Source organism: Vombatus ursinus, unplaced genomic scaffold (assembly GCF_900497805.2).
Source record: "Vombatus ursinus unplaced genomic scaffold, bare-nosed wombat genome assembly UNPS02000582.1, whole genome shotgun sequence".
Taxonomy (NCBI): Eukaryota; Metazoa; Chordata; class Mammalia; order Diprotodontia; family Vombatidae; genus Vombatus; species Vombatus ursinus.
The window spans coordinates 32,154,023-32,226,111 of record NW_020940360.1 but is presented as its reverse complement, the minus strand read 5'-3'; the positions used below and the strand labels follow the sequence as shown (position 1 = coordinate 32,226,111).

The 72,089-nt window shown below is 38.6% G+C and overlaps 1 protein-coding gene and 1 pseudogene across 1 annotated transcript; both read left to right on the top strand.

The window, feature by feature from the left end:
* Positions 1–21,512: 21,512 nt before the first annotated feature.
* On the top strand, positions 21,513–51,530 carry POPDC3 (popeye domain containing 3). The gene is made up of 5 exons (XM_027853753.1): positions 21,513–21,634; positions 44,129–44,223; positions 45,308–46,004; positions 48,772–48,880; positions 50,773–51,530. Exons 3-5 carry the CDS (start codon positions 45,520–45,522, stop codon positions 51,049–51,051), a joined length of 873 nt encoding a protein of 290 aa, XP_027709554.1. The 5' UTR covers positions 21,513–21,634; positions 44,129–44,223; positions 45,308–45,519; the 3' UTR covers positions 51,052–51,530.
* Positions 51,531–55,035: 3,505 nt separating this feature from the next.
* Positions 55,036–59,816, top strand: LOC114037671 (annotated as a pseudogene).
* Positions 59,817–72,089: the final 12,273 nt, after the last annotated feature.

Genomic DNA, 72,089 nt, shown 5'->3' with positions numbered 1-72,089 from the left:
ATACATCCCACAAGTAATTATAAAACAGATACCCCAAAACAAACAGTCTTTGTGGGGAGCAAGAAGTAATCAGGAAAGGCCTCTTGAAGGAGGTGGTACTTAAGGAGAAACTTGAAAAGAGAAAAGTTCCAAGAGGCAAAGATGAGGAAAAGCTTTATAGATATGGGAGACAGCCTGCGCAAAGACATGGAGGAAGGTGATAGAGTGTCATGAATGTACTGGTAAATATTGTTCATTGCATGTAGGGCCAGCATTAAGAGTTGGATGAGTTGACCGAGACAGCCATCAATTTCCATTCTAGGATATACCAGCCAAGCAGATGTCTTCATGTAAACCAGTCAAGGTTGACTGGATTGACTTTCCTTTGGATTAGTGCTGAAGGTAGCCTAACAATGTCAATCTATTTAGTGCTTCCTTTTTCTAGACTCCATACAAACTTTTGCCCCCCCCCTTCTGTTACGACATTACTTTGGAAATGTAACACTTATTTAGATCACAGCTTCTTTTATATTAGTTATATTCTAGTCTTTTTAAAAGAGATTTGAAAAACATCTTGCTTTCCTTAAGGCAATTTAGTATAGTGGAAATCACTCTGGATGGGCGTCAGAAAAAAATCTGAGTGTAAATCTTAGCTCTGTTATTGACTTATTATATGGCTCTGGGCAAGTCATTTAGCTTATCTGAGCCTCAGTTTCCCTTTCTGTAAAATGAGAATTATGAATATTACCTGTATATATCTCACAAGTCTATTGTAAGGATTAAATTAAATAATACATATAAAGCATTTTGCAGACCATAAACTATTATATAATATCAGATATTATTTCACTGATGGAGACCAGAAAGAATCATAGATTCTCCCATTAATTAACAGCCAGATTAACAGCGAGAAAGAGCCTTAGAGATCACCTAGTCAAAGTAATCATACAATTATTGATTCCGAGATGGAAGGAGGTCATTGAGTCCAGTTCTCTTCACTTCTAAAATGAGGAACCTGAAGCTCGGAGAGATAAAGTGACCTTCTTGAGGTCACATGGATGCCAGCCCTTTGATGAAATTTGGGAAGCAATGTCAGCTCAGCAGCAACCTATTTATTTTTTTAAATCTTGTTCCCATCATCTGGATGGAGGCAAACCCCCCACAGGGCTTGCATGTCCCATAAGAACTCACCACATTCCTCACCTCAAGCACTGTGCTTACATTGTTTTATGTGTCAGGAATATCAAGTTGGGCTAAGATGTCTGCAAATAAATCTGAATACCCTTGAGCAAGGCACTGTTTATTATGAAGGTGGTGGTTCTAGAAGCACTGGGCTACATTAGACTGAGGGATTAGGAACTGGAGCACGATAGCATGCAGCAGCCAAACAAATCCCTTGGCTGGGGTTGGAGTCAGAGCACCTCGGTTCAAATCTCAGCTCTGCTATTCACTTACAGTATCATTTTGCATCCCTTGTTCTCAGGTAAATGACTCCTGTGGTCCTTTCGACATCTAAATCTATGATTCTGTGCTCCTAGATCGATTTATGATCCATGATCACAGATTGATAGATTGGCCTTGATTTGGACACTGCCCAGGATGGATCAGACCTTTATGACAGAACTACGCTGCTTTTGAGGTTCTACAACGTCAGCACCAACAATGGCAACTATGAAAATCTGTCAAGGGACACTGACCAACCATGATAGACTTGGAATGTAGCCTAGGTCTCCAGCTCTACAATCCATTGCTTCTCACAGCAGGCTCCAAGGATATACACTGTCTATGTGCCACATAAATGTGAACTTAGCAGCTGTCCATAGCCAGCACATCAAACTAGAGTGAGCTCTGGAGCATCTGAAGTTCATGGCGCTGCTCAAGAATAAATTGGTCTCAAGAAGCCTGAAGTTGTCATGAGGAAGGACAGGTCAAGTCCCCCTAACCCCAAAGTAAGTTTTTGAGGCTGTGTGGCCCCTTGGAAAGAAAAGGTGTTGGATCTGATGTCAGAGGACTTGGGTCCTGCCTGACTCTTCCACTTGACCCTGGACAATTCACTTAACCTCTCTGAGCCTCAGTTTTTTCATCTGTAAAATGATAAGGTTAGATTTGATGACCGCTAAGGTTCCTTATAGGTTTAAGTCTATGACCCTGTTTTTCAGAGACTGTGTATGTAATAAGTCCCTTTACATCTCTAGCCTTAATCTCCTCATTAATGTAAGGTCCCTTCCAGCTCTATAGATTCTGTGTTTCTATGATTCTAAGAAGAGGTCAGTTCTAGAAGCCCTGGGAGAATCAGAAACAAGAGAGAGAAAAGAAGAGGAAAGTAGAAAGACTTGTACCAGAAATGGTACTAAGACATCCAGATCAAACTAGGACTCCCACAGAATGAAGTGAATCCCCATAAGACCAACTTTCTCAAGAGGGTGTTCCCACATTCTAACAACCAGTTCCAAAGAAACTGCAGGTCTCTTGGGGCTGGCCCAGTCTTAACTTACTCCTCAGGGAGTACACAAGACTTCAGAAGTTCTGGAGTTGTGCTTCTGAAACCAAGGTGGTAGTAATAGTAGTAGTCGTAGTAGTCGTAGTAGTAGGAGGAGCAGCAGCAGCAGTGGTAGTAGTAGTAGTTAGTAGTAATAGTTACGGTTTACAAAGGAAATATCATCAACTTTTGTCCTCAAAATAACCCTGAGAGACAGGTGCTATTATTATTATCCCCAACTTGCTGATGAGAAACTGAGACCAAGAGAGATTAAGTGAATTGTCCAGAATCATACAGCTAGTAAGTCTCAGACACCAGATTTGAACTCAGGTCTTCCTGATTCCAAGACCAGTGCTCTATCCACTTCACTTGTCACTGCAAAGAAAAAAACAACAACAAGATAATATTACCCTTACGGGAAAATTATTGATGTTTTCTCCACATGAAGGAACTGCCGTCTGCTTACTGTTTACAACTGCTGTGTCAGCTCCCTGAGTAAAGTTCCCAGAGCTAGGGCTAAAGAGATAGAAGCTTAGGTAAGAAAGATGCTGATTCCTTCCTGCCTGGGGCTTTCTGTCACATTCCTCCCTTTAACTTCCCTCTCCTCCTCCCACACAAGTCTAAATGTTATGAACACATTAAAGCTAAACTCCAAACTGGTTGATACTAAGATTAACTAACCATCTAATCTTCATCTTAGCCAGAATATTATGGCTAATATAAAATCTTTTAAAATATGAGCAAATATTTTCAGCAATACAATGATCCAAGATAATCCCAAGGGACTAATGATGAAGCATACAATCTGCCTCCAGAGAAAGAACTGATACTGATTGAATACAGACTGAGGCATGCTATTTCTCATTTTCTTTTTTTTCTTTTATTCAAGTCTTCTTGTACAAAATGACTAATATGGAAATGTTTTACATAATTGCACATGTATGATCTATATCTGATTGCTTACTGTCTCAGGGAGGGGGTAGGGGAGGAAGAAAATGAGGGATAGAATTTGGGGCTCAAAACTTTAAATAAAATGTTTAAAAATTGGGAAAAAATATAAATAAAATGAACAGGACCAAAGGTCAAATCTTGTGTGAATAATGCCTTTTTAAAGCTCAGTTAATGAGAAAAGATATATTTGTTTTTCTGGAGACTTAGCCATGATTTGACTTCTCAGGTAAGTGATATGATTCTATATAACTTAAAGTTTATATTTTGGTTGTATTTTTTAGAGGTTTTCTGAAGAGTGATTATTTTATCCATTTTCCATTTTTGGGGGGAGGGGCCGGTTCTTTGGCTGCTGATGTTGATGCCAATATCAACACATGAAGTGATACCAATGATCTTGAGAAAAAAAATACTGAGGCCCCTAGACCTAAACAAAGAGAATTCTCATTTCCCATGAACATAAATTTTAGATTATATTCTCTAGCATTTTATATTTTTGGCCAACATATTTGCAATACAGTTTGATATTGGATAACAATTTTGAAAATTGACATCGAAGTAAGTCATTCAGATTCTTTTTTTCCTCTCCTCCTCAGCTTCATTTGTTTCTACGTACTCTCTATTTTTTCCAGCGATTCTTTGAACACAAATTACTCTTCCTCTAATGCAGTGATAATTTATGTATTTAAAAAAAAACTTCTTAAGACTCCTGAATTTTAATACGGTCTTATAAGTTCTAATATATGGTCTTGTAGTGTGTAGGATTCTTTTGTATAGCTCCTTTGTCTCTCTTTTCTTTGTGTTTCTGTTCCTTCTATTACTTAAAAGATAGAAAAAATATACATACCTTTCACTAATAGGTTCTATAAATTAAAACAACCAAATAAATGAGTAGAAGCATAGGGTTTATCATAATCTTTTTTATGCCATGTATGACCCTGAACAAGTCTCTTAACCTCTGTCTGCCTCAGTTTCCTCAAATGAAAAATGGGGTTGTGAAGATCAAATGGGATAATATTTTTTAAGTGCTTAGCACAATGCTTGGCTACATAATATGTGCTGCATAAATGTTAACTGTTGTTGTTGTTGTTGTTGTTAAGCCTTTGGCAGTCTAGTGAAGGCAATGGACCTTTTTTCAGAAAAATGTTTCTAAATTCATAAAATATAATACGCAAAATTACAAAGAAATATATAGTATGTAATATAATATGGCATATGTATAATATATAATATGTGTAATCTATAAATTCTAATTGTATGTTCAGTTATACTGAAATTGAAATGTAAATTTGGGAGGGGCAGAGTCAAGATGGCAGAGTAAAAGCTGTGACTTGCTTGAATTCTCCCCCAAACCCCCCAAATACCTGTAAAAAATGACTCTAAACAAATTCTAAAGCAGCAGAACCCACAAAAAGACAGAATGAAACAAATTTCCAGCCCAAGACAACCTGGATGGTTGATCAGAAAAGTATATCATGCCAGGTGGGGAGAGGAATGCAGTTCAGCATGGGCGTACAGGCAAAACAGGCCTCAGCGAACCTGGAGCAGGCCTCAGAGGACTGAATCACGGGCAGTTGTAGCAGTTTCCAGACTTCTCAACCCATGAACGCCAAAGAGAACTTAGAAGGTCAGCAGGAAAAGTCTGTGAATGAGAGAGAAGTTCAATCCCAGCCCCAGTCCCTGAGCACAGCCCAGGGCCGAAGCTGCTTCCAGAGCTTCTGACCTGCCAACTGAGGTGGGAATTGAGTGGCTGATCAGAGGGGGATTGCAGGGATCTCTCTATTGGTGCAGGATTCTCTTGCTTTGCCCGTGCTTGGATCTGGGTCACAGTTCTAGGTGGCCATCCTGGGGCAAGGAGGAGTACTGGCATGGTGGAGCTTGTAGTGGCTATGGAGAGGAAATCCTCACAGTTCCAAGACAGAAAAGAGTGCTTGTGGTCACTCATAGACCAGAGTACAGGCCAGGAAAGGAGTAAACACCTTACCTTTGATCATAGCACCTTGGAAGAACTGAAAATTTACAGGTCCCTAGAAGTATCTCTGAAAATAGCTGCACAAAACCCCTGAAGCTTGGGACAGTACATTCTCCACACTGGAAGCAGACATTAACCTGAACCTTCTTGTTCTTTGAACTTGTTCTTTGATCTTGGGTCAGACCCCACCCTGCTAGATCTCACTTCAGTTTAGAGTGTAAACAGAAGCTAGTCTAGGTGACTTTTTTTTTTGCTAGGCAATGGAGTTAAGTGACTTGCCCAGGGTCACACAGCTAGTAAGTATCAAGTGTCTGAGGCCTGATTTGAACTCAAGTCCTCCTGACTCCAAGGCAGGAGCTCTATCCACTGCACCACCTAACGGCCCCTTCTAGGTGACTTTTTACCCCATGTCCTTGTACCCCTCCCTTAGAATTTAGGATGACCCAGCTCATAAAGGAGAAAATCAACCAGAGTGGTCTGGATGAAAATGGATTCTCCTGTCTAGATTTCTGGGGGTGGCTGAGTCTCAAGCCATATTCTCAGTAAGGGGAGCTGAAGATTTCTAACCTACATCCTCACTAAATGTCCACCAATCAGGGTTGATTTGTCTTTCAAGGAATATTTAAAATTTTCAGTCTCTCCATATCTTTTGTCTTCAGTTGCCAAGAGAAACCACTGACCATCAATTTATTGATTATTAACTAGCCAAATTAATAAATTGATTATTAATTACCCAGAAAGTCTGTCTCTCAAGTTTTGTCATTCATCACAAAATGAAAATGATGCATTTTCAGAATATCAGTACTTCATGTCTGGGTTGATAAATATTGGATACTTAGTTCAGGAGAATTAAGTGTCAATATCCCTACTGCCACAATTCCTGCGCACACTCAAGGCAAGGTTTGGACCATGGTAGAAAAAGATTCTGATAGGAGAAGAGGAATAACAAAATCAGAGAACCTCAGAAACTATCTAGTCTAGATATGCACAAGAATTCCTTCCCCATTACTAAAGTGTAAATTCCTTGAGGTCAGGGATTTTTTCTTCTTATTTTTGTATCCTTAGTGCCTATCATAATGTCTTGTACATAGTATACCCTTAAAAATGTTTGTTGAATTGAAAAGTCCTAAAAAATTACCATTAATTACTGATAGACTAAAAGGAACCCTCCAGTTGAGCCTCCGATCTTTCTAAAGGCTATGACCCTGATGTCAGAGTGGATGAGGATGCAGCCTTTTTCACTGGGGACCAGCATCTGGACTAACAGACCCAAACCCTTTAAGAGGATCAGAGGAGAGTCTAATTAGAAGAGACCTGAATCGCCAGGAATACAAGGTGGAAGTAGTTTCTTCGGGGAAGAGAGAGGGAACAAGTGTTTATTAAGTACGTATTATGTGCCAGTGCTAAGTGCTTTACATATATTATCTCCTTTGATTTGGGTGTTCATTGGAGGTAACAAGCTTATTGGGAATTCTCTCGGGTGTTAATGAAAACCCTAGTATAATGGAAACCTAGAGCTAGAAGAGATCTTAGATATCAGTCAGTAAGTCAATATGCATTTACCAAGCGCTTACCATCTGCCTGGTACTGTGTTATGAGCTGGGGACAAAAAGAGAGGCAAAATCCCATGGTCCCTGCTCTCCAGGAGTACCCAGTTTAATGAGAAAGATGAACAGGAAAATTAGAATGTACATATAAAATAGATAGAATAGGTGGCAGAGAAGTAATAGTACAGAGTAGCACCTAGGTGGTGCGGTGGATAGAGTGCCAGGCTTGGAGTCAGGAACACTCACCTTCCTGAGTTCAAACCTGTTCTCAAACGCTTACTAGTTGTGTGGCCCTGAACAAGTCACTTAACTGCTTGCCTCAGTTTCCTCATCTGTAAAACAAGCTGAAGAAAGAAATGGTAAACCACTCCAGTATCTTTGCCAAGAAAACCCCAAATGGGGTTATGAAGAATAGCACACAATTGAAAGATGTCTGAATGATAACAATAAAATACAGAGTAGATGGAAGGCCATCTCAGAGGGTAAGGTCCTAGCATCTGGGGGTAGAGGTAGAGCTGGCAGCGGGGGTGGAGAGGGGTGGGGGGGGGAACATTCAAGAAAAGCCTCCTTGTGGTAGAAGAGCCAGTAGATAAAAGGAAGTTAAAGAGACAGTGAGGATGAAAAGGGGGCAACCAATTTGCTAGAAGATGGGAGAGATTTGGAACAGAATTCATTATTTTGTAAAAATTGTTGGGAAAGTTGGAAAGCAGTCTGACACAAATTGGGCATAGACCCAATTTTACACCATTTTACACCATTTACTAAGCTAAAGTCAAAATGGTTGTCTGACCTAGATATAAAGGAAGCTATTACAAGAAAATTTGAAGAACATGGAACATGTCACCCATCAGACTTATTGATAGGTGAACAATTTATGAATAAACAAGAGATAGAGAGCATTGTGACATGTAAAATGGATAATTTTGATTACATTAAGTTTAAAAGTTTTTGTACAAATAAAACCAATGTAGCCAAGATCAGAAGGAAAGCAGAAAACTGGAGGGGGGGGAATTTTTATAGACAGTTTGTCAGATAAAGGTGTCTTATCTCAAACACATAAAGAACTTTGTCTAATCTATAGGAATATGAGTCATTCCCCAACTGATAAATGGTCAAATGATAAGAACAGGAAGTTTTCTGATGAAGAAATCAAAACAATTTATAGTTATATGAAAAAATGCTCTAAATCATTATTGATTAGAAAAATGAGAATTAAAGCAATCTTGAGCTATCATTTTATGTCTATCAGGTTGTCTAAAATGATAGAAGGAGAAAGTGACAAATGTTGGGAGGGGATGTGGAAAAATTGGGACACTCACTGTTGGTGGATCTGTGAGCTGATCCAACCATTTTGGAGAACAATCTGGGATTATGCACAAAGAGTTATTAAACTGCCTATAACCTTTGACCTAGCAATACCACTATTAGGCCTGTTTCCCAATATGATTAGAGAAAAAAGGAAAAGAATCTATATGTTCTAAAATACGCTCTCTTTGTGGTGGCAAAGAACTAGAAATTGTGGGGATGAGCATCAATTGAGGAATGGCTAAACAAATTGTGGTATATGTTTGTGATGGAATATTATTCTGCTATAAGAAATGATGAGCTCGACGATTTTAGAAAAACATGGAAAGACTCACACAAAATAATGAAGAGTGAAGTGAGCAGAACCAAGACAACGTTGTATATAGTAACAGCAATATTGTTTTAAGAATAACTTCTTTGAGTGAACAGGTCATTCTGACTATTATAAATACCCTAAGTAACTGCAAAGGTCCTGTGAAAGAAGATGTTGTTTGCATCCAGAGAAAGAATTGATGATAGATCGATGGATAGATAGATAGATATTTGTCTCTAGTTGTAGCCACCTCTAGGAGGGGAAGGGGAAAAAAGAGTTACACGATAACTTTGTTGTATATTTAAAAAGAATAGCAAGTTGTACGTAATAGATTTGCAGTTTCAGGTGCAATCCTCTTTTTTTCTATTCCATTCTGTTTCATATCTTAAGTTTAGAGTAAAAAATGTTTTTAAATTTAAAAATTTTTGAAAATAAAATAAGATGTGATAGGAGAGAATCAAGATTGCGTGTAGAAGGGTTAGCCTTGGCAAGGAGAAAAGCTACCTAGTCATTCGAAAGAGGAACGAAGGAGAAGATGGTGGTGTGAGAGAAGCATAAGGGGAGCAGAAAAAGAATGGTTTCAGAGAATGGTCTCAAAATTTTCAGTGATGTGTGAAGCAAGATGCCCAGTTGAAAGGGTGAGAGAGTGCTACGTAGAAAGCTTGAGGAGAGAGAAAAATGCTTGGAACAGCCGCTGTGGGGTGTAAGTTAGTCAATCTATTAGGGAAGTGCAAAAGGAATGCCTTTGACTTTAGGGCACAGTAGAGATTAACTAACATAAATTTGGTGCAGTCTCAGTCAGCATTTTGTTGTGATTTCCTTGAGCTCCATTCAGCAGCATGTGAGTGAAGGAGGCAGGTGGTGGAAGTAATCCAAGGTTGGGATTGGTAAAGCATGATTGGCAATAGTCCAACAACTTAGTCAAAGGATGAATATCCTCTGACAATATTCCTGACAAATTGTCATCCAGTCTCTGCTCAAACCAATCCAAAGACAAAGAACTCACTACATCATGAGGCAGCCTCCGCTTTTGTCTAATTTGTTCTAATTTCCTTTTCTATTTTATACTGTCTTGAAGCTTCCTCGTCTGGCCAACCTCCGAACCTCAGTCTGCCTACCTCGATGACCTGATTAGAATTTTGCAAAAATGCCCAAATTCTGCCTTCAATTGAGCCCTGTTTCAGCTCTGGTTTGTTTGATAAAACATCTCTTCTCTGTGAGGTTTTTAATCTCTGGCCACCTTCTCCTACCCTCTGCTACTATTTCTACCCACTGCGTTGGCTAAGAAACTCCAACCACCTGTTAATTCTCTCAGTGTCTTTAATACTTAATAGTAAAGCATGCTCACCTTCCTGACCCCAACCTTACATTTTTCACCATTTCAACTCTACCCCTTCTTTTTTATTTCACCACAACTGTCTCTCCCTTACATTATACCACATGCACATATACATACATATATATGTGTGTGTATGTATACATATATAGACACACACATACATGTATTTATGTATTCACGTATATATGTATATGTGTGTATGTGTATACACCTCTGTAATTCCCTTCCATAACTAACAAACCTCCCTTCATTTGGGATCTTTTACTTTCACGCATCTTCCACCTTCTGGCGCTCACAGAGACCTGGTTTCCCCTAGATGACAAAGAATCTTTGGTCCTCCCCTCAAGCACTATCAGAACCTTCTCTCTTACACTCTGAATAAGAAACTAGCAGTGCTGGGCCAGGCAGACAAGAGTAATTGCCCTCTCCTTCTCTTATAAGGGGCCCCTCTTCTTTGGACATTTACATAGAGGATTCAATCCTGAGGGAACCTAGTCCCTAAAGAGAGGAATGAAGGAAGTAAGCATTTATTAAGGACATACTATGTGCCAGACACTGTGCTAAGCACTTTGCAAATATTATTTGATTTAATCCTCACAACAACCCTGTAAGGTAGATGCTATTATCATTCCCATTGTAAAGTTGAGGAAACTGAGGCAGAAGTTAAGTGATTTGCCCAGAGTCACACATCTATTAAGCTCTAAAGACATATTGGAACTCTGGTCATCCTAACTCCAGAAACAAGGAGAATCATTTAAGATAATGGCTTAGCTCATTTTTAGAGTGTCCCTCCAAATAGAAATATACTTAATGTACAACATAAATCAGGTATAAGATAGATATTAATTTCCTCTATGTAAATGAAATGGTAAACACACATGAGACTCACAAGCATTCACTGACAGAAAAACAAGCAGTAGTAGTAAAATAACTATTGTTATAGTCTCCAGGGAGGTTGAGACTTAAACCTTAGAAAATGAAGTTGTTTTTGAGACTGCTGAGTAGAGATTTTATATTTTACCTTAGCTCTTCATTGTCTAAACAATTCCAGGCCCCCCCCGCCCAAGTCCATGTGCTCTGGCCTCATCATTCTGCTTATGGCCATTCTCTCTGAACTGGAAACTTCTTGCTGTCAGTCAATTCTGCTAAGGGACCCAGGAGCTCCAATCCCTCTTACAAGGCTGCCTTCAAGGCTGGACACGTATACCTCAGCATCCCTATTCAGCCACTTACATTCAGAAAAGAAGCAGAAAGCAGAAAAGACATCCAGGGACCCAAAGCCTAAACTAAGATCTTAGCTTAGCTGCCATGTATTTGAAGGTGTCACAGAACCAGAGTGGGTAGAAGGTCACTGTCCCTCCCCCACATATCACAGGAACTTCACAGGAATACCAGGGATACTTGTCACACATTCCACAGATAGGAAGGAAGTTATCACTCCTTTTAAACTGAAGCAGTGCCTGGGCCCCTATCATTGTCGAGGCCGTTAGAGAGACCACATAGAGTTTGATGCATCATGCTAAAACACCAAGTCCTTTCAGCATTGAGTCACATGTCTTCCTGGTTGGTTGCAGGCTCAGCCTGGATGTGCCCTAGCCAGAGCAAGGGTGGGAGTGCTGCTCTATACCCCTCATTACAGTTCTGTCTCTCTGGTCTTGGATGGAAAATCAGAATATCCCTGGTTACTCCTGGCCTCCCCTGTTGCACCATTGCTTGGCAACCTCTTTTGTTTTTTGATGTTCACTTATCAAAATGTATCACTAAATCCAGATCTGAGTGGCTACTACCCACTGGCCCCTGGGCATTTTCCCTCTTTTCTCAAGGAGTTCAGAACTTGATTTATTGTCTTTCTCTCATACCAAACTCATGATTTATACTTCGGAACTTCAACATACCTGTTGGTGCTCCTTCAAACACTTCCTAGTTCCCTGATCTCCTCAAACTCTATGATCCACTGCACTCTACCATCACTTGACCACCAGGGATGGTCACACCCTAGATTTGACCATCATTCCTAAGTGTTCCCTTTCCCTGATCAAAACCCTGATCATAGCCTCCTATCATTCTATCTCTCCTGTGCCTTAACTCTCCCGAAACTATTTTTATCCTCCCAGTGACCTCTAATTCTTCTACCTTTCAGTACTTTTAGGCCATTACCCATGTTCTGGATTAATTTTCTTCCCTTCCTAATCTCAACCCCATACTTAAGTAGTCTAATTCTACACAGTCTTCTATTCTAGAATCCTTTGTTCTTTCCTCCTATTGCTGCGAACACCTAATCAAAGCCAAGCACTGAATTATTCCCATTGTCTCCTTTCATTCCTACTCAAGTACTTCTGTGTAGAGCTAGAAAAGTTCCAAAGGAGCTGACTCCACTACAAATTTATGTTATCTAAATTCAACTGGGCTTTTACTGTAGAAAGGCAGGTTTTTTTTATTCCTCCCTAATTGATTCCCTATCCCATTTTTCCACATAGGCTTCCCAAGCCTTCTCTTCTTTCCTCAGACTTTCCACACTTCACACTCCCCCTGCACTCTCAAAGTAAATCCTCTTTACTTACTTTACGGAGAAAATTGAGGCCTTTTTAAGGGAGGGCCCTATTTTCTCCATTTTCTTCATCTTAAGCCCTCTGGCATCAAGCCCAAATCTCTCGTCCTTTCCACCAGTCTCTGTTAATCAAGTGGCCCTTCGCTTTGCCAATCCCTCTGCTGTGCACTTGATCTATTCCCTCCCAGCTTCTCCAGCAGATTACCTCCTCAATCATTTTCCTCTTTTTTATCTGACTTCTCCCTATCTATTTTCCTTCCCTATTTCCTTCAAACATACCCTAGTCCCCCAATCCTAAAAAAAAAGACCTTCTGTACCATCTCCTCAAGCTATCTTTCAACACCCCTCCTTACTTTCTCAACTCCAAGAGAAAGCTATCAGCTATACTGATTGCCTCAACTTCCTCTCCTCTAACTGGTTTCTCACCCCTTTGCAATCTAGCTTCTGATTTCATCATTCAACTGAAACTACTGTATCTAAAATTATCAATGAATCTCTTAATTGTCAAATCTAATAGTTTTTCTCAATCCTTATCTCTCTCTTTTATTTTAATCTCTTTGCAACATCTGATGCTGTTGACCACTCTTCCCTGCTGGACACTTTCTCTTCTATGGGTTTTTGTGATACTGCTCTTTCATGGTTCTTATACCTGTCTCACTGATGCTTCTTAATCTCCTGTATTGGCTAATCATCCATATCATGCCCCCAGGCTGTGGGTTTGTCCCAAGGCTTTGTCCTGGTCCCTCTTCTCCATCTTTCTTTCCATTCTCTCATAAAGACAATATGGTAAAGTGTGTGGGGGTGGGGGGTGGGGGAGAGGATGTTGAATCAAAATCCCTGGGTACTAATCTCCCCTCTGATGCCTACTGCCTGTGGGACTTTGGGCCATTCACTTAACCTCTCTTGGTTTCAATTTCCTCATCTGTAAAATGAAGGGGTTGGACTTAAGTGATTTTGAGATGCCTTTTAGTTCTAGCTCTATGATCCAACGAGACCTCATTAGCCATGAGTTTAACGATCATTTCAAGCAGATGACTCTATATATATCCAGCACCAATTTATTTATTTAGTTCCCATCTCACAGCACCATCGCCTATAGGACATTTCAAACTGAATAACCTATAAACGTATCAGAGTCAGCATATCCCAAACAGAACTTATTATCTTTCCTCAAAAGTCCCCTTCCTTTTCAAATATTCCTATTTCAGTCTAGGGCATCACCCTTCTTTCAGTCTCCCAACTTCATATTTTGCGATTTTCCTTTACTTCTCACTGTCCTTTATCTAACAAATTCAAATGGTTGCCAAATCTTGCAATTTCTGCTTCTATAATATCTCTTATATTCAACCTTTTCTCAGTACTCACACAGGCAACTCTGCATGATTATGCCCTCATCCTTCTAATTGGACTACGTACTTCAAGTCTTTCCCACACTTCCTTCTATCCTCCACATAGCTGACAAAGTTATTTTCCTTAAATGATGGTCTGACCATGTCATTCCCTTGCTCAATAAACTCTAGTGGCTCCCTTTTGCCATTAGCATAAATACACAAATTCTCCTTTTGATTTTTAAATAAATCCCTTCACAACCTATCCCCAACCTACCTTTCTGGCCTCATTATACATTACTCCCCTTCCTGCACTCTATGTTCCAAATAAATTGATCTTCTTGCTGTTTCTCACGTAGAATATTCCAACACCCATCTCTATGATTTTACCCTGGCTGTCCCCCATGCCTACAATATATCCCCCTTTACCTCTGCCTGATAGAATACCTTATTTCCTTCAAAACTCAGCTCAAGTGTTACCTTCTGTATTAAGCCTCTTCAGAATTTTTCTTTCTTTCTTTCTTTTTTTTTTTTAGGCAATTGAGGTTAAGTGACTTTCCCAGGGTCACACAGCTAGTAAGTGTCAAGTGCCGAATCTTTCAACTGCAAGTGCCCTCGATACGTAAAATGTTTTGTGTTGATTTTGTATTTCTTTTTCATGCATGAGCTGTATGGACACATTATTCTTCTGTATATACTGTATGTGTACACACTGTCTTTCCAAATAGAATGTAAGTTTCTAAAATTCACTGGGGTTTTTTTTATCTTTTGTACTCACAGAACTTAGCAACTTCCAGGCATTTAATGAATGTTTATTGTTGTTTAATTGAATTAAACTTTCAGTCATCAAGGGAACTGCCAAGAAAGAACAATGACCCAAGGATTGGGGTTAGAGGAGACCCTAGGCGATAGAAAGAAAAATTAAATGGGAGGAGCCTAGCATACAGTGATTACATTTTAATTTTTACATCACATTCATTTATAAATGTATCCCTCCCTCCCCCTGTACCAAGCGATCCTTTCCTTACAGCAAAAATTTTTTAAAGCAAAACAATTCAGACAAGCCAACTAATATATTAGAGGCCAACAAATACATCACCCAACAGTATTTACAATACTCCCATACCCATTGGTCCTCATCTCCTCAATGAAGGGAAGGAGGTATAATGATTTAATCTTGTGCCAAGCTAATTTAAAAAAAATTATGCTTTATTTATTTTAACATTAATTTAAAAATTTTGGATTTCTAAATTCTACCTCTAGCCCCTCCCCTACCCAAGAAGAAGACAAGCAATGTCAGTTATACATGTGAAGTTCCATATTAGCTATGTTGGGGGAAAAAAATAAAGTGAAAAAAAAGTATGCTTCAATCTGCACCTTCAGAGAGAGAACTAATGAACTCTGAGTGCCAAGCTAATTTTTATATAACAAAATATTTACTAAATGCCTATTGTTTGCCAGAATATTGCATGTTTCTAGGGAAATTCAAAGTTTAGAAAAGATCCAGTCCCCACCCTCAAAGAGCTCATGACCTCATGGTGGTAAGAACCTAACATAGCTGTAATATGAACTCTTACATGGTAAGTGAGATAGTTACAAAATGAAATGCCACGTGAAGTGATGACATGTCCTTAATGTGCACATGGATTTGATCTTGAGAACCCTTTACATTATGGTCAAAATAAACACCATTGAAATGACCATGCCTGTACTCTATATACTACAGTAGATGGATTGAAGAAGAGATATAAAAGAATCCCAGTAAATTCTGTGGCCCTGGTCTTTTGAGTAGAAATATTTTTCCTGGTGGCAACAGTTAATCAAAAACTTGTCAGTGGCAAAAAGTTAATCAAAGAAGTGACAACAAGGCACCCTTTTGAACAGTCTCATATCTCCAGGTGCCTATTACATCACAGTTCTCTCTCTCTCTCTCTCTCTCTCTCTCTCTCTCTCTTTCCCTCCACACCTCCCCCCATCCAGAGAGTCCTAGAAAAGAAGGATTTCTTGGATTGTTTGACCACCATCGTCAAAGCCCTGGTAAATATACTCTGAGAAGTCTTGCCATTTTCTATCACTTTTCATAGGATCATAAGCTTAGAGCTAAAAGGAACCTTAGAGTCATTTAATCCTTACTTACATTTTACAGATGAGGAAACTGAGGTCCATGGAGGGGAAATAACTTATTCAAGGACATACAGATAGTATACAGCAGAGCTGAGACTGAACCCAGATTCTCTAATTTATGCTATATTTTCCCCAATATACCCCACACTGTTCCTGATAGTTTGTCTTTCCAGTGTTTTGGTATGTTTCTGGTGTGTGAAAAAGGAGTAGAAGTTAGGCTTCCACAACAGAACAAGGGGATTCTGAGGACTTCCAAGATCTTGTGGATAGACCCTCAACCAATCAGAAAGTGCTCCAAACTTTCTGTAAACAACTAGTTCCTTAAGAAAGAGCCCTGAAGGCTAAACTGGTTGCAACCCCTAGGGTCAAAGGCTTTTCTCCACTGCACTTGCTTAATAAACTTATTTAATATTTGACTGACACACCCAGAGGGCAGAGATAGCTGCCATTTTTTATCATGAGACCCATGAAGTGGGTGGAGTCAATAGAACATGGAAGAACATGTTACGGGCTGTCCAGGAAGAGTGTAACTCGGATGAACTAGACCAATCACAGCCCTGGTGGGTGGAGTATGGATCTTACTAACTGCTTAAAGTGCTTGTACCACTGAACCAGTGCCCGCTTCTCTCACAAGAAGTGTAATAAAGGCTTTCCTTCACTCACTCACTGTAGTTGATTTTTGTTTCAGATTTTTCTAACATGTTGAAAAGGATTGGAGCTAAGTCTTGGTAGAAGAATGAGAATCATAAAAAACAAAAAAACCAAAAAACCGCACAGGGTTAGATATGGATGGGAACTTAGAGGCTATCCTGTCCGAATCCCTCATTTTTCAAACAAGAAAACTGATGCCCAGAGAGCTAAGGTGATTTTTCTGAGGTCACACAGGTATGTTGGAGGCAAGATTAAGACCCAGGTCTTCTTACTCCAAAGACAGTGCCTTTCCTACTGTACCACACAGCCTTCCTAATCTATCAATCAATAAGCATTTATTAAATTCCTACAATATGCCAGGAGCCGTTCTAGCCCTATGGATACAAAGACAAAAATGAAACATTTCCTAAGATAACATATACATCTAGAAGTATGTATAAAATCCATACTAGGTAATTTCAGAAGTGAGCCACTAGTGTCTGTGAGGCTCAGGAAAAGCTTCACTTAGCAGATGGAATTTGAGAAGAAAGGAAAAAAAGTTTTTTGAAGGGTAAATGATTACTCTTTAATTTGAACATTGTCAGAAAACAGGCTTATTTTTCTCTGTAGGCATACATCGTTATATGAAAATGATATGTGAATATATGTTTTTTACCTTCCTGAGTTTTGAAAAATCAATTTGGATGTAGTCATAAGAAAAATCATAATGGTTGGGGTGGGGGGTAGAACCAAGATGGCTGAATAAAAGCAGTGACTTACTTGAGCTCTCCTCCAAACCCTTCCAAATACCTGTAAAAAATGGCTCTAAACAAATTCTAAAGCAGCAGAACCCACAAAAAGACAGAGTGAAACAAATTTCCAGTCCAAGACAGCCTGGATGGTTGATCAGGAAGTTATATCGAGCCAAGCGGGGAATGGGCGTGCAGGCAAGCCAGGCCTCAGTGAACCTGGAGCAGGCCTCAGAGGAGACTTCTCAACCCATGAACACCAAAGAGAACCTAGAAAGTCAGTAAGAAAAGTCTGACTTCAGTGAGATAAAAGAAGTGTGGTTCCAGCCCCAGCCCCACTGCAGCCCTGGGGCTGTGGCTGCCTCTAGAGCTTCTGACCCACAGGCTGAGGGGGAATCAAGTGGCTGATCAGAGGGGGATTGCAGGGATCTCTTTGCCAGTGCTAAGGCAGGAATCTCTTGCTTTGCCCTGCTTGGATCTGGGTCACAGTTCTAGGTGGCGGTCCTGGGGCGAGGAGGAGCACTGGCGTGGTAGAGCTTGTAGTGATGGTGGAGAGGAAATTCTTCTCACAATTCCAAGGCAGAAAAGAGTGCTTGTGGTCACTCATAGATCAGAGCACAGGCCAAGAAAGGAGTAAACACCTCGCCCCTTATCATACCACCTTGGAAGAACTGAAAATGTACAGGTGCCTAGAAGTATCTCTGAAAACAGCTGCACAAAACCCTGAAGCTTGGGACAGTACATTCTCCACAGTGAAAGCAGACCCCTACCTTAACAAAGAGTTTAAAACTCAAGTAATTGGATGAGATCATGAGCAAACAAAGGTGCAAAAAAGTCAGACCATAGAATCTTTCTTTGGTAACAAAGAAGACCAAAATATACAACCTGAAGAAGAAAAGAAAGTCAAAGCTCCTACATCCAAAGCCTCCAAGAAAAATATGAATCAGTCCCAGGCCATGGGAAGAATTCAAAAAGGATTTTGAGAAACAAGTAGGAGAAGTAGAGGAAAAACTAGGAAGAAAAATGAAAGTGTTGCAAGAAAATCATGAAAAACAAGTCAACAGCTTTCTAAAGGAGACCCAAAAAATACTGAAGAAAATAACACCTTAAAAAATATATTAACCCAAATGGCAAAAGAGGCCCAAAAAGCCAATGAGGAGAAGAATGCCTTAAAATGCAAAATTGGCCAAATGGAAAAGGAAGTTCAAAAGCTTACTGAAGAAAATACTCCCTTAAAAATTAGAATAGAGAAATTGGAAGCTAGTGACTTTATGAGAAATCAAGAAACTGTCAAACAAATCCGAAAGAATGAAAAAATAGAAAATAACGTGAAATATCTCATTGGAAAAACAACTGACCTGGAAAATAGATCCAGGAGAGATAATTTAAAAATTATTGGACTATCTGAAAGCCATGATCAAAAAAAGAGCCTAGACATCATCTTTCAAGAAATTATCAAGGAAAGCTGCGCTGATATTCTAGAACCAGAGGGTAAAATAGAAATGGAAAGTATCCACCAATCACCTCCTGAAAGAGATCCCCAAAGGAAAACTCCTAGGAATATTGTAGCCAAATTCCAGAGTTCCCAGATCAAGGAGAAAATATTGCAAGTAGCTAGAAAGAAACAATTCAAGTATTGTGGAAACACAATCAGGATAACATTAGATTTAGCAGCTACTACATTGAAGGACTGCAGGGCTTGGAATATAATATTCTGGAGGTCAAAGGAGATAGGATTACAACCAAGAATCACCTATCCAGAAAAACTGAGTATAATCCTTCAGGGGGAAAAATGGTCATTCAGTGAAATAGAGGACTTCCAAGCATGCTTGATGAAAAGACCAGAGCTGAATAGAAAATTTGACTTTCAAATACAAGACTCAAGTGAAACATGAAGAGGTAAACAGGAAAGAGAAATCATAAGAGACTTATTAAGGTTGAACTGTTTACATTTCTGCATGGAAAGATGATATTTGTAACTCATGAGACCTTTGTCAGTATTAGAGTAGTTGGAGGGAAAAAATTATATGTATGTATATAGATAGATAGATAGATAGATAGATAGATAGATAGAGGGCACAGGGTGAGTTGAAGATGAAGGGTGATACCTGGAGAATAAAATTAAGGGGTGAGAGAGGATTATACGAGGAGAAGGATAAAGGGAGAGGTAGAATGGGGTAAATTATCTCACATAAAACAGACAAGAAAAGGCTTTTACAATGGGGGGAAACGGGGAAGGTGAGAGGAAATGAGTGGATCTCATTCTCATAGGATTTGGCTTAAGAAGGGAATAACATACACACTCAATTGTATGGAACTCTATCTTACCCTACAGAAAAATAGGGGGGGAAGGGGATAAGAGAGCAGGGGGATGATAGAGGGGAGGGAAGATTGGGGGAGGGGGTAATCAGAAGCAAACACTTCTGAGGAGGGACAGGGTCAAAAGAGAATAGAATAAATGGGGGCAGGATAAGATTAAGGGAAATATAGCTAGTTTTTCACAACATGACTACTATGGAAGTGTTTTGCATAACTACACATGTATAACCTATATTGAATTGCTTGCCTTTTCAATGAGGGTGGTTGGGGAGGGAGGAAGGAAGAAAATTTGGAACCTAAAGTTTTAAAAACACATGTTAAAAAAATTGTTTCCACATGAGAAATCAAGACACTGTAAAACAAATCCGAAATACAGGAGATGGGATATAGAAATCTGTCCTGACCTACAGGAAAATAGAAGGGGAAGGGGATAAGAGAAGGGAGGGAGAATATAGAAGGTAGGGCAGATTAGGGGAAGGGGTATTCAGAATGCATGCCCTCTTGGGGTGGGGAGAGGGACAAGGTGGGGAGAAAATTTGGAACTCAAAATCTTGTGGAAGTGAATGTTAAAACTAAAAATAAATAAATTTTAAAAAATCATAATGATGCATGACCCCCTAGTTATGGGTTGTCCAATTCTAAGTGCACAGTAAATTTTCTTTCACATAACCCCTTAAATTGAAGCTGCAAACCACCATCAATATTGTAAGTTTGGAAAAAGAATTAAAATGACTCTGACTGAATATATCCCACAGTTCTAGAGTCATCAATCAGTTGAGAAGCATTTATTAAGCAACTACTGTTGTGCCAGGCACTGTGCTAAGCACTAGGGATACAAAGAAAGGCAAAAAACGGTTCCTGCCCTCAACGTGTTCACATTCTAATGAGCAAAACAAACATGAAAATTAATAAGGTGTGCACAAGATATATATAGAGTAAATGAAAGCAAATCTGAGAAGGAAAGGCACTATTACTCACAGCTGGGAAAATCAGAATCAGCCTCCTACAGAATGTGAAATTTCAGCTGAGTCTTGAAGTTTGATTAAGATGGAGGTTTGAGGATATCTCCTGTGTTACTGCTAAGAAATTAATATATTTGAGCAGCTTGCAGGCTATATTTCATTATTGCTATCAATAAAAAAAATTCATGCCTACATCCCTATGGATTCCTAATTACATGGGCCACTCTAGAAAAATCGTGAATTGCACTTTCCAGTGCAGTAAGAATTGTGAAGAAATGGTTCAGTCAGGAGAGGAAGAGGTGGTGGTGGTGATGGTGATAGCAGCAATCATACTAGCTCTCACTCAGAATCTCAGTTTCCTGATGGGCAAAATCTGAGTATTGAATAATGTCAGTTCTTTTAGCTCTAAGTCCATGATCCTACAAGGTGAGAAACTCTGATCAGCACCCCTAGAGCTTCTCTCTTAAAACAAATGTTTAATACCAAATGGGACAGATTAAAATATGAATTTCAACATATATGGTGTATATTCCGTAGTGTGAAATGTTATTAGTCGTGCATACAAGGTACTCAAGCCCTAATGTATTTATTAAGAGTAACTGGAGTTTATCAAAGTTTTCAAACAATCGTCTCGTTCTTCTCCCGAGCACCTTGCTGTTATTTAGCCGGGTATTCTTCATCACTTTCCTGGCTCTGGCCCCCAGGGTTCCTCCCAGATGTGGCTCCAGCTGCGGTCTCAGTGTCTCCGCCTGCCAAACGCTGCTGCAGCTACAGCTGCAGCCGCATCTGGGGGGCGCGTGCGCCGTGGCAGCCGATGCCCGGGCACCGCCGCCTCCTCCCCTCTGCCCTGCCTATTTTAATCCTAGCTGCCGCGGCCGGGCGCGGGGCCGCCTGGAGCCGGGGGCTGAGCTCAGGGGCGCGGAGTTGACCCACTGGGCCGGGGCTGCGGGGACCCACCCTGAATAAGAAGGAGAGCCAGAGCAGTCCCGTCAGCTCCAGCCTCCCAGGCTCTCAGCCTCCCGGGCAGAGTCGGGCTAGGACCTGAAACTTTTGTCATGCAGCTCTGGAGCTTGTGCCGAGCGAAAGAAAAAGGTAAGAACGAGTTGGGAGAGGAGCTGTTGGTTCTGCACCCGCCTCCTGCTCGGGTGTCGACTTACAGCCTGGCACCTCACGGGGCTAAAAATGGAAGCGAAAGTTGGAGGCACCCCGGGCTGTAGAGCAACTTTCCCGGAGCTCTCCAACCCCCATCTCTGCCTCTTTCTCTCTGTGCTCTGCAGCTACTCATATGCCTCCTCGTTTGCCCCTGGTACTGTCATTTTCCTTGGCTGCTCCCCAAATTCCCATCGCCTTCCTCAGCCCCTCCCCACGTTTTGCCCTTTTTCCTACCCCAGTCCTCCATCACTACTTTTCTCTGTTGCCTTGATCCCCATTCCTTTTTGTCTGTCAATCCTGCCCATGCCGTGTCCTCAGGGCCCCCTTAAGAGAGTTGGGGAGGGAATCTAATGAGAGAAAGGAGCCCTCTTAGAGTCTCATAGGCGTTTTTAGCTGCTGTCAGTCTCCTGCACTGGACCCTAGAGGGAACAGGATTGGTTCCCCTTGTCTTCAGTTGCACACCGACTTGGGAAAACTGCCACATCTAGCTATACATCTCCATCCTTTCTCACTGGTCCTATGGACAAGTCTGGTTGTAGAAGAAAAAAAAGAAAAAGAAACGTGATTCTTAATGTTTCCCATTCATGTTCTACATAAGGACTTTCAAATGTAAAGTCAGGCTTGGAAGGCATTTGAAGAGTGAGGTTACTGACACTCCATCAGGAGTTTCCTTCCTTCCTTCTTCCCTCCCACCCTTCCTTCTTTTCTTTTTTCCTTGCTTCTTCCCATCTTTCCTTTTTCTTTCTTTCCTTTTTTCTTCTTTTCTTCTTACTTTCCTTTTTTCTTCCTTCCTCCTCTCCCTTCTCCTTCCTTCCTTTCTTCCTTTTCTCTTGTAAGCAGGTCAAAGGATTTCTAACATTCAAGAGAGAAATCCTTGGTGGAACCACGGTCAAGTAATTTCTCTTCTCTATTCTTGCTTACTCATTCGTAAAATATAACAGGACTGAATTAGATGACTTTTAAGGTTCCATCCAGCTCTGGTGATTCTTCGTCCCTGTAGTGATTGAAAACACAAATAGACAATTAATAATATACAGATGGTGAGAATTATTTCCAGTAAGAGAAATTCACCAACTTTGGAAACAAATTTAAAACCTTTCCACCAAACAGGCACATTTAGTGATTTTAAAAAAGTGTTAACCATTAGATTATAAGTATTTTGAAATTTCAGGGTAAGCATAAATTATATTTATTTCTTCATATTTTTAATTCCCAAGGACATTTGCATAAAAGATTATAGTATTGTAGTTGGGAATTGTTCTTTTTGGTAATAAATAAATAACTAAACAAGAATACTGAGTTGAGAATATAAACAAAGGTGATCAAATCACCTCTATGGGTTTCAATTTCCTGACCTATGAAATGAAAGCATTGGACTAAATGATCCCTAAGATTCCTTCTGGTTCTAGCATTCCGTAACATTAGAGTAACTTCAAGACAGTATTTTCCAAAATCTAATTTAATATAAGGTATTACCTGCTCTGTAAAACCGTGTGCATTTAAGCCCTCAGACATTTGGTAAGCAGTTGGATTTCTTTAATTATACAAACCTGTTGTAATATCTGAATCATAAAACAAACTAAACTTCTAAATGGTGACATTCTATGTTGTTAAATTTAAAAATGTGTCACCAGAAACTGGAATCCGGACATTGTACCACAGAACTGACTAATAAGGTTGGCACATCTTTTTAGTGCTACTTGGTCCAAAAGGAGGCCTCAGAAGACTGAAGGTGAAGGCAAGACCTTTTTATGAAACAATCCTCACATATGGACATAGCAATAGGAACACTAACCGTGATGATGGAGTGATATTAAATTTTAAGGTAGTCTTTGCAAAATCTCTGAGACTAGTCCTTTAAAAAGCAGAGGAAAGCTTCAGAGTTTAGATTTTTGTTGCTGTCAGTGAGGGTCATGGGCACATACAGCAACAAGCAAGTCTCCAAAAAAGAAGAGCACACTATATGTTTTTGATTACCTTCGTAAAGAAAAAAAATTAATATTTCCCCTCACTCACCTTCCCCTCCCCCACTTCATTTCAAGAAATGAGCAGGAAAATGCTTCAAATCAAAAGTCACAGAGGTGTTTTATAAAAACTTTAATTTCATTATTATTAGAAAAATCTGCTTATTTAGGCCTAATAATTCCTAGTTATACCCTTATATGCTGAGCATTCACATTACATAAAATCCAAAGCGTAAAAAACACAGAGGATAGATAAAGTTGTGCAATTAAATTATTCATAAAATTAACAGATGTGACTTGATGAGGACAGAAGGCTATGTGTCTGCCTTCTGAGTAAGTATGGGAACAGGGTAAAACCTATTCTGTTTGAAACCTGAAGAATCCTTGGTCTTTTTGACTTTGCCTACATTTTGAATGGTTGACAAATTCAATGTGCCTTAAAGGAGTTATGGCCATTAATTTTTCCCAACATATAACCTGAGTTTCTAGCATCAACCTTTTTATACAGGAAAGGAATAGCACAAATGCAGACTTTTGTATGGGGGAAGGAAGTATTATATTAGAATGCAAACCAGGTGCTTGTGAAATCTAATTTGCCCAATCTGAGGATAGTAAGTAAAAACAGTTGAAAGAATTAGATTTTTATTCATACACTTTAGACTCGGAATGAGGCTTGAGGTAATACTTCGGATTTACAATAATGGATTTATTCCAAATAGATTGAAGCAATCATCATTCTTTTGTTAATCAAAATGCATTCTTTTTGGTAAACTGAGGGACTGCTGAATCCCAAAGCTTCTTGTTTTATCCTCTTAAAACACCCACCTATTACTTATAAAAATTAAAAGCTTTTGAATGTCAAGTTAAAGAAATAACTAATGTACCAGTTTGGCCAAAATATAGTATGTATGAGGGCAGAAAGATACAATTAGTCTGGAAAGGGAGGTAGGAAGGAGGTAGGAGGTAGATTATGGAAGACTGCAAATCCCAGCCTATAGAGTTTGTGTCTTAGAAGCAATAAGGAACCACTACGGATTTTTCAGGGACACATATATGTACTTGATGAGCAGGAAAGAGAAACTTATTCAATAAAGGAGATTAAGAAGTAGCTAGATAGAGATAAAATAATATTATTAACAATAATACCTAATATTTATATGGTGCTTACTACGTATGCCAGGTATAATACTAAGCACTTTACAATTATTAGATCATTTAATCTTCACAACAATCCTGGAAGAGTTTAAGTGTGTTCCTTAGAGTCACATAGCCAGTAAGTATCGGAGACCATTTTTGAACCTGGGTCTTCTTGTTGCTAGGCCCAGCACCCTACCCACTGTGCCAACTAGCTTACAATAATAATAATAATAATGATAGTAACAATAACTTATATAGCATTTAATGGCTTGTAAAGCACTTTGCACATATTTTTATTTGATCTTCACAGCAACCATTATAAAGTAAGAGGGGAACCAAAGGAGAGCAATGGCTCAGAAGTCAAAGAATAAGAGTATACAGGAGAAGGGGATTGGTTGACAGTGCTACAGGCTAAAGAAAGGTAATGTAGAATGAGAACAAAGAAGGACACCAGATTCAGCAGTTCAGACAGTTACAGTAGCAAGTTCAATAGAGTGATGAAGTCAGAAGCCAGAATATAAGAGTTTGAGAAGTCAAGGGAAGGTCCAGATATCAAAGTAATGAAGTACAGATGAATTTTTCTCAGTTTGACTTTGAAAGGGAGAAGAGTTCTAGGACATGAGAAGGTTTGGAAGAAGCTGCTGTCTGGAGTGGATAGAGAATGACGGAGAAAAAAATAAAAGGATAGCCGTGTAATAATGAAGATGCAATTGAGATTAGATCAGATAAATCTGTCGGGTACCAAAATAGCATGTTTATGTCGCTGTTAGTGTCATACCATCGAAAATTGCCTTCCATCTACTCAGCAGTTATTTTGTATGTACTAATTTTGTATGTTTCTCCAATTAGAATACAAACTTCCATAGACTATAAACAGAAATGTTTTTTGCTGCTTCTTTGTAACCCTGTGGTTAACACAATCCCTGGAACATGGTTAAGCACTTAATAAGTTATTGTTGATTAATTGTGAGTAGGAGCAGATAATATGGATGGTGGGGTTAGCTCAGGGCTGGAATTTGGCTAGGCATGTGTAACTATAGGACAAGGGGGCAAGAAATTGAAAGGTAGGGGCAGCTACCTACACACAGGTAGCATGTAGGTGCTGCAGTGGGTAGAGCACCGGCCCTGAAATCAGAAGTAACTGAGTTCAAATCCTGCCTGAGTATCAAATCCTTGATACTTACTAGCTGTGTGACCCTGGGCAAGTCACTTAATGTCAATTGCCTAAGAAAAAGAATAAAAGAAAAGAAAAGAAAAGAAATTGAAGGGTATTTGATAGTGCATAGTTGAACTGGTCAATCATATAGTCAAGACTACAAAGACAAGAAAGTGAGGACAGAGCAAGGATCATAGACTGGGAGAACAAGCTGAGGGTTTAGAGATCATGGTCAGGATGAAAAATAGGCTTAGGAAAAGTGGAGGCCAAGGAAGAGATGGAAGGATAGGATATTATGAGAGAAAGGAATTTCAGAGTTCTGGATCATGGAGGTACACAAATACAGGTGATAGAAAGATGAAATGTAGGACCATCTCTGTTTATAGGTCAGAGAGTTTAGTAGGAAGATGATCTGGGAGGTGATAGAGGGGGAACAATGAAATGCATATTGGTGTCTTCACATATGATGGAAAGGGTTGAGATGGAGAGGAAGACTGTGAGTCAGGTACTAATCTCATAAGATCATCGACCAGCTGGGTGACACAGTGAATAGAGTCTGGGACTTGGAGTTAAGAAGACCTGAGTTCAAATCCTGCCTCAGACACTTAGTAGCTGTGTAACCCTGACCAAGTCACTTAATCTCTGTCTGTCTCAGGGGAGGATCTAATGAAATAATATTTGTAAAGTGCTTAGCACACTGCCTGGAACACAGTAGGTGCTCAATAAATGCTTGTTTCCTCCTTTCCTTCCTTCCTTCTTGTCTTTCTTCATCTGAAAATGAAAATAATAGCATTTTGGGTGGTCATGAGGTTAAAATGAGAGAAAGCACTTTCACAAAGCACTTTGCAAACCTTAAAGCACTATATAAATGCTAGCTATTGTGTGATTTATGTCTGGAAGGGACCTTAGAGGCCTTCTAGTCCAATACCCTCACTTTACAGATGAGAAAACTGAGGAAACTGAAAAATGAAGTGACTTTCTCAGGGTCACACACAGGTAGCATGTAGTGGGACTGAGATTTGAACTAGGACGAGAAACTGAACCAACTCTGACTCCAAATCCAGTATTCTTTCCGTTGTAAATTCCTGCAGACCAATTCACTGGAAAACTTTCCCTCGTGGGATCATAAATCTAGAAGTGAAAGTGACTGTAGTGATCATCTCATTTACCCTTCCTCATTTTACAGAGGAGGAGATTGAGGCTAATGACATGCAGTGACATTTTTCAAATGATGCTCATGATGAAGTGCTGCAAACATAGGCTTAGAACATTTTTGACAATGATGACAGAGACTCTCCTATTTCCAGTTGTTCGCATATTCATTCATGAGTCTCTGTGTTTTGGGGGAGGAAAGCACTAGATGGAGGAGCAGAAGACCTGGATTTGAGCCTCAGCTATGCCACACATTAGCTATGTGACTTTGAGCCACACAGGTCACCTCTCTTGGCATTTATTTCCTCATCTGTCAAATGAGCTGGACTGAATTATTCTAATAGCTCACATTTCCAAACTGCTTACTGACTTACTAAGTGAGTTTGTGCTTTCTGGCAACCTTGTGAGATAACTATAGTGGGCATTATTATTGACATTTTAACACACAATGAAATTAAGACTTGAAGTTTGTTACTCAGGCATTAAATGGTATGCTGCAATGGGGTTGAACTTAAATACAAACAGATCCCTACAGGCATATTGGCTTAGAAAAACAAAAATTAAGATTATCTACATTGTATTTTTTTTGTTAAATATTTCCCAGTTCTATTTTTTATTTTATTTTTCATTTATGAAATAAAACAAGCATTTCCATAACATAGTAGAATTTTTAAAAAGATGTTTGCACATGAAACTACAAATTATTGGTTGCTGTGGGGAGTTTTGCTGGCTAGTTGCAGGCCTCAAGTTTGACGACTCTGAGCAGATAGAACACAGTACTTTGAATCAGAGAGACCTGAGTTTGAATTAGGTGCTTACTAGCTGTGTGGCCCTGGGCAGTCACTTTTCTTCTCTCTCAGCCTCAGTCTCTTCCCCTTAAAAAGATAAAAAGAGCACTTACTACGTAAGATTAAATGGGATAATATGTGTAAAGTGCTTTGGAAAACCCTTAAAGAGCTATATAAATTTTAGCTATTATTATTGTTGTTTTCAGAGCTGGGACATGAATTCAAATCAGCTAAATCTAAATCTAGTACTCTTTTCACTAGACCAGACTGCAAGAAGAATGCCAGAAATGAACCACCTGGAAATCAAATAGTGAATTTCAGGCACATTGGTGCCACCTATAACAAAGGGTAGGATCAATGGACATTTAAAAATGTATGTTGTAATCAAATTATCTCTAAAGTCAAATGATTGTAGGATCATAGATTTAGAGCTGGAAGGGACTGAGGCTCAGAAAGGTGAGGTAACTTATGCAGGGGTCACACAGGTAGTAAGTGGCAAAGTCAGAATTTAAACTCGTTATCTGATCATAAATCCAAAGAATTTCCACTGTTTCATTCTTTCTGGTTTTCAAACTATTACTCTATTATTTTGAGAAAATCCATTAATCTCTCTGAGCCTCAGTTTTCTTATCTGCAAAGTGGGGGTAATCATTTTGACACTTTTTACCTTGTTCTGTTTTTGTGAGGATTAGAGGCAAAGGTAGAGTGTAAAGTGTTTTGTTCATATAATGTTTTTGTAGTCACTTAGGACATTGTGTCCCTTTTTGGAGCTGGACACATTTTCATTGTTCAATTTTATATTGTTCCTTCCTCAGAATTGCTGCAAAGTATGTTTGCATGTCAGTTTTGTGTATGTGTGTGCGTATGTATGTGTGTATGTGTGCATGTACTATTTATTTCAGTGCTTTGAAAAATATCTTATTTAATTGGTGTGGTTATTCCTTCTAGGACACAGATCAGGAATCCTCTCCTTTCAGAATGGTCTTTATGAGTTTCTGTGTATAAAAAAATGGTCAGCTTTCTGGTGATGATTCTCTTCTAAGCTGGTCTTTGGATGACTATGTGTGGTATAGACCAACACCGGGATATTCTTACATTACAATTCACATTTCTCTAGCATTTTAAGGTTTACAAAGTAACAAGCCTATGAAGCAGATAATGCAAGTATTTTTATCTCCATTTTATAAGTGAAGGAACCGAGGCTTGCAAAAGTTATTTAACGTAACTAAAAAGCAAAAAAAGTCAAGAATTGAACCCAGCGTGCCTGACTTCAAATCCACTACACTTTCCATTAAGTCATGTTTTATTTGAAACCTTTCTAACTTGGTTGGACTTTCTGGATGTTTGGCTTCACTGGTGTAACTTAGACCTGAAAGTCACTTGGTATCTACTCAAAAAAAAAAGGAAAAAAAGAGTCTTCTGGTACTCTCACCAATTTAAGAGAGACATTGGGGTGAAACATTTACATACACAAACACAAATATAAACACACACAAACATATACACATATACACATACATATATCTATATCTATCTACCTATGTCTATATCTATCTATCTATCTATGAGTCATCAGCACAAAGATAAGAGCTAAACCCATGGAAGCTGATGAGGTTATCTAGAGACAGAGTAGAGGAAGAAGACAAGAGGACCTACAACTAAACACTGGAGAATACTCATAGTGAAGATCATTGTAATGTTAGTGACCAGCAAAGGAAACAAAGAATGGTCAGACAGGTAGAAAAAGAATAAGAAGAGAACAATGTCATGAGAGCAGAGAATATCTGGGATTTAGCAGGTCAAATACATCAAAGAGTTTGAGAATGATAAGGACTGAGAAGAAAAGGCCATCAGCTTTGCCAATTAAGAGATCACTGTGTGACATATAAAAAGTTCAAGAGACATAATTTCTGGGTAATTAATCGTTTTATTAATCATGCTAGCATATAATTAATAAAATGGGTCAGTGACACTCTTGAATGCCAAAGACCCCTCATGGAACCCAATCAACGCTTATATGCCCTTGGAAGAATGGATATTCCTGAGGGTAGCAATCAACTCTGGTAACAGTTAATGAGAAGAATGAGTATCAGGAGAGGTGGTCCTATTTTAATGAGAAGATGGGGGATGTGACTTTGATTAGATCATTTACTTCCAAATTACCCCCAGCCTTGGGCCATCTGGAATGCACCTCGGATTAAATTCTTTGTAAGGTTTTCTAGTTGGATGGGGCAACAACTCAACCTAGATAAGATAGTCTAGGTTGGAAAAATTTTTGGAAAAGGTCTGAGATGTCCCCAGTAATTTGTTGTTTAGTAGCTGTTTCTCTCAATTGACAACTTTGAAGAGAGTAGTATCCCTTGGAAAACCAGATTGCAAAGGGCTGAGGGGTAAGAGGATAGTAGGTGGAGGCAACCAAGTATACAGTAAAACAACCTAGAAGTTTTGTTTAGAAATCTAACTCTGCCAAGGGTTCCTCTCTCCATCATTCCTCCTGTCACTATTTTTGACATGAATTTAAAAAGGAAAAAAAATGCAAGTTTTTTACATAACTAGTTAGCATTCATTCAATACAGCAAGAGTCAGAAGACCTGAGTTCAAACACCAACCTTGATTCCTTGTTGTTCAGTCGTTTCAGTTGTGTCTGACTCTCCATGACCCCATTTAGGTGTTTTCTTGGCAAAGATACTGTAGTGGTTTGCCATTTCCTTCTCCAGCTCATTTTACAGATGAGGAAACTGAGGCCAACAGGGTTAAGTGACTTGCCCAGGGTCACAAAGTAAGTGTCTGAGATTGGATTTGAACTCAGGAAGATGAGTCTTCCTGACTCTGGGCCTGGCACTCTACCCACTGCAACACCTTGCTGCCCCCACCTAGATGTTTACCAAAGAAGTATAACCGTCACTTACTCTCTCTGAGACTCGGTTTCATCGTCTGTAAAAATGGAGATGATAATAACTCTATCTGCTTTATAGAGTTGTGAACTTCAAAGAAGATAATTTGAGTAAAATACTTTTTAAACCTCAGTATAGTATATATGTCAGGTAGTGACATAATCATATTGACATATTATGATTGCTATTCTTGAACTGGAGATAAATGAAACCAACAGAAATGTGTTAGATGAGATAATTTCTAAATGCCCGGATTATAAATTACTTTAAAGTTCCTTAAGATACTAAATTGTTATCATAGTAATTATTTCTTTTTATTATTATTGGAGGCAGGGTGGTATGGTAGATAAAATCCTGAAGTTGGAGTCACAGGTTCTGAGTTTGAATTCTGTCTCTGCTACTTTATAACCTGTGGGAACTTGGGCAAGTCATTTAAACTTTCTAGGCCTCAGTTTGCTCATCTCTAAAATGAAGTGGGTGGGCTACATGACTTCTCCAGTCCTTTCCTGTTTCAGATCTATGGTCTATGAATTTGTTTCCATTTGATAGATAAGCGAATTTTCTCCCCGTGGTTCTTTTTTTAAAATTAATTAATTAAATTTTAATCCCCATGGTTCTTAATATGTGTTATAGTTATTGGTGATTTTAGAAGCCACAATGAATAAGTAAGGTGGTGTGCCATTCATTCTGTACGATCCTAGTATAGGATAAAATCCTTTCTTGTGATGAAATAGCACAAAAGATTGGTAATAGTGATGATTTTACAAGACCTAGTGCATAAATCACACAGTGTTCTCTTCTATATGAGCCCAGTATATGATAAAATCTTTCATTGCGAGAGGTGAAATAGACATAAAGGTATCTTGATATTTCTATTAGCCCTGATGCTACTTCATGCACCTCAAATCCATTTGCAAATATAAACATAAAGCAGACAACACAATAAAACACTAGAAACAGAACCAATTTCCTTTGGCTAAATGGAAAAGGAAAAGCAGGGGGATGTCAAAGGTGAAAAAATATGGGGTCAGAAGACCTTGATGCAAATTCTGGCCTTGCCTCTTATTAGATGTATAAACTTCAGTGAGTTATTTCCTCTCTGGGCTTCAGCTCCTCCATCTGTAAATTGATTTTGGACCAGATTTCCACTGGCACTTCTAGCTATTGAAAGGGAAAAGACAGATAAGAATCTTAAAAGAAGGAAAGATCCTTATTATTCACTTATGTTTGTGCATTATGTACATTGTAAGTTCCCTGGTCATAAAGATTGTCTTTTCTATGGCCTGTATTAACAAGGAGTATGGTGTCTTCCTTAAGTATATCAGTTGACTCATTCTCGTATTTAATTTTATTAATTAATTCAATTAACTAATTCAATAATACTTAATCATCCTAATCTTTAGAGCAATTCAAGAATGCGTTTGGATATTTTCTTATTAATTAAGGTTTTTGTTTTGTTTTGTTTTGTTTTTTGCTTTTTGGTGAGGCAATCAGGGTTAAGCGACTTGCCCAGGGAGTAAGTGTCAAGTGTCTGAGGCCGGATTTGAACTCAGGTCCTCCTGACTCTGCTGCCTAGCTGCCCCAACTAATTAAATTTTAATACCTCTCAATTAACTGAATTCAGAACCCCTACCAGTCGATCGGATATTACCAAACTAAAGAAACCTCCTTTCCCAATAATAATTATTTATATTCCTCTATATATTAAATCCTTTGATCTTTAAGAATAAATAAATATTAAATTTGTTGAACATATAATTTATTAACAAGGAAATCAGTAACACAGAATTGTAAATAATTGCTTACAATATTTTAATTCTGAGAAGTAGCACAACCAGGGTCACTTCAAACCTTCAATTTAACAGCAAGAAGGTAGGAAACAAGTATTTATTAAGCACTTACTATGTACCAGGCACTGCTCTAAGTGCCTCACAAATATTATCACATTTGATCCTTCTAACAATCCTTGGAGGTAGATACTATTATTTTTTTCAATTTTTAAAATTTTTTTTTTTTTTTGGCTAGGCAATGGGGTTAAGTGACTTGCCCAGGGTCACACAGCTAGTAAGTGTTATGTGTCTGAGGCCAGATTTGAACTCAGGTCCTCCTGAATTCAAGGCCAGTGCTCTATCCACTGTGCCACCTAGCTGCCCCGGTAGACTATTATTAACCCCATTTTACAATTGAGAAAACCAAGGCAGGCAGAGGTTAAATGACTTGCCCAGTGTCACACAGGTAGTAAAGTGTCTGAAGCTGGATTGAAACTCAGGTCTTCACGGCTCCAGGACCTATCTACTACCTAGCCTAGTGAGCTACCTAGCCACTCTAGCATGTGACTTCACTTCTGAGAACACAGGATAACAAAGAAACTTTTTTCAAAAGAATTTTCTTCATTCTTTTTACAACCTAAAGACTAAAATGGTTCCATCAAAAAGGAAGGCCCCTCAATTCTCTTTTTCTCCTTCTCTGCCCTCTTTATGGCCATGACAAAGAAAAAAATAGCTCAAATCCCAATATCTTCAGTTTTTTCTAAGCCATCACTAGGAACAGTTTTTACAAACCTGGTGTCAGTATTACTTTTTGCACAATATTCCCTTTGGCTCTTAATAATACCTATAGCCTCTATAGGAAGATGCTTTTGAAATAAGTGTTACATGTAGATGACTAAGTCCATTGATACATATATTGGTAGTCAATAACTATTTTTAAAAATCTATTAATGCCTTTTGTCTTAACATCATATTTATTTCTGGAATTACTGCATCACATCATCCCAGTCCACTACCTCATGAGCCTTTCCCTTGTACCATTAAACAAAAACACCTAATTTTATGATTTTGTTCAAAAAAATGCACATAACATTCTGCAATAGCAGTTCATAGGATCATGGATTCACATCTAATCCTGTCATTTTGTAGATGAGGAAACTGAGGCCTAGAAAAGTAAGGTGACATGCCCAGGACTTCCAACTCAAGAACTCCAGAGACCATGCTCTTACCACACCACATTGTCTCCAATGTCTCTGCTAGGAGAAATGGACAGTGTGCTTCATTAGCCATTCTCTGGGCCCAGAATCAATTTTTCATTGACTTTGACCTCATTTAATAATCTTTTCATTTCCATTGTTAGTCATTGTACATGTCATTTTTGATTCTGCTTGTTTCATACAAATCTTCCTAGGTTTCTCTGAATTCCTTAAATTAATCATTTCCTACTGCACAATAAGATTTCATTAACTCTGCATGAATTTTTCATTCACTTCCCAGGAGATGGAAACTCATTTTGTTTGTAATTCCTTTCTATCATGAAAACTACTGCAATGAATGTTTCCATACATATTGGGTCTGTCCATCCTTCCTACCTTCCTTCCTTCCTTCCTTCCTTCCTTCCTTCCTTCCTTCCTTCCTTCTTTCTTTCTTTCTTTCATTCCCCCAGGAGTGGAATACTGCTTCAAGTAATTTTTCTTGCATAATTCCAAATTGAATTTCGCAAAGCTTGGACCAATTCACAATTCCAGCAGCAGTTTTATAGTGTACCTGTTTTCCCATATCCCCTCCAACATTGATTATTTATATTTTTGTCATTTTCACCAATTTTCAGGTTTGTAAAGTAAAACCTCACAGTTATTTTAATTTACATTACTTGTAACTATTGGTGATTTGGAGCATGTTACCATGTGGACATTTTTAGTTTACATTAAAATTATTAACCTTACATTTGCTTTACTCCATTCAAGGCATTTTAATTAATGTTATCAGATTTGATCCTCACAACAACCCTGTGAGGTAGGAAGGGAAATAATTATTATCTACAACCTACAAATTTGGAAACTGAGGTTCAGAGGGATTAATTAACTTGCCTGTGGTCACAATGCAAGTAAGTAGGAGAGAAGGGACTAGAAGTAGTGTTTATAGGTTCTAGTTTAATTACAATCTGGGAAAAGAAGAAGAAACCAATTTAGAGACATGGTAATTTGACATCTGGAGTATATAATGAAAGCGATAATAATTTAATGAGTAAAATATTGGCATAATTATGTTCTTCTGGATTTCCTAGCAACCAAAAATCAGCTCAATGATACATGCTGTCTAGAGTCATTGATTCCAACTAAATCAATACTTTAACTTGGGAGTTCTGGCTTATAAGAAGATAAGGTCCAAGAATAATTCCAATATTAGTACAAGGCATTTGATTTTTTTATTTTTTAAAGATAATTTTTATTGTTATCTTTGTTTTTACATTACCCACATTTCCCAATCTAGTTCTCTTTCTCCTTTTCTCACCTCAGAAAGCCATCCCTTATAACAAAGAATAAAAAAGATGGGAAAAAGAGTTCAGCAAAATTCAACAATACATCTAAGAAGTCTGATATCTATAGAAGGGAGAGAAATGCCTTGTCATATCCCTTCTTTGGGGTCAAACCTGATCATTATAATTTCACAGCAATAAGTTTTCATTATTCTGTTGCTTTCCATTTATATTGTTGTAGCCATTGTGTATATTCTTTCCCTAACTCCACTTACTCCTTTTTGCATCAGTTCATATCACTCTTCCCATATTTCTCTGTATTTATTATATTTGTCATTTCACATGGTACACTAATATTCATTACATTCATGTAAAACAACTTGTTTACTCAACCCTCAAGTGTTGGACATCTACTTTGCTTCTAATAACACAAAAAGTATAGACATTCAATTAAAAGAAAGGGTTTTTTTGTTTGTTTGCTAACCACTTGTCTTTGTGCAATAGTATCAGAAGCCTGGATCCTGTACAAAATATCTTGTTACTATCTCTACAATAGAAGTATGGGATTCCACTGCCTTCCCCATCAGCTGGAGAGTATGCCTCCTATGCCTCCCTACTTCCCCCAACCAAGGGAAATGTTTGAACACTTCTCTGGCTTCCTGTAGCATGGGAACAGCAAAGGCATCCTAACAGGTCTTTTGGATTAGTTTTGTGGGTCATCATTCCATCATTTATTCATTTATTGGACCAGGGGAGCCTTTCATTTTACTGCTACAGCATGGCTGGTAGCCATCTTGGCTTATTTTGCACAGTATTCCATTGATTTTTATGGAATTAATATTATCTTAAATAATATTCAAATATGAATCGATATTTGGGAAAAATTTTCTGTGGAGGCTTTCTGCATTCCCTCATGCCTAGGACTGTCTCCTTCCTTATCTCCATCTTTCTCAAGCTTCAGCTAAAGTATTACCTCCTGTTTAAAAAAAAAAAAAGAAAAAGTTTTTCCCAGTCCTCCCTTTACCTTAATGTCTTTCCTCTGAAATTTTCTGTATCTTGTTTGTACATAGTTGTTTGCGTGTTTTCTTTATCATTAAACAATGATCTTCTCCAGAGTGGAGACTGTTTTTTGTTTGTATGTTTGCTGCTTTTCTTTGTATCTGAAGCACATAGGATAATGCCTGACACATATTAGGCACATGATAAATTCTTGTTGAGTTGACTTGATGACTTGAATTTCAGAGAAGGCAAATGGTCACAAAGACAGATACATTCAGATACTGTTCACATACTGTAAATCTGAAAACACATTGTCTTTTCCACATAAACTTACCCTTGGGAGGGAGGAAAGGGATGAAATAAGCATTTATATAGCACCAAAAATTATCTCATTTGATCCTCACAATAACCTTGAAAGGTAGGTGTTATTATCATCCCCATTTTACAACTGAGGAAACTGAGGCAAATAAAAATTAAATGACTTGCCCTTAACACAGCTACTAATTGTCTGAGGATAGATTTGAATTCAGATCTTTCTGACTCCAAGCCCAGCACTCTATCCACCTCACCATCTAGTTTTCCCTGCTCTAATGATTCAACCATTGACCAGGAATATTCAATTGCTAAAGGAGCATCTTGGCTTTGTATCCTAGTACCTAGCACAGTGCTTTGAATATAGGATAGTGATAGGGACTGGACCTGGAGAAGCAGTATGGTAAAGTAGATAGAGTACTGGCCTCAGAGCCTTGTCCATAATAGATGTTAATTGGTTATTTAATTGAATTGAGGCCAAAGGTTCATGTTTTGTTTTGTTTTTGTTTGTTTGACTAGTCAGAAGCCTCACACTTCAAGAAGAAAGTTAGAAGGCTTCAGACATTGGAGCAACATTGCCAGTTATAAAATTGACTATGTTAGGAGACAGGAAATAGCTAGCTACCAATGTGGAAGGCATTTCTAAGTCAACTATCAGTGTGCCAAGAAAGGATCAAAATCAATGTCAAACTAAGCAAAGGATAAAGGTGCTAATACACCATGGACAATTTCAATAGTTTGAACTTGACCTATCAAAATAAGTTAATGATGTTGAAATGGATAAAAAAAGATATTACCTCCAATTATGACCATTTCCTATGGACGTTTTAATAATATTAAGTAAGTCACTAAAAAGAGACCAAAGGAACCCAAAATCAATTTAAGCCAGTGAAATTTTCAACTCTATGCCAAACAGAGACTTGGCTGCCAAAGGAAACATTGGTTTAGATTAAGTACGTATATGCAAAACTTTGCAGGAGAAGATTGTGGAAGTTTATGAACAATATTTCCTAGTAGAATAGCAAAGACCCATGGAGGGGGGAAATGAGTTCACTAAGGTAGATCATCTCAAGAGCATTTAGAGATGAAGCTGAGAGACAATAAGTTAACCCTTCATATGGAATAGACCTGACAGTGTTTCTATGTTAATAGAAATAGAGTGGAACTACCATATTTGGACTGTAATACCTCAGTCCGTGATAATTGGAAATAGAAATAACACTTTAAAAATGAAATTGAGATGAGATTTTTGAAGAAATCTGTGCTTGATGTGACATATTTTGGGGAGCTTTGTAGTAAGTGCTTAATAAATATTTGTGAGTAAAATTGTTTGATCAACTAAATTTTTTTAAAGGATCCAGGCCTATTGAGTCAGCATTTGTTGGATTGACATCCTTGGACCAGCTTCTTCTACTTTTATTAATTTATCCTGAGCATGTAAATAGTCTATTCGTTGTTGTTAATAATACATCTTACTAGTTCATCTACCTCACTGAAGTGTGATGGATGGATGGATGGATGGATTGATACTCAGAGCCATTGACTAACAGATCTTCTAATTGTCCCCAGGCAGAAGTCACCTTCCAGGAATGTTTGGGAAAAGCTCCTGACTTTCTCCAAGTCTCAATTTTCCCATCTGGAATATGGGACTAATAGTACTAGCATTGCCTATCTTGGAGGGCTATTTCAAAGCAACAGATTTTTAAACACTGAAAGCAATGTAAAATTGTAGATTATCGTCCTGTTCATTATTATTATTATTAAGGGAAAAATGAAAGAAAAAAAACAAATTATAGAAAGTAGCACAGTGCCCTTATACATGGTAATATTTGAGTATGTTTGTTAACTTGCTGACAGAAGACCAGTACTGTGTTTGTGTCTCACTTGTTTCTTTTCAACTTATATCTCTAGGGTCATACTTTTTTTTTCCAGGTGATATGCTTCAAATAGCCAAATTATGATATGGCAGATAAGTGCACCATATAAATGGATTGTTGATGCCAGCTCCTATGAGGGAAAGCAGAGGCCACACTCTCTTAAGCTCAGTATAGGAAATCTTCATACTGATTTGGTACATTAAACATGTGCTAGCTTTCTGAGATTAGAGTACAAGCTCCTTGACTGGCTGTCATATTTAGGAGATGGGTGTATCCCCATCTCCTAACACAGTGTCTTGTACATAGTAGGTATTTTAATAAATATTTGTTGAAGAACAAACAACATGCTTTTAAGCAAAGAGCTGACTGCAGAAAAGTCTTCTCAGGATTCTGCTGTCCCCATCTCATGCCATGTTCAACCTGAGAAAACTATGGAGACCAGTTTGTCAATGTCATGAGGGCAAAGACTATTTCTGATCTAGCTTTGTATCTCTCCTGATGCCCAACATAGTACAAGTGGTACTAAATAAATGTTTATCCAATTTATTGAGTAATAATAATCATGGCTATAATTTATCTAGCACTCTAAGGTTTGCAAAGCATTTTATATATATTTTTTTCCATCAGATCCTTGCCTCACAACATTTTGCAAATGAGGAAACTGAGGCAGAAAGTTAGTGACTTTTCTGGGGAGTTGAACAATTCTGTTCAATTCACCAAATGTTCATTATCACATTCTTATCATGTTCTAGGACTCTACGTATAGGACAAAAAGATTTTTGAAAATTAGGATGGACACTTACTAGCTGTGTGAATCTGGGCAAGTCACTTAACACGATTGTCTCACCAAAAAGCAAAAAAAAAAAAAAAGATTAGGATGGTTCCTGTATTCAAGAAGCTTGCACTTTTGTTGGGGATGGGGATGGAGAATTAGATTGACAAATGACGAAATACAAAGACTATGAGTATACATGAAATACAATTAAAATGGTGCAGTTGATATAGTTCTGGGCCTAGAGTTGAGAAGATTCATCTTCTTGAATTCAAATTCGGCTTCAGAGACTTACTAGTTGTGTGACCCTGGACAAGTCAGTTAAGTCTGTTTGCCTCAGTTTCTTCATCTGTAAAATAAGCTACAAACCATTTCCTTGGTGGCAAACACTCCAATGTCTTTGCCAAGAAAACCCCAAATGGGGTCACAAAGAATCAGACACAACTGAAAACAACATAATTAAAATGTCCAAAAAATTCATAGCAGGGAGGCTGGGACAATCGCCATAAGAAGCTATCCTAGATGAGGGGGGCATAGAAATATGGGTAAAATGTCAACTGGAAGATATGGAGGAGAGTAGGGAAGGGTAAAGAACACTGGATCCACAGTTCAAATCCCAACTCAACTATTTATATATGGCAAAGCGAATGAAGTAGGCAAGGACCCAGATGCCAAAAAGTGAAAGGGTCAGTTTAGGGACAGCAAATATGCTAGAGCACAGGGTATGTGGAAAGTAAATTGGAGCTTAATTGTAAAGATTTTTAAATGGCAGACAGAGGAAACTGGATTTTATTCAGGAAGTACTAGGAACCATTTGTTTGTTTTTGAGAAGTAGAATAATGTGATTAGACCTGAGCATTAGGAAGATTGATTCACAAATATGATGGACTGGATGCAGAAGAGGCTGGATATTGGAGAAATGGAAAGGACTATTGTCCTAGTCCAGCAATGAAGGCCTAAACGCGGGTGAGGGCAGTAACAATGGAAAAGATGGGATGATTTTAAGGGACATCACTGGAGTAACGCTCACAACACTCAGTGTCTGGTTAGATCCTCTTCCAATACTGTTATCTCTCTAGAATACTGCAATGATGAGAACCATTTTCCCCCTTTATGATGCTAATCACCTGACCTGGCAAAAATGTAGGGTAAAGAACACTGGATTCACAGTTCAAATCCCAACTCAACTACTTATATATCATCTGTGACCTTGGATATATTATTTGAGCTTTCTGGATTTCAGTTTCTTCTTCAATAAAATTAATCAATCCACAAATATTATTAAATGCCCATGATGAGTCGGGCACTGTGCCTGGATATACAAAGGCAGATATGGTCCCTGACCTCAAAGGGCTTATATTCTAATCAAGGAGACAACCTGCATAATATGTGTACACATATTACATGTATATGTACGTAAAAGACATATACAAAGCAGAGGCACTAGCAGCTGGGGAACATGGAAGAACCTAAGGCAAAAGGTAGCTCTTATGCTGAGTCTTGAAGGAAACCAGGGATTATAAGAAGCAGAGGGAAGGAAGGAGACTATTCTAGGCATAGGCTAGTGTGGAGACACAGAAATGGCACAGAGAACACATGGTTTGGCAGCAAGGTGATGCCGTGGATAGAGCCCTGGGCTTGGAATAAGGAAGATGAATCTTCCTGAGCTCAAATCTGGTCTCTGACATGTATTATCTGTGTGACCCTGGGCAAGTCACTTAACTGTGTTTGCCTCAGTTCCTCATCTGTAAAATGAATTGGAGAAGGAAATGGCAAATTACCCCAGTATCTTTGCCAAGAAAACCCGAAATGGGGTCATGAAGAGTTAGATACGACTAAAATTGATGGTGAACAATGAACAACAAAATAGTTTGGCTGGACCATAGTGTTCATGGATGGGTATGTAATATATAATAAGGTTAGACATAAAGAGTTTTAAATGCAAAACAGAGGAATTTATATTTGACTCTAGAGGTGGTAAAGAGCCACTGACTTTAACTAGTAAAGGGGGAATGTGTGAGTATGTGACATACCAGGTCAGACCTGCAATCATGTTTGCAGCTGTGTGGGGGATGGATTCACATGGAGAGGACCTTGAGGGAGGGAGACCAAGCAAAAAATTATTGCAATAGTCTAGGCCAGTGGTTCTTAAACTTTTTGATCTTAGGACCCCATTACACTCTTAAAACATTATTGAGGATCCCCCTAAAAAACATTTGTTTGTGTGGATTACATATTTATTGTATTAGATATTAAAGTATCTTATTGTTATTATGAAAGTAGTTTTGACTTCATGGACCACCTAAAAGGATCTCTGGGACCACCTGAAAAGGTCTCTGATACCCATGAGGGTCCCTAAACTGCTCTTTGAGAACCGCTTTCTAGGTATGAAATGATGAGGACCTGAAGTAGGGTGTTGGCTATGTGAGTAAAGAGAAGGGGACTTATGGAAGAGATGGTCAGTTTGGGCTTGATTTCTAACAGCCCTTCCAGATGTAGCAGTCTATCACTCCAAGTTTAAAATTAGTCCAGCTTCCTAATAGGACAGTACTACAGATTCCATATCTCACAATCACATTAGTAGCCGCAAGGTGGAGAACTGATCATTGAGGTCCTCGTGGCTTTTACTCCACAATCTTTTCATAAACCTTTCTCTAATTACCCAAGACTTCCCTGGTAATAAAGATTCAAAAGAAAACAAAACAAAAATGCCTGTCCTGAAAAACCAACATATTAAACATACCTGACCATATATATTATATTTCACACCTATAGTCTTCCCCTCTTCAACAAAAGGGGGACATGTACTTTCTCATCTCTTCTCCATAGTCAATCTTAGTTATTATAATTACATAACATTCAATTTTTTTAATGTTTTCATTGTATATAATGTTTTGCAACTTCTGTTTATTATTTTAGTTCCTATGTCTTCCCATATTTCTCTGAATTCCTCATGTTCATTATTTTTTATGGTACAATAATATTCCTTTATATTCATGTATCATAATTCATCAGGCCACTACCTTATTTCTAGTTCTTTGCTCCACAAAAAGTGTTGCTATGATTATTTTGATGTATGTGGGACCTTGCTTTCTATCTTTGATCTCTGAGATATGTAGTCAGTAGTGGAATCTCTGGGTCAAAGAGTATAGATATTTTAGTCACTTTCCCCCCTATATAGTTCCAAATTGTTTACCAGCATAGGCGGACCAATTCACAGCTCCACCAACTCTGTATCATAGGATCAGAGTACTTGAAGGGCCCTTAGAGTTCATCTCTAGGAGTTTTTAACCTGGCATTCATGTATATAGTATACATGTATATAGTATATATGTATATAGTATACATATATATATAGTATATAGAAGTTAAGTGACTTGTCCAAGATTACAGGAGTAGAACCCAACAGAAAAAGCAGCATACTTGTCTTCCCATAGTCTCCCCAACATGAATCATCTCTGTCTTTTGTCATCTTTGCCAATTTACTGAGCATAGGGTAAGCCTTCAGATTTACTTTAATTTTCATTATCATCATTGACTTTGGAGCAATCTTTCAAATGGTTGTGAGGAGTTTCCAGTTCTTCACTGGAGAAGAGTTTGTTCATGTTGACAAATCCAATGGACCACTTATTGTTTGAGGAGTTACTCTTACCTATTTGTTAGTTCTCTCCATATCTTGAATGTCATGCCTTCATCACAAATAATCATGGAGTCCATAAGGACTTATTTCAGAAATTATCCCTCTCCTCCAGGAAGGAGTCAGTAGCTGAGGAGTTAGGGACAGGAGTTTCTAACTCCATTTGTGGTAGTGATGATGACTCTGCTGCCCCTTTCCCTCTGACCATGTCCTTTCACTTCTCTATGTAGTTTTTCCATGGACCGAGGCCATGATACTTGATATCTCATCAACGGGAGCTCTGCTAATAGACTTTTAAAAATAAAATTACTAAAAATAGCCCCAAAGTTCATTTCTTTAGTTTGTTATCATAGGAAGAAAAACAAGCTCATCTTTCTAGTGAGCTTGACTAGTGACACCATCGTTGTCCAGAGCATTTGAGTGCCTCCATTAATGGCTGTGGATCTTTCAGCTCCTACAGCATTGGGAATTCATTCTGTGTGACTCACATAGAATAAGAGTTCTTTTACCATATGGTCTAAAGGGAAGAGAATGTATGTGTAACAGAGCAGTGTTGGTAGTAACATTTTTGACCATCTGGTAAATCAGTATACAGTACATGCAGCCAGGAGTATTCATAGCATTTGTTTATCTATATGAACTCAGCTTTTAACCTGAAATAACCTCTGATACATTAAGCTAAGATGGAATTGTTTTTCTCAAATTTCTTGAAATTTGGCTCATGTTCAAATTATTTTTCCATCCATTGATTTATTAATGGGAGTGGGGTTGGAGGACAGTGAGAGAGTCTACTTATGCAGTCTGGCAGCTAGTTTGTGTCTAGAGAGCTACATGGGAGTGCTAAGAGGTTAAATTACTTGCTCAGGGTCACATAATTAGTATGGATCAGAGGCAGAACTTGAAGTCAGGTCCTCCTGACTCTAAGGCTCACCATCTAGTCACTAGTGTGGGTAGTCTACAATGGCTCTCAGTGATTTATTAAGAAGCCTTATAATACCTTACTGAAAAAATATCTAATTATCTTGTTATGTCTTAATAGTTCTATTATCACTGTTTTCAGAATTATACATTTCGGGGCAGCTAGGTGACACAGTGGATAGAGCACCGGCCCTGAAGTCAGGAGGACCTGAGTTCAAATCCGGCCTTAGAGCAAATACTTGACACTTACTAGCTGTGTGACCCTGGGCAAGTCACTTAACCCTAATTGCCTAAAAAACAAACAAAAAAAATCAGAATTATACATTTCTTTTTATCTCTTATTTCAGTGTTCCTGTGCTTTTCATTTTTCTTGTTTCTTGAGACATGTGTAAATATACAAATATTTTCAAAAGCCAAATTTTTATATCATAGCATGTTATTAGTAAAGCAAAAGGTTATTTAAATTTCTCATGCATATCTTAGACTGGAACGATTAAAGATTTAGAGCTAGAATGAATATTGGAGGTCAGTATTTCCTTCTAAACCTATTCTTATTCTTCACTTTTCTATTTCCATCAAGGGTATGATCATCCTTCCAGTGACCCAGGTTCACAACTTTGGAGTTTTCCTGAATTCCTCAGTCCTCCTTTCTCTGCACGTCCAATCAGGCACTAAGTAAGTCTTGTCCATTCAGCCCCCACAACAGTTCTCCTATCTGTCCCCTTCTATCTACTAACATGGCCTCTACCTTAGTTCGGGCTCAGGACTCATCTCTCCCATCAACTGTTACCATAGTTTCCTAAGTGGTCTCCCTACTAACTGGTTTCTCTTCTATAATCCAGACTCCACACAGCTACCAGTGTTGTTCTTAAAGCAAAGGTTTGACCATGTTGCTTCCCTGCTCGATAAATTCCAGTGGCTCCCTATTATCTCTAAGATCATACGCAAATTTCCATTTTGAATTTAAAGCCCTTCGCATTCAGGCCACAGTCTGCCTTGCCAGGTTTATCACATGTTAGTTCCCTTCATGCACTCTACGTTCTGGCCAAGTTGACCTTGTTATTTTTCACATGTGTCATTCGGTCGTCTGTCATCACTCTTTTTCTTGATCTTCCTAGCTACTATGACTAGTCCGTATGGACTATTTGTGTCTGACCTGTGGCAGAGCCTTCCGAGCTCATATTGATCTGATCAGCCAAAGTTGGACACACTGTACCTTGACCCCAACATAGTTATGTCATTTTGGCCCTCCTCAAGAACGAAGGACAACAACCAACCAGCTGCTAGTGCTTTGCTCTTCCAACTTAATTTTGTATTTATTTTCTATGGTATCCACACACTTAAGTTTACATGTTGTCTCCCCCAGTAGGAGATAAGTTCCTTTTTGTCTGTAACCCTCCATGGCCAGAATAGTGACTGGGATATAGTAGGTACCTAATAAATGTTTGCTGGTTGATTGATCTAGTCTAATTCCCTTATGAGGCGATTGGGGCCCAGGGAGATGGTATTACTTTACCAAGGTCACACATGAAAGAAGTGACAAAGTCCATTTTTAACCATGTTCCTCTGACTATAAAAATCAATTTTTAACAGACTCGTTACCTGAGTATTCCCCAGACATTTGTATTTTAGGTATACTAGTTGACACTAAGCAGATATTTGCAACTAAGAGTGTACTTGTCTAAGTTATTCTAATGATTCTTTCAATGTATCTCTCGATTTTTTTCATCTTGGTTAATTGTATATTTTTCTCCCCTAGGCAGGACAGATCATGCCATGTAAAGACTGAATCCAAAGTGAGAGTTTGGATGGTTTCCCGAATGCTTTCACTGCCATAGAGATTGAAGTCATCCATGTGAGCCCAAAGTATGAGATGTCCCTGGCCTAGTGACCAGTTAGCCTAAGATGGCACAGCAAAAGACTCATTTATCTGCTTAAGAGCCTTCAAAACAGAGCCAGTCCCAGCCAGCCATGGGAGAAAATGCAAGCATATGGTGGAACTTGCTAGGTGAACATCCACTCTGCACAGCCTGGAAACAAGAAGCAGAAGGGTCCATTTATCACCTTGCTAGTATTTTATTCATAGTTGGCTTCATGGGAGGGAGTGGATTTTTTGGGCTCCTCTATGTATTCAGTTTGCTGGGATTAGGCTTCCTCTGTTCCTCAGTTTGGGCATGGGTAGACGTCTGCGCCGCTGATATATTCTCCTGGAACTTTATTCTGTTCATCATCTGCTTCGTGCAGTTTGTTCACGTGGCCTACCAGGTTCGCAGTGTCACCTTTGACAAAGAATTCTATGAGCTCTACAACTCTTTGTTTCAGCCCCTGGGGATTACATTGCCTGTCTTCAGGAAGATTGTTTTGTGCTGCCAAGTGGTCTCATTGGAAAAGGAGCATTGTTATGCCATGCAGGGCAAAACACCCATCGATAAACTCGCTTTACTTGTGTCAGGAAGGTCTGTACCCCTCTCTTCACGTGCTCTCTGTGTTAATATGTGTTCCCTCTGTGTTAATCGGTTTCCCATCTTAGTGTGCAGTGGCCCAAAGTAGAGTTTAGCAAGAAAAGGTCTAGTCTTTAACTCTAAGTGTTTTCACCATAATGGCCAACTGAATCATCCCATACCTGTGGCTACAGAAGCATTCCTTCACAACAGTTTTGATGTAATAGGGAATTCCGTTCTTAGATACAAGAGGTTTCAGTGACGAGATGTAGGACAAAGAATTATGTAGCTGAAGCAGATAACGTTCCAGGTCAAATATTTCTTCTTAGAAAATCATAGGAATAGAAATTCAAATAAAAGTGTGTGTCTATTTACTATCATGCTTTGTTTATTACCAATCAAAGGCATTCCTAGCCAAGGAGAGAATGACACCAAGAAATCCAAAATCTCTTAAATTACATTATTGATAATATATATGCATATGCATATATATATATTGTCCTTCTAAGCAGGGAAAATTGGAATTTTATTATTCTTTCTCAATTACAATAATTATTAGCAATTATGAAGCAACACACAGTATGCTCCATTTTAGAAAATTTTAAAATACTGTAAATAAATCTTAGATTTTGTGAATTAAGGAATTTCCTTCAATGGTACAAATTAAAACCTACCCATGCCTGCCTGTCTTGTGTAACTTTTGCTTGTATCCTCCCTCAGGGAATCCATTCAACATGCCAGATGCCTCTCTACAAAATTAAGTTTAAAAAATCCAAATTTAGAGAACAGAAATTGGTGGTAGGGATGGAGAAGAAGCAGGTTTTCCTTCCTTCCTTCCTTTATCAGTGTAAGGAATTCCTAGTGTGTATACCTCTTTTCAGAGAATTACCTGGCGCAACTCTTCTTCTCTGGAGCCAATAACAGATGCCCCCATTAATGGATCACTCCACTTTTCCTGGAATACTAGGGAACAGAGGGGTATTCTTCCACCCCTTTTATCCCTCACCAAGACTAGTTTGAATTTAATGTCCACATATTTATTGATGGCAGGTCCTAGGCCTAGGGTCAGGAAGACTCATCTTCACAAGTTCAAATCTGGCCTCAGACACTTACTAGCTGTATGACCCTGGGCAAGTAACTTAACCTCATTTGCCTCAGTTTCCTCATCTATAAAACAAGGTGGAGAAGAAATGGCAAATCACTCCAGTATCTTTGCCAAGAAAACCCCAAATTGGGTCAAGAAAAGTCAGACAAGACTGAAACTAGTGAACAATAACAACTTATTGATGGTGTGTAAAAGAAACACAAACCTGAAACAGGCAGTCTCTGCAGGTTACAAAAATAATTTCCTTGCCCTTAATACCTCCAAAAACTGAAATTCTCTCTTATTTGAGAAAGCAGTGTGGTATAATGGAAATTGTGGTGAACTTTAGGGTCAGGAGAGTTCAAAACCAGCCCCTGGTTTTGCTATGTTACCATAGGTAAGCCTCTTAACTTTGCCTAGCCTCAATTCCCTCATCTAGGAAGCAGGTTAACAAAACTTACAGTACTTTACCTCATAGGGTTGTTGTAAGGACCAAATAAGATAATGTAAAATGCTTTGCAAATCCTTGTCTGTATGAAGTTAGAAATTATTATTTGTGATTTCCCTGGCTTATAACAACAACAAAAAAATTGTTTGCCCCAAACACCTTAGAGATTGTCCCCCTTTCTTTTTATAAGGACCTTAAGCATTACCCTTTCTTCTGTACTTTCCCCTCCTAATCTTTTGTTATTATTCAGTTGTCTTCAGTCATGTCTTACTTTCTGTAAACCCATTTGAGGTTTTGTTGGCAAAGATAGATACTGGAATGGTTTGACATTTTCTAATCTAGCTTATTTTACAGATAGGAAAACTAAGGCAAACAGGGCTAAGTGACTTACCCAGTGTCACACAGCTAGTCAGTGTATGAGGCTGGATTTGAACTCAGGAAGATGAATCCTCCTGACTCTGGCTCTAGTCCTCTATCCATTGCACCACCTAGTTGCCTGCTCCTAATCTACCAGGTGTGAACAATCAGCAGTGAGCTATCCAATGTCCTAATTGCCACAGCACCAGCAGAGATCTGGCAATGAACAGGGGAGGAAATCATGCTCCACCCCAGAGGGAAAGAATTGTATCGCTTTAGGATGTCAGCATCTGAGACAGAGTCCTGGCTGTCCCATACCAATTGTAGCTTGGCCTTATACTGCTTATGCTGAAGATATGTTCCTGGGCTCCCAAAATGACTCTGTGAATACTTCCTCCCTACAGAAACATTGCTCCATACAGTGCTTCCCCCCTTCCATATTGGTATGGTCCTGAACTTAAGGCACATTTAAGCCCTTGTGTGTTGACGTGGGGACTTAATTATAATTTATCACTGCTTTGCTATGAGAAAAAATGTGTTGCTTGTTCCACACAATGAATTTACACATGAAACTTTGAAATGTGACCATTAATTTGAAGTCTGCTTGAATATATAATTATTCAGATCAGTTCTTTGAGAGAAGGGACTGTTTTATTCTTTGTCTTTGGATGCATAGTGCCTGGCATGTAGTAGTCACTTCATAAATGCTTGTTGATTATCATTAATGTATGCACTCCACCTCTTGTGTGGATGGAGAGAGAGTCTTGGGTTGGTATGAAAATGGTGAGAAGATCCAAAGTTCTCCTAGTATTAGGATGGCTTTTTCTTATAATTGCACAATGCATGGCTTTTTCTTATAATTGTACAATTCATGGCCATTCTACTTGGTGTAGGATCAGAGTGACGGTGGATGGAGAGTTTCTGCATTACATTTTCCCCCTTCAATTCCTGGATTCTCCTGAATGGGATTCACTTAGACCCACAGAGGAGGGCATTTTTCAGGTAAAGCATAAATGAACTACATAGTAGCACTCAATTCTCTGGATTATGGACAAATAAGAAAATGTAAAAGAGAAAAATAGTACAAAAATCATTCATTTTAACTAGTTTATACTTAATGTGTAGTGTCTTTCTTTTAAAAGAAAATGAGATTTGCTTTTCTAATTATGCCCAGCTCAAATTTATAATACATGAACACATATGAAACTGACTACAGCTATGGAATACAATTGCATATGATAGGAAGAAACTAATGACAAATTTGAAAAATTGTTTTAAATAATCAGACTGTGTTTAATTCAGGCTGTACTTTTAAAGTGATTGGAGGACAATTATCAGACTTTGAAATTCATTAGTGGGACATTTTAGAAATGAACTAAAATTCAAAGACATGTTTATTGCTAGAAGGGAGGTCATTTTGTGTTTTCTAGGAAGTGTCATTTTCTTGGGCATAATGAAAAATTATCTGTTTGGCTCTATTGTATCTAGTTATTTTGAAAGTTAATTGTGAAGTAGGTCCCATCATTAGGTTTTACTTTTATTTCTATGGTTTCATATCTGAAACATACCCTTTTGTATAATCTACCTATGGTATTTTGTGTCCAGAATGAGGGCATCCAAAAATACAGACTTTAAGATAGTTTTATTTTATTGTTTTTGCTTTGTTTGTTTGTTTGGTTTTGGAGGCAATTTGGGTTAAGTGACTTGCCTGGCGTCACACAGCTAGTAAGTGTCTGAGGCTGGATTTGAACACAGCTCCTCCTGATTCAGGCCGAGCACTCTCTACTGCTCCACCTAGCTGCCTCAAGAAGGTTTTATTTTAAACAATACTGGACATCAGTAAAACCTATTAAACTTGCTTTGTAATAATTTACGTATTTTTAAAAATAAATTTTAATACATAAAATAGCATCAGAACATTTTAGTCACTTCCTTTAACTCTCCATCAGAATTCTTTGTTTATTCATTTATTCCTATCCACTCCTCTCTTATATGATTGTAGCTAGTGTATTCCAGGTTTCCATTTTTCACTTTGTCTTATTTCATAAAAATCTTTCTACATTTATATTTCTCATCATTTTCAGTCTTAATTACATTATGGTACTTATTTTTAGCAACATAATACAATTTATTTGACAAGGACCCTTTAATTCTAAATTTCACCAATTGCCTCCCCACCTCTCCCCCCACCTCATGATAGTTATACTATTAGCATCTGCTGTTTGGAAATATATATATACACACAATGTATATTATAATATAATATATGATACAATAAATATATAACAAAACATAAATTCACTTAAAGACATAACTGATTCCATCTTATATTTCTGTCATTTTATATATTATATATACATATTAATCATAATAGCATCTACATATATTTGAAAAATATACAAGACATTATGTATTCAGTGTAGAGAAGGTGTATTTGCCTATTTATGGATTCTCATGTGGATTCACAGGCCTGATAATTCTGTAGCCCAGAGGTTGGGATCCATGGTTTTAAATCTCAAAAGGGCCAGAAGCCTCTAAAACACAGGGCATCTTATTAAATTCTCAGTAGCTGCAGTCATTTTGGATACTTAACAATTCATAACTACACTCCCCCTGCCCACATACATAATAAACACACAGATACACACACACACACACACACACACACACACACACACACACACACACACACTTTTGGAATATGTTGTAGATTACCAAATTCTATCCTGAGATTTAAAAGGGAATTAAATGGAGAATAGAGGAAATAAAATGGTAGCATGGTTTTCTTTTCTGACGTCAAAAAACCAATTCAAATGCTATCCACAAAGACAGAGGCTGCCTGTGTTTATATTTGGTTCCTTTAATCTGTTTGTTCATGGTCTTATATTTTGCAGGTAACCCTCACAGCAGAGACAGACTGTCGGTATGTGGCTTGGAGGCGAAAGAAACTGTATTTGCTCTTTGCTCAGCATCGTTTCATCTCCCGCCTGTTTTCTGTTTTAATTGGCAGTGATATTGCTGACAAACTCTATGCCTTGAATGACAGGGTACATATGGGGAAAGGCCATCGCTATGACATCCGGTTACCTAACTTCTATCAAGCTGCCACCCCAGAAATAGCCAGATCACCTCTGACAGAACATTTTCGGAAAAACCAGAAGATACTAAGCTAACCATTTCCAAATGGTGACTTTTTTAAGTATAAAAAATTCTCTCTTTATCATTCCCAGAATTAAATAGGAAAGTGAAATGGCAAAATTTGAGTTCATCAGTATTTTTATAAATCATACTGGGAAGTCACAGGGCCAATGCCTCTGGTTAAGAACAGCTATTTTCATGCACCATATCCATTTATTTTTTGTAACTAGCCTGCTCTTTTATGCATCTCAAATACTTTGGCACAGTTAAGGAGTTGGTATTGATTTCTCTGGTGTGTCTGATTGTTGTTCTTGTGGCAGGGGGAGATCAATAATCATGGTATGTATTTGGTGCCCCTTGCATCAGAACTGGAAAAGCGAAATTTTATATGCTCAGATTCTTTATTCAATTCATTCAAGCCTATGCCCAGTGACTTCTTTAGAGGGGCTGTACTGCTTAGCTCTCTCTCTCTCTCTCTCTCTCTCTCTCTCTCCCCTACCACCAATTTCCAATTTAGCTCAAAGCAAATGCTACATCAGCTGTGACTTTCACAGTTGTTATTTGAAATTTTTGCTTTGATCCCTTATTGATAGAAACAACTTTTTGCTTTGTAGTAGGTAGAGGTTGTTTATTTTCAATGTAATACTAGTTGATGTTACTTTGCAAGTAAAATAAATTCTAGATAACATAAAATGCCTCCTTAAAAGACTATTTTTATTAAATATAAATAATACAAAGAAAAAAATTACATTCAAGTAGGTCATAGAATACTGTTATAAAAAATGATGCCATCAATGTCATTGCTGAGTCATTTAATTAGAAAAAAGTTACATAGTGCTTCTTTCTATTGTTAATGTTATATTGAAAGAGCAAGAACTCCAGTGGTACCAGATATACAATAAATGTTATAAAGCAACAACACAAACATGGAAGTCTGTTTTAAGACAGTTCTTTCAATCAGCTTTGTCAGAAAGAAACAAAAGGAAAAAGCCCCTAAGCACTGAGCTGCTTTCAATACTTTTTATTCCTCTTTTCAAAAGATTACCCATAAGCTGGGTTTTGCTGCTTTAAGGCTGACTTAAATCACAGAAATACTGTCCTCCTATTTCTTAGGGTCAGAAATCTACAATTTTAAAATGTTTAGGGGCTTGCTGGTAAATATTTAACAACTGGCTCTTTGGAAGGGAAAAAAAAAACCAAATCAAACCAACAATACACCCACAACACACTTTTTTTTTTGGAGGCAATCAGGGTTAAGTGACTTGCCCAGGTCATACAGCTAGTAAGTGGCTGATGCTGGATTTGAGCTCAGATCCTTCTCCAGGGCCACAACATTAAATTAAATCTGCATTACTAACATTTTCTCTATTACTTTCTTAAATCTAGAAAATCAACCAAACAATAAAGCAAGCCCTGATTTGAAAGGTTTGCTGATTTCCAAGGTATAAATGCTCACAATGAACATTTAATAATCTGGCTCTCACAAGCCTCAGAGCATGTCCATAAAAAGGGACCTTAGTGGTCATTGAATCTAATGCTCTTGTATTATGGCTATGGAAACTGGAGCTCAGAGAGGTAAGGTGACAGGGTCACATAGGTAGGAAGCAGCAAAGCCAGTATTCATCCCCATGTCCTTTTATTCTACCTCTCAGCAACTACTACATATGGCTGTTAATGGAATGCCTATTTGAGTCAACTATGGAGTCTTCTAGTTTATCCCAAAGTTGTGTGACTCTATAAGTTCCTTAACCTCTCTCAACCTCAAAAACACATTCTTCATAGGGTTCTTATGAGAATCAAATGACATAATAAATGTATATTGCCTTGCAAACCTTCAAGTATTTTATTAAATGTTATTATTTTTATTATCATTATCATTAGTATTCATTTGCTTCCAATACATTAGTGGATTGATGATCTCATCAATGTTGATACTCCTGCCAATAGGATTCAGGCCACTGCAGGCAGATTGATTCCTTTCCATCCCATAGTACTCATCCATGCCTGCCCAACATTCTGGAGGTCTTCCTCATGTTCTCCTCTTGCAGCATGGATACCAGGGGAGCACATGCATTTTCTATGGATTGTCCCTCCGTTTGCTATGTAACTTCGTATTTTCTGATCAAATGTGTTATCGGTAATATTCTTTATGATATTTCTCTTGAATAATTCCATCATATGTAACATATTACAAACTGTGTTCTCCATGCACTTTTCCATCATCTCTGAGTCAAAGTCAACATCATTTCTTTGGACATTTCTTCTGCCTCCCTCCTCTTGGCAGAGAGGTGGGAAATTAGGAAGGTGGAAGCTTACCAGATATTGTACTAAGCACTTTACAAATATTATCTCATTTAATCCTCAAAACCCTGGAAGGTAGGTGTACTTTGTAATCTCCATTTTACAGTTGGATAAACTGAGGCAAGGAGAGGTTAAGTGAGACATGTCCAGGGTTGGATAGCAGCTGGATTTGAACTCATATCTTCTTGGCTCAGGACCCAGTGTTCTATCCTTTGTGCCACTTACCTGCAGGCAGATGCAGAACAGCTTCCTGACTCCATATTCATTTTCCATTTTTCTCTTTTCTGGTACTTTGTTCAAATCTTCCCATGTCTCATCTTTCTTAGGACAGTTTGTACTCAGCTTTCCATTAGATATATTGCAAGCATTTCCTCCAACTAGAGTCCATGCTATGGTGGTCATAACTTACTGTGCTTCAAGCTTTCAGAAGGTGTTTGGAAGGTTACAAAAGAGAACGTGTCTTTCCCTCTTCCCCCCAAATCCCATTGAAATAGAATAGACAGAAAGGAATAGGAGGGCAGAGAAGGTTAAGGAGTATGGAGGGGAAGGATTGAGGTGAATGGGGATGGGAGTGCAAGGAACCAGGGCAAAGGATTTCTGCCCTCAAAGATGGCAACCCTAAAACACAGGGATAAAGGAACAGGAGGTGGGATTTTTCCAGATATTGGATTAGGGTAGAACCAGTTGATCAGGGCCCCCACATTCTAGAGTCCTTTGATAATTGAATATAGTGTCAGTGTGGGGACAGCATCATCAGCTTTTTCCAAACCCCAAGGAGTGGTGGGCAGAGATTTCTGGCCTGAAATATGGGTCAGTAAATATTTAGTAATCACATTGCTAGACTTGGACTGAGCTCATGGTTGGTTCCATCTCTGTAGTCTCACCTAAGAGGGTGGAGAGATGAAGTAAACCCATAAGCTACTCCACACATAAGCATGCACACAGGTTCTGGTGTCTAGGGCTCATGGTACTTCTGGATCCTCAAGGTTCTATATAATCAACCTATACATATGTTCTACAACCTGGGTCACCAAGGCATCTAAGTGGCACTACTCCTGCTCCCTTCCTACATTTCCCTTAGGCTCCATATTTTGTGATTTCTTTTTCCTTTCGGTACTTTTCTTGAAATTCACCTGTACAAAAACATTGTGAAATGACAATGATTGGGGTGGGTGGGCACAATGAGAATTTTCTCAGGTACCATATGTAGACATGGAGGCTTATCGTAAATCGACATGGAGAGGCTTCTCCATGTATGAGTTTAAATTTTTCTTTTTTAAAATGAAGATTTTTACTCTATGTGGGCAGGATGGAAGTAGGGGTAGATAGAAATATCTAGAAAGGATTATGACATAGAAAAACATCAATAAACATTTTGGTTTTAATAATAGGCTTAGGAGGAGTAAAGCAGAAAAAATTAAAAAGATTAGAAATTATGATCAAGAAGGAGAATTTCAGATTGCAAGTGCAAGCTCATAGAGGTAGCACAGTTAGGGTAATGAAATCTAAGCTATGACTCCCTTTGAGGGTAGCGGAGGTAAGATTCTGTGATTCTGTGACCATAACAAAAATATGTAGGGTAATAGCACCTCTTTTCGTAAGAGCCATTGAAGAACCATCTTCCCTGTATATTCTACCCTCTTCCCTCCCCCTCAGTAAGCTCTCTCTATTGTTATATGGTAATATCCTAAAGAACAGAAAGGAATACCAAGCTCCTCATGGTACCTGGTCTTTGGAGCCACTGGACTCAGCACTTCCTTGAACCAGCTTTCTTCTCCACAACCACTCAGATACCTGAGGAAGTACAGCATAGAGAGGAGGAGGTGGAGACCTTTGTCTTCCAGGCAGAGATTGTCTAGCTTATGTCATTGATTATCAATACCTTTTATTCTAATAAGAAAAGCTTCCTTCAAGAGATCATTTCCAATGCCTGTGATGCCCTGGACAAGATCTGCTATGAGAGTCTGACAGATCCTTCCAAATTGGACAGTGGTAAAGAGCTGAAGATTGACATCATCCCCAACCCTTAGGAGCATACTCTGACTTTGGTGGATACTAGCATTGGCATGACAAAAGCTGATTTGATCAATAACTTGGGAATCATTGCCAAGTCTGGCACCAAGGTTTTCATGGAGGCTTTGCAGGCTGGAGCAGACATCTCCACGATGGGTCAGTTTGGTGTGGGTTTCTATTCTGCTTACTTGGTGGCAGAGAAGGTAGCTGTCATCACCAAGCACAATGGTGATGAACAGTATGCCTGGGAGTCTTCTGCTGGTAGCTCTTTCACAGTCCATGCTGACCATGGTGAGTCTATTGGCAGGGGCACCAATGTGATCTTACATCTGAAAGAAGACCAGGGCCCAGATTCTTATAATCTAGGCAAGGGCTTATATTCTTAAAATCTAGCCACTGCTCAGATTCTTAGAATCTAGCCAATAGATTACTAATGTTCAGATTCCTTAAGAGTCTGCCCAATATGACAGATGTTCTAATAAACCTTGTCTTTGCCTGAAAGAAGGCTTGGGTCGAATTCTTTCGGGCAGGATCAGCGTGTTGTGATATTGGGGTCCCAGTACCCCTAAGACCATAAACCTCATCATTTTGGTGGCCTGTACAGGGAAACTGTCTAACCCCAAGTTCTTCTCCAGCCAAGACTGGAAGGTATACAAGCCTACACCCCCCCTCCTTTCTTGCTCTGTAGTTGGGGTCACTCTCCACACACCAAGGCTTGGAGGTGCTTTTCAGGCAGACAGTTACAAGGCTGTCTTGCACTTGGCCTGATGCTCTCAGGCTCTTGGTCCACTGGGTTGGTTCAAGGCCATGTACCTGAGTACACCTTTTGCAGCACAGAAGACAAGGATGGATACCCTATCTGGAAGTGTATGCCCAATTCTGTTAATTCTCTTAGTGCTAGAGAATTAGGGAAAACTGCAGTTGCTTTTTGGTACCCTGAGGCTTACTTACTCCCTTCCTTCTACACCCCTCAATCCTCCTTCATGGAGGTTACAGGGAAAAGTTAGAACAGCTAAAAATATCTTGGATTGACCATTAAGGAGTTTTGAAACTCCTCCTTACAACCCTGGTCACTCCTTTCTCCCGCTCACATCCCTTGAGTCAAGAGGGTATGTTAACCCCTCTCATAGGAGAAGAGAGTTTCACTCTTTACCCCTCACCTTTGATTTCACCTTCCCCCACCTGGGAAAGGAAGGAGGAGGGAGGGGCAGCAGCTACAGCCTGGGTCCCTGGCAATCACCTTGGGTCCTGGGGCAACCTTTGCCTGGAAGCATCACCCAAGTTCAGCACATCCTGCTCAAGGTAAAGAAGCTGGCCTCTGAACTTGGGTAAGCACAATCTTTTAATTTGTAGTTTTAACTGTTAATGATGAGATGTTGATTCTCTGTGTAAAGTAATTTGGAAATGCATTTAACAAAACTGAAGTCACCTGATTGGTAATGGGTTTGTTTCAAGTTTCAAATTGGTCAACTTTTTGTATCAGTTATGTCAAGCAACTTTTCATGATTTGGTTACTGCTAAAATAATTTGGCTATTGTTGGTTATTGTTTTAACATGTAAACTAGCCACAAAGCTTGTTTGGGTTATGTATGGCTTGCTGAAAATTTGCACGTGTATAGAAATCTCTAATGATTGGCTTTTTATACCAGGACAAATTTAAGTTGGAGATGTAAATTCTGGAAAAGTTTTTTCTAAACTGTGATTAGTGAAACTCACTGTGTGAGGTAAAAGTTCATAGGATTTTATATTGAGTTATCTGATGGGTCATAATAATCCATCACTAATCAATTATCCACCATCTGAGAGAAATGCCACAAGCTACTCAGAGAATGTGATACTGGTAAGATGTCAGCATTGGGAAAAGCTAAGAGGACAATTTTAGCCTCAGTCTAAGATGGGATCCTCCTGGCTCAGTTTCCCCATCATGATCTTTTGAAAAAGAATGTTAACCCACCTGGCTATTCCTGAATCTGGATTAAGAGGTGGATTTGATACTGCATGGTTGGAAAACTGAATTATCTTAATCCAAACAGAGCTAAGGATGTTTTATCTTGTCATATCTGGGTCCTGCAGTCTTTTCTGTCAGATTTGTGTCTTCCAGACTACAGGCCATTCACCTATAATTGATAGCAAACAGCAGGTACCAGCCAATGTCCCCCCATCATTCCCTGGATGCAGTCTGTGCTAGGTTCCAGTCAACCTCCTCTTTGGGACCCCCCAACTTGAGGCTGGGACAACTCTACACCCCTTGCCAGCAAGAAGCAGTTTCAGAAGCCAAGACCTTCACCCCTTACCCCAAAAGAATTTGTTTGAGGGGGGAATGATGGGATTAGGATCTAGACCCCAGAAAGGAAAAACCTTGGACTTTCCCACATGGCCAAGTCTCTGGTGTTGGACTGAGGCTATAATCTCATCAACTGGCCTTTCATTATGGCTACACCCAATCTCTGTTACCCTTAATCTAGCCTGGCCCTCCTTTGTTTTACTTCGCTATGGCCCTTGACCATTCCCCACCCTTAATCCTAGCTAGGCTCCATTCTCTCTTGGTCCAGGTCCCCCGGAATTCTATTACCTCATAGACTACTTGGCCACTCCTAGATCCCTCTCATAGTCTTTTTGTATATAAGGTCCATCTTGTCTTCGTTAAGATGCTCAGATTCTTATAATTTAGCCAAAGGCTTAGATTCTTAAAATCTAGCTGCTCAGATTCTTAGAATCTAGCCAATAGTTTACTAATGTTCAGCCTCTTTAAGAGTCTGCCCAATATGACAGATGTTCTAATAAACCTTGTCTTTGGCTGAAAAAAAAAAAAGACCAGACAGAGTATCTGGAAGAGAAGGGGATCAAGGATGTTGTAAAGAAGCACTCTCAGTTCATTGGCTATCCCATCACACTTTATTTGGAGAAAGAACGAGAGAAGGAAAACAGTGATGATGAGATGGAGGAACACAAAGAGAAAGAAGAGGAAGAGCCAGCTAAAGATGAGGAGAAACCCTGTATCGAAGATGTAGGATCTGACAAAGAAGATGAAGGCAAGGATAAGAAGAAAACCAAGAAGATCAAGGAGAAATGCATTGATCAGGAAGAGCTGAACAAGACTAAGCCCATCTGAGCACATGACCTTGATGACATCAGCCAAGAGGAATATGAGTTTTATAAGAGCCTCACCAATGATTGGGCAGATCACTTGGCAGTAAAGCACTTCTCTGTGGAAGGTCAGCTGGAATTCGGAGCTCCTTTTGATCTCTTTGAAAACAAAAAGAAGAACAACATTAAGCTGTATGTATGGCATGTGTTCATCATGGACAGTTGTGATGAGCTTATTCCTGAGTATCTTAGTTTTATCAAAGGTGTGGTAGACTCTGAGGATCTGCCCCTCAACATTTCCAGAGAGATGCTGCAGCAGAGTAAAATCTTGAAAGTCATCCATAAAAACATTGTCAAGAAGTGTCTAAGGGCAACTAGGTGGCACAGTGGATAGAGCACTGGCCCTAAAGTCAGGAGGAACTGAGTTCAAATCTGGCCTCAGACACACAACACTAACTGGCTGTGTGACTCTGGGTAAGTCACTTAACCCCAATTGCCTCAAAAAAAAAATTAAGTATCTAGACTCTTCTCTGAACTGGCAGAAGACAAAGAGAATTGCAAAAAGTTCTATGAGGTCTTTTAGAAAAACCCAAAGCTTGGAATCCATGAGAACTCCACCAACAGGCGCCATTTATCTGTATGTGTCTAGAATGAAGGATACCCAGAAATGCATCTACTATATCACTGGTGAGAGCAAAGAACAAGTGGTCAACTCTGCTTTTGTGAAACAGGCACAGAAACATGGTTTTGAAGGAGTATATGTGACAGAGCCCATTGATGAGTACTGTGTGCAGCAGCTAAAGGAATTTGATGGGAAGACCCTTGTCTTTGCTATGAAGGAAGGGTTAGAACCTTCAGAGGATGAAGAAGAAAAGAAAAAAATGAAGGAGATCAAGGCAAAATTTGAGAACTTGTGCAAGCTAATGAAGGAAATTCTGGATAAGAAGGTTGAGAAAGTGACAATCTCCAATCAGCTGGTGTCTTCACCCTGTTGCATTGTGACTAGCACATATGGCTAAACAGCCAACATGGAACACATCATCAAGGCACAGGCATTGAGAGATAACTCCACAATGAGTTACATGATCTCCAAGAAGCACCTGGAAATAAACCCAGATCACCCCATCGGGAGACTCTCAGGCAGCAGGCTGAGGCTGACAAGAACGACAAGGCTGTGAAAGACCTGGTAGTGCTGCTTTTTGAGACAGCTCTGCTGTCTTCAGGCTTCTCCCTTGAAGATCCCCAGACTCACTCAAGCTGAATTTACTGCATGATTAAGCTAGGTCTTGGCACTGATGAGGACGAGGGGACAGCAGAAAAACTCAGTGCTGCTGTTCCTGATGAGATCCTCCCATTTGAAGGAGATGAAGATGCATCCCAAATGGAGGAGGTGGATTAGATGAACCTCTCCATCGGATCCCACCCTCTGTGTTTTCCCACAGCAGCAGCAGCAGAAGCCTGTCCTTGCCTGGCTCCATCTGCCAATGTCTAGTGGTTTTTTTTTTTCTTCCTGTTTTCCAGTGTATTAGGGCAGGGTTTACAGAGTCCCTATTCCCCCTCTCCTGGTCTGGGGAGTAGGATGTTGTGTATTGTGGGCTGTTAATGTTTATTTTGTTCTGAAATTAAAGTATGCAAAATAAAGAGAATGCAGTTTTTACACACACACACACACACACACACACACACAAAGAACAGAAAAGGAAGAATTAGTCTATTATCTCAGACCCCAGTTAAGTAGGACCGTAGAACCAGAGATTTAAAGCTAGAAGTGGTGTTCAAAGCAATTTAGTCCAACCCACTCTTTTTACAGATGTGGACAATAAAACCTAAGTGATAAACCCAAGATCATCATAGCTTACAGTAGAGGCAAGCCTCAAAATCAAGTCTTCTAGACTCCAAGTCTGGCACTCAAAGTACCACCCCATGGGGCTGCCCCATTATAATGCCCCATATAATTATAATTAGGAGATTTATACTGTAAAAGTTATAGTTGTAAAAGATAGGTAATCTGAAACAAGGTATAGTCAATTTAATTCAATAAGCATTTATTGAGTACTGTGCATGAGTACTAAGCAGCTAGGTGGCACAATGGATAGAACCCTGGGCCTGGAGTCAGAAAGACCAGAATTCAAATGTGACCTCAGACCCTTACTGGCTGTGTGACCCTGGGCGAGTCACTTAAACTTTGCTTTCATAAAACAAGAGAAAGAAATGGCAAACCACTCCAATTTCTTTGCCAAGAAAACCCCATGGACAGCATTAAAAATGCTAAAATAAATAAGTAAATAAATAAGCAAATAAAAGACATGACATTGGAAGATGAGCCCCTCAAGTCAGAAGGGCTGACCACAGGGTCACGAAGAGTCAGATGCGACTGAACAAAGGATGCTAGTTACTAGGAATGCCAAGACAAAAGTGAAAACAACTCTTGCTTTCATGAAACTTGCATTCTTCTTAGGGCTTTACATTTGACTGACTTCAAGCTGAATGTAGAAACAAGAATTTCAGACCAACAAGCACAAAGGAGATAAGCTCTGACTCATAGATCATCCAATCTCTGAGGTAGGAAAGCCTTTTTCAATGGGATTTAATTGTATTCTCTGCTCTTTAGAAATAAAAAATAGGCCCTCAAAATGCTTCAAATAAGAAAATATTTCTTAGTAAAAAGTCTATTTTCATGTCTTTGTATAGGAAAACAAACTAGGCTGATTAATTCCATCATGCTTTCTTTATTCTATTTAATTTAGATAAATACAGTCAATAGGAAACAAATAAAAGCAGCATGGGATACTAGAATCACTTGTACATTTTATGATTAAATATTGTTATCGGCGTTCATTCTTTGTTTTTTAAGAGGACCAATAACATCAAGATGGTGATGCCTTGACTGGCACATGAATTGGGTTTAAGTGAGGCAAAGTTGCACAAAGTCATCAGCCTTACTCTGTCTTCCAGAGTCATCAAAGTCCAGTGGCAAGACAAAAGTCAGAATGACTGGCAATGGCTCGGTATGTAGTGGATGACCTTGGCGTCTTCGATGTCTGACCAAGCTCTAAGAGCTCCACAACACCTGTTTCAGCCTCCTTCATGGCCGTTGGTACAAATTGTTCTCATCTGCCCATAAAACCAAGGGAAGTCTTCATATGCTTGGGGTAAACATCCCCCTAACTCACCAACTTGTTTCTTATCCGACACTAGTTTTACTGGAGTATGGCTGCAGCACATGCTACCGTTTCTTGGAGCCACAGGTGAGAGTTGAGTGCCAGGTAGACACCAAAGTGGATGAGCAGTCCTGAAAAAGCTTTGGCAAGTCCTCACGGCAGACATGCTAGTTCTTCCTAAACACCCCATTCACCCCATGAGTAAGTTCAAATGAACCTGGCAGAATTGGGCACTATTTCTAAAGCAAATAAAACTTACTCCAGTAAAGTAGTGAAAAGAAGTGAAGGAAGAAAATGTCATATTTTACCCACCTGGCCACAGGAATAGCAATTTTTTTAAATAAAAATTTTTAAGTTAAAAATTGAAAATATTTTATTCTACTTTGATGGATCAAAAATTTTTTTTGCTGGACAAGACCTTAGAGGTCATCAAAATCCAACTACCTCATTTAAGAGATGAGGCACCTAGAAAGTCTTGAAAGGCTGAATTGACCAAAGTTGCACAGGATGTAAGTGACACTTCTCAGACATGGACCCAAGCTCTCTGGTTCCAAAGCCTATGTTCTTTCCATTACACCAGATCTGTGATCTCAGGATGTGGTTCCTGCCTCCACCAGTGCAGACTGTGATCTCTCCATGCCTTCAGTGTCTTGTCCCTGTCCTATTGCAAATTTACCTTAGGAAACCAGGCAAGAATCATTGAATTTTACATTTGCATAAAATAGCATGGCATTTGGACATAATTTTGAATTTCATCATTATGCTAAATCTAAATATATTTACAATCTGCTGGCAATTAAAGACAGGCAGAATTATAAGACACTTTCATTGGTAGTTTTTTTGGGGGGAAAAAGTACTTGATGTTAGGAAAAACTTCTTAACCATTAGAGCTATCCATAAATGGAAAGGGATGCTTCTGGTTTTTTGTTTGTTTGTTTGTTTTTGCTAGGCAATGGAGTTAAGGGACATGCTCAGGGTCACACAGCTAGTAAGTGTTTTATGTCTCAGATCAGATTTAAAATCAGGTCTTCCTGACTCCGGGGCTAGTGCTCTGTCCACTGTGCCACCCAGCTGCCCCGAAAGGAATGCTTCTGGAGCTGATAGGTACCCCTTTGTTGGAGAGAGGTGGCTACTTGTCAGGTATGATATAGTAGGGACTCCTTTTTGGGTATGATTTGGAATATATGGTCAATAAGATATAAGTTCATCAATGGTAAGGACTGTTTTATTTTTGTCTTGACACCTCCAAGGCCTGACACACAGTAGGTGCTTAATGAAAGCTTGTTGAAAGAAAGAAAATGAATGTTGTAATCTCCTTTCAATTCTAATTGTATGTGAAGAGAAGTTGTGTAACTTGTCTCTTTACTTTCTTATTACATCCTAAAGTTTGGTGATTTTTAACAAATTATGCTGATGGTTATACTAATGGTATCCAAAAATTATTTTATTGAATCATTTTGCAGTAGGAAATCAGCCCTGGTTGATATAGAATTTGATGTTTCAAGTCACCTTTCCTAAGTATACTTAAAAATCATTAAATCTCAGACAATCTCAGAGGCAATCTTGTCCAATCTCCTGACTTGTATAATGAAAGAATCTTAGAATTAGAAACACAAATCTCTTCTACAGCATTTGAGCCAAAGGATCACCCAGCTTCTCCTTAAAATCCCCAAGGAACTCAAAGTTGTCCATTCCATTTTGGGACAATCCTAATTACTGGGTAAAAGTGAGCTGAAATCTCAACTTGAGATGTTATTCAACTTACTTGCAACTTCCTTCCACTCATTGCTCCTAGTTATTCCCTTTGGGGAAATAAGTCTAATCTAGCTACTAAATAATAACTCTTTCAGTATTTAAGGGTGGGAATTGTATTGTCCCAATTCCAGGCTAGAATCCCTAGGCCCTTTAAACTGTATTCATATTTTACAGTTTGGAGGCCTCTCATTATCCCGATTGCCCTAGTTCGGACATGCTCTAATTTGTCCCTGTCCTTCCTAAAATGTGATGCACCAAAATGGCACATGATTCCAGTCATATACAGCTGAAGAAAAAACAGAGACTCAGGAAGAACAAATACCAAGTTCTTCAAGTGTTATTAAGGGCAACCCTGGATCTCAGAGGTAACTTGACTTCTGTCAATTGAAAAGTGTTTATTTGGTGCCTATCACGTGCCGGGGACTGTGCTAAGTACAGAGGGGGTATAAAGACAAAAATTAAATAGTTAAGTTACTTTCAAGAAGTTTACATTCTATTGGGGGAGACATATAAAAATATAAGCATCTACAAAATAAATGCAAAATAACTGAGGGAGGTGATAGTAGGCGGGAAAATCACGTGAGAAGATCAGGAAAGGTCTCATCGTGTTTGAGCTGAGCTTTAAAGGAAGCTAGGAAGTCTAAGGTGGAGGTAAGGAAGGAGTACATATCAGGTATGGGGTGGCGGGGAAGGTGGGGGGAGCCTCTGCAAAACCTACAGAGAAACAGCCAATGTCATAAACTTAGAGCTAAAAAAACATCTTAGAGGCCACTGAGTCTATCCTTTCTCCCTGCACAGATGAGTAAACTGAGGCTAGGAGAGGTTAAGTAATTTGCCCAGAGCCACACAACTAAATGTCTGAGGGAGGATTTGAATTCAAGTTTTCCTGACTTCAAACCTAGCATTATACCACTTTACTACCCAGCTACCTCATTACATGCGTTTGACCTTTGTTCTTGAAGAGGACCATGGCATCAGGAAGGTGATGCCATGACTTGCAAGTGAATTGGATTTAAGTGAGGGAGGACAATGCAAAGTCATCAGCTTCACTTTCTCCTCCAGAGCCATCTGGGTCCAGTGGCAAGATATAGATCAGGACAACTGGAGAATACCCAGAGCAATTATGTCATTACCTGCGACGAACAACAAAAAAGCCAGTTTATCTGGACCACAGAGTGAGTAAAGGAGAGTAATGTATCATGAACCTGAAAAGGGAATTTGTCCAAGTTGATGAAAGGAGAATTCAAGCACAAAATACCAGAGGCATTTCTACTCAGATCCATTAATAATAGCTCCAGGAACATTATCCAAACATGAATCTTTATAATTAGTGAAGACCCAGAAACCAGCTTGAGCTGAAAACTGGTTTACATTTCACAGCAATTCAGAGTCAATACTTCACAAAAATTGCTGTAAAATGTTAAAGGACAAGGCCAAGGGTGAGCTCCTTTGATGCAGCCAGTTTACATAAGCCCTTCAAGGTTCGGGTCTTTCCAAGTCCATTTTCAGGTACTTACAAGGTTTATTTGTGACCTCTCTGGGAGTTTCCTGAGAGAAGTCTTCATCTGAATCCATCAAGTTTAATATCCTCTGAGAAGGCACTGCACTATGGGAGAATTAGTTCATGGCCCTTTAAGGTGCTGTTTATCCTCCAAATTTGGGGGTGAGGAGGGAGGCAGGGTACTGTATATACAATGAAACTTTGTAAAAGGGGATCTCTGAGAGATCCGGATGCAATTTAGATTGCACCTCTTGTCCTTTGGGTCCTTTGTTAGTTGAAAAACTACATTTTTGCTAAATTAGTTGGTGTGCCTTTAGGGCAGGCTTTGGAAACAGGCTATTATTGTTGGATATAAATAGGTTCATCTAAAGATGATGTCTTAGCCCATGGATAAGCACTTATCTTTCCAAGAAATCCAGTTCCTTCTTTTTCTTTCTTTACAAGGTAAAAGTCTAAAAATCTTTTCCCCTTCCTCCTTTTCCTATCTCTTTGTCTGAATCAGCATGGTTTTCTTATTTCTGCCTCCATATTGATCTTAAACATGCAACACACCAAATGAAAAGATTTTTTTTGTAAAGAAATAAAATCCAAAGCTTGGTACAATCTCAATTATACTGACTACTATAAGTTTAATATTTCTAAAGGAGCTTTTTCAGAACACATTTTTTTTTTCTAATGGAGGTGTTGAAGTGAGTTTCATCAGTTCTTGTTAAGAATGGGAAGTTATTAGCGTTTTTTCCTTGGGCAGAGAAGAGCTACCGAAGGTTGAGTGAAACACTGAATGAATCTTTGTGCCCTCTGTAAATAATTCTTGTCATTTTTTCCTTTTTACTCTGAAAATGTGCACTGGTACATTTTTTTTCATGTGTTTGCTTTCCCTGAGTCACTTATATCAAGTTACATATATTTCCTGGAATGCCTTTCATCTTATCTTAAAGTACTTCTCCAGGCTTTTTAAAAATCTTTTTTGTTTTTTGCTGTTCTATGCAAAAGCTATCCTCATGTAGTCATTTTATTTATTGATTTACAGTGTCAGGTTTCTACTACATTCTTCTTCCCACAGGTTTACATCAGTGCCATACAATGAACTTTTTAAATTTAAGAAGGAAGCATCCTACAAAAATTATGAGGTGTGGTGAGGAAGAATGAAGAGTTGGGGACAAAAATGAAAGGAAGTGAGAAAAGAAAACAGGCATGTTTAGGTCATCATAGTGAAATAAGTAGTCTTGTGCTTAGCAGGGTATTCTGGGAAGACCATTGGACTAAGGAATCAGAAACTCTGGGTTTCAGTTCTCACCATGTCAATCACCATCTCATGTACACATAAAAGGCTTTTGTGTATGTGACTTTGCTTTGTCCTAGACCTCTTTGTCTAAGCCCTCTATCTATAAGCTCATCAGTTCTCGTTTATCGTCTCTATGCTGATGATTTCTATATGTATACATATATGTGCGTGTTTATTTATGTATGTATTGTTGTTCAGTTTCAGTTGTGTCCAACTCTTTGTGACTCCATTTGAAGTTTTGTTGGCAAAGATACTGAAGTGATTTGCCATTTCCTTCTCCAGCTCATTTTACATATGAGGAAACTGAGACAAATGGGGTTAAGTGACTTGCCCAGGATCACACAGCCAGTAAGTGTCTGAGGCCATATTTGAATTCACAAAGATGAGTCTTCCTGACTCCATGCCTGGTGTTCTACTCACTGTGCCACTTAGCGCTCATATATGTACATATACCTTTAAATACAAAGTATATCTAAATCTGTGTATATGTATACACACATGTATAAATGTATTATATGTATATGTATACCCTGAGCTCCAATAATGCATCACCCATTGCAAATTAGACATTCCCAATTGGATATCTCATAGACATTTCATCCTCCGTATGTTCAAAACAGGACTCATTATCTTTTCCCCAAACCCATCCCTCTTCCTAATTTCCCATTTTCTATTGAGCGTACCAACATCCTTTGCTGTAACCCAGGTTTGTGACTTCAGAATCATCCTCAATTCTTCACTATCCCTCAGGTTTGCACCCCCTACTCCATCCAATTAGTTAGCAAATCTTGCCAATTCTGCCTCCATATAATTTCTTACATTTGTCATCTTTCTGGTCACATAGACACTAGTTCAGGCTTTCTCAAGTCCTTAAGATTCTCCCTCTCCAATCCATGTTCCTCATTGCTGCCAAAATGATATTCCTAAAGCACAGGTCTGACCATGTTATTTCTCAGCTTGAACATTTTCAAAAAATTGAACAGGCCATCAATGAACTTCCAAAGAAAAAATCTCCAGGGTCAGATGGATTTACAATAGAATTCTACCAAACATTTAAAGAACAATTAATTCCAATACTATATAAATGATTTGGGGGGGGGGGAAAGGTGGAGTCCTACCAAATTCCTGTTATGACACAAATATTATGGTGCTGATACCTAAACCAAGAAAAGCCAAAACAAAGAAAGAAAATTACAGACTATAATACACTATGACCAGGCAGGATTTATAACAGGAATGCAGGGCTGGTGCAATATTAGGAAAACTATCAGCATAATTGAAAATCTTCGCTAGCTCCCTATCACCTCTAGGGTGCAATACAAATGCCTCTGTTTGGCATTTAAAGCCCTCTACAATCTTACTTTAGCTTACTTTTTTCTACTTATCAGAAATTGCTGACCATCAAGAACTCTATTTCCCAGCAAAATTGGCTTACTTGATCTTCCTCTCACACAACATTATTTCTCTAATCTCCATTTCTTTGCACCCCCTCCTTACCTCCAGTTTTCAGAGTTCCCAGATTCCTTTGACACTCAACTTAAGCACTATCTCCTCAGTGAGACCTTTGCTGATTCCTGCTATGGAACTTGCTTTGAATTTACTTTGTATATTTTTCATTTGTAATCTATCTTTTGGAGCTTAACCAGAAAGCGTTTAAGAATTGGGTGAAGATAGACAGAATGAGGTCCATAGCCTTGCTCATGCTCTCTAAGCTCCAATGATATTTTATAATTACCTAATGGCCTGTGATGCTGCCTTCAGAGGGGGCTGCAGGCCAGGTCTGACTCAAACTTATCTGGTGGGTCAGGTTCCAGATGAAATAAAATGGTAGGCCATCTAGCAGTTAACAAAAGGATGCTTATTCATCCATGTTATAGAAAGGATATTCAGCAAGGATGCAACATAGATTCAGTTGAGCATAAATTCCCAGGCTCTGTGGTGGCCAAGCCTGAAGAAGGAATCCCAGGTTGCTTGGAGGACTGGCTTTTGAATCTAAGTTTACAGGAAGCTATAGCATTGGTTTAAGCCTTAGCCCCCAGACCAATTAAGTCTTGAGAACGATTTTAAAATCTTTTAAGGAAAAACTAGCCTGACCTGCAGGAGATAGATGCTGCTCCTATGACAAAGAGAACTTTGATCTTAAAGAGGACTTACAGGTATTGTGCCCAGTCTGAAATCTCTTTGGATCTTAGCGTTGGGAAGGAGACCTGCCTGCTGGGAGCCATGTGGATCTTCCATCGTTCCATTTCAAGCCTTTTTGGCAGAGCTCCCAAAGTGGGCTACATCTGTTTACTTCTATGTATAATGTTTTCCCCAATTGAAAGTAAGCACCTTGAGGGAAGGTACTGTTTAATTTTTTTCTTTACATCCTCAGCACCTAGAATAGTGTATGGTGCATGAGTAAGTACTTAACAAATAATAAGCACTTAATCAAATAATTGTTGATTGATGAATGATTAATTGATTGATTGTGCCCTCCTGGGGCACAGTTTCTTCATTCATAACATGAGGAGTTTGGATCTCTAAAGCAGTGGTGTAGAGAATCACTAAAGAGTGGTGTGATGATAAATATTTTAAAATTAATTTAATTGTATTTATTTAGTATTTTACTTTTCCCCAATTACATGTAAAAACAATTTTCAACATTTATTTTTAAAACTGAGTTCCAAATTCTTTCCCTTCCTCCCTCCACACCCCACCCCCCACTGAGAAGGCAAGCAATTTGAGATAGGTTATACATGTGTAGTCATGCAAAACACTTCCATAATAATCATGTTGTGAAAGAAAACATACACAAAAAAACACAAGAAAAATAAAGAAAGTAAAAATAAGTATGCTTCAATCAGCATTCAGATACTATCACTTTCTCTGGGGATGGATAGCACTTTTCATCATAAGTCCTTCAGAGTTGTCTTGGATCGTTGTATTGCTAAAATAGCTAAGTCATTCACAGCTGATCACCTTATAATATTGCTATTACTTTGTACACAGTACATTTCACTTTGCATTAGCCCATGCAAGCCTTTCTGGGTTTTTCTGAGAGCATCCTGCTCATCATTTCTTATAGCACAACAGTATTCCATCATAATCACATTCCAGAACTTTTTCAGCCATTCCCCAATTGATGGGCAATCCCTCAATTTCTAATTCTTTACACCCAGAAAAGATATGCTATAAATATTTTTGTACAGATGGGTCCTTTTCTTTTTGTTTTTTTTTTTTATCTCTTTTGGGATACAGACTTAGGAGTGGTATTGCTAGGTCAAAGGGTGTGCATGGTTTTATAGCCCTTTGGGCATAGTTCCAAATTGCTGTACAGAACAATTTAATCAGTTCACAATTCCACCAACAGTGCATTAATGTCTCATTTTCCCACATCCCCTCCAACATTTACCTCTTCTATCTTATTAACAAATCTAATAGATATGAGGTAGTACCTCAGAATTGTTTTATTTTACATTTCTCCAATCAATAGTGAGTTAGAGTATACTTTCATATGGCTATAGATAGCTTTGATTGCTTCATCTGAAAACTAGGGCTGTGCTGGCTCTGTCTGTGCTGGACTATGCTCCACTCTCACCTAGGTGTGGAAGATCTTTCCTGCTAACCTTTTAAGTTGTCTTTGGGGTCTGTGGGCTGAGAGGTCTGGATTCAAGATGATCCCAAAGGACTAATGAAGAAACATACTATTTGCCTCTAGAGAGAGAACTGATATTGATTGAATACAGACTGAGGCATGCTATTTTTCACTCTTTCTTTCATTTTTTCTTTTATTCTAGTCTTCTTGTATAAAATGACTGATATGGAAATGTTTTATATAATTGCACATGCATAACCTATATCTGATTGCTTACTGTCTCAGGGAGGGAGGAAAGGAAGAGAGGGAGGGAGGGATAGAATTTGGAGCTCAAAACTTCAAATAATATGTTTAAAAAATTTTTAGAAAGGGAATGTTTATTGACTGATAAAAAATAAAAGAATATTAATAAATCATTTAAAAAAATTTTAAATACTTGGTTTCTCTATATACTACAACCTTATTTCCCCTGTGATGGTGTATGACAATCTTTGTGATCCCATACCAACTATTTTATCCTTTGCATGGTTCTCTTAGAAATGCAACAGAGGAATTTATAAATGCAAACAGGAAAAGAACCTTCTCTTCCCCAAGAATTTCTCATCCAATTTCTCAGAATTTTCAATATGGAGACCATTAGTCTGGACAATCTTAACTGCCCTCTGGGTATAATGGTTAAACAGGGCTTACAGCAGAATTCTGGATCTGTCACAACCCTGACCTATACAGGTAAACAAGAATAGAAAGTACAAAATACATTTCCTTGAACTAACGAAATGTTTAAACTTCTTAGCCAGTTATCTTTCACTTTATGCTCAGTGAATACACTGTTAACAATGGAATGTTTTGAAAAAAAAATGCCTTATAAATATTTCAATCATCTTTATATATGCATTAAGCTAGTGAGGTATCTTATTTTCATGAATTTATAACAACAATGTAAGTAGTAGTAATAATAATAATTTGCATTTAAATAATTTCTTTCCTCCTGGGAACTGAGAGTGCTTGAATGTATCAATTAATGCTACTTGGCTGTATCATTATCCTGAGTTTCCGTTACTATTCCATCTTTTCAATGTACTGTTTACTGTTTTTGTTTTTCAGTCCCATGTCAATTACTTTTCTGAATATCATTAGATATTACGTTTGCCTCCAAATAAAAAACATTTTCTCTCATGGAAGATGGAGACTGTTTACTGATTATAGGATAAAAGGACTCTTCTCTTTGATAGTGATTTTATCTATGCCATTATTTAAGTAAATTTTATTCAGAAGATATCCATCAACTCAAGGACAGCATATATTGGATAGAGATCAGGCCTTTAAGCTAGGAAATTGTTGTTGTTTAGCAGTTTTAGTTGTGTCCTATTCTTCATGAATCAATTTTGGGTTTTCTTGGCAAAGATATTGGAGTGCTTTGCCATTTCTTTCTCCAGCTCATTTTACAGATGAGGAAACTGAGGCAAATGGGGTTAAGTGACTTGCCCAGGGTTGCACAGCTAGCATCTGAGGCTGGATTTTAACTCAGATCCTCCTGATTTCAGGAATGGACATCTATCCACTGTACCACCTAGCTTCCCTAAGCCAAGAATACCTGGGCTCAACCCCTTCATGTAAAAAACACTTGCTTTGGAGAAATAATTGATCTTTTCCTTTCCCCAGGCAACTGTCTTATAAGTTGCAGAATAGTTGCTGGTCTTCACTGGTAGAGGGAATTTCTTACACTAAAGGAATAAAAGTTACAGACTCTCTACCACCCCAATTTGTTGCTATTCAGTCATTTCGGTTGTATCTGACTCTTTGTGACCCCATTTTGGATTTTCTTGGCAGAAATACTGGAGTGGTCATTTCCTTCCCCAGCTCATTTTACAGGTGAGTAAACTGAGGCAAATAGAGTTAAGTGACTTGCCCAGAGTCATATAGCTAGTAAGGTCTAAGACCAGATTTGAATTCAGGAAGATGAGTCTTCCTAACTCCAGCTCTACTGTTCCTTTCAAAGAACGACCCAGCTACCTCCTACCCCAAATTAATCAACCAGTTTTCCAGTATTCCTTACTCTTTCTTGTAAATCACAATATAATTTTTAAGGTTTTTTTTCTTCTATAGGCTTAAAGTACTTTTCAAACTCTTGTGGTTTAAATAAGTTAAAGCACATTTAAAGAATGATATATGTGGTGATTCTCATTTTCACCTCACCAAAACCCCAATCCTTCCCCAGGTGAACACATACACACACACACCAAAAAAAAAAATCTATAAAATTCCATGTTTCACAAAAAAATACAATAATGAGAAAATTCAGTCGTAAGCTTCTTGAAGGCAGAAACCATTTGTTATTTATATGCTCCAGCTTCAAGCATGGTGTCTGTCACATAATAAGTACTTAATAAATT

Bases quoted from the DNA above. Each gene is read 5' to 3' on its own strand.
- POPDC3 (XM_027853753.1), top strand. From the start codon at position 45,520: ATGGGAGAAAATGCAAGCATATGGTGGAACTTGCTAGGTGAACATCCA. The intron at 46,005-48,771 runs GTCTGTACCCCT...TACTTGGTGTAG, and splicing joins GCTTTACTTGTGTCAGGAAG to GATCAGAGTGACGGTGGATG. The intron at 48,881-50,772 runs GTAAAGCATAAA...TATATTTTGCAG, and splicing joins CAGAGGAGGGCATTTTTCAG to GTAACCCTCACAGCAGAGAC.